Source organism: Lolium perenne, chromosome 5 (genome assembly GCF_019359855.2).
Source record: "Lolium perenne isolate Kyuss_39 chromosome 5, Kyuss_2.0, whole genome shotgun sequence".
In the NCBI taxonomy this organism is placed as follows: domain Eukaryota; kingdom Viridiplantae; phylum Streptophyta; class Magnoliopsida; order Poales; family Poaceae; genus Lolium; species Lolium perenne.
Window position 1 is genome coordinate 208,876,278 of NC_067248.2, and position 72,089 is coordinate 208,948,366.

At 44.4% G+C, this 72,089-nt stretch overlaps 3 protein-coding genes across 9 annotated transcripts; 1 reads left to right on the forward strand and 2 right to left on the reverse strand.

The window, feature by feature from the left end:
- The first annotated feature begins 27,848 nt into the window (after positions 1 to 27,848).
- On the forward strand, positions 27,849 to 38,674 carry LOC127301786 (uncharacterized). 6 transcript variants are annotated; one of them, XR_011745476.1, is made up of 5 exons: positions 27,849 to 28,338; positions 30,894 to 31,154; positions 31,310 to 31,351; positions 36,271 to 36,715; positions 37,834 to 38,659. XR_011745476.1 is itself a non-coding variant. In XM_071820280.1 (4 exons), exon 1 carries the CDS (start codon positions 33,162 to 33,164, stop codon positions 33,780 to 33,782), a length of 621 nt encoding a protein of 206 aa, XP_071676381.1. In that variant the 5' UTR covers positions 32,570 to 33,161; the 3' UTR covers positions 33,783 to 35,590; positions 35,730 to 35,795; positions 36,271 to 36,715; positions 37,834 to 38,674. The 6 variants fall into 6 exon arrangements, 2 of the variants coding, with proteins under 2 accessions (XP_071676381.1, XP_071676382.1); XR_011745477.1 differs by having other exon boundaries at positions 30,894 to 31,140; positions 37,834 to 38,658; XR_011745478.1 differs by lacking the exon at positions 27,849 to 28,338 and adding an exon at positions 30,163 to 30,270.
- A 496-nt stretch (positions 38,675 to 39,170) lies between these two features.
- On the reverse strand, positions 39,171 to 40,552 carry LOC127301787 (1-aminocyclopropane-1-carboxylate oxidase 1). Its single transcript, XM_051332059.2, has 2 exons — positions 40,358 to 40,552; positions 39,171 to 40,227 (listed from the first exon to the last, which is right to left on the reverse strand). Exons 1-2 carry the CDS (start codon positions 40,469 to 40,471, stop codon positions 39,370 to 39,372), a joined length of 972 nt encoding a protein of 323 aa, XP_051188019.1. The 5' UTR covers positions 40,472 to 40,552; the 3' UTR covers positions 39,171 to 39,369.
- Positions 40,553 to 51,082: 10,530 nt separating this feature from the next.
- LOC127301788 (uncharacterized) lies at positions 51,083 to 55,128 on the reverse strand. 2 transcript variants are annotated; one of them, XM_071820282.1, is made up of 5 exons: positions 53,971 to 55,128; positions 52,422 to 52,479; positions 52,309 to 52,325; positions 52,068 to 52,224; positions 51,083 to 51,876 (listed from the first exon to the last, which is right to left on the reverse strand). In XM_071820282.1, exons 1-4 carry the CDS (start codon positions 55,040 to 55,042, stop codon positions 52,079 to 52,081), a joined length of 1,293 nt encoding a protein of 430 aa, XP_071676383.1. In that variant the 5' UTR covers positions 55,043 to 55,128; the 3' UTR covers positions 51,083 to 51,876; positions 52,068 to 52,078. The 2 variants fall into 2 exon arrangements, with proteins under 2 accessions (XP_071676383.1, XP_051188022.1); XM_051332062.2 differs by having other exon boundaries at positions 51,083 to 52,224; positions 53,971 to 55,127.
- Positions 55,129 to 72,089: the final 16,961 nt, after the last annotated feature.

Genomic DNA, 72,089 nt, shown 5'->3' on the forward strand with positions numbered 1-72,089 from the left:
GGCGGCGGCGTCTCTGGAAGGTTTTCCGTATCGTGGTTCTCGGTACTGGGGTTTTCGTCACGGAGACTTTTTATAGGCGAAAGGGCAGGTCAAGAGGCGGCACGGGGGCCCCACACCACAGGGCCGCACGGCCAAGGGGGGGGCCGCGCCGCCCTAGGGTGTGGCCCCTCCGTGGCCCCTCTTCGTCTCTCCTTCGGACTTCTGGAAGCTTCGTGAGAAAATAGGCCCCTGGGCTTTGATTTCGTCCAATTCCGAGAATATTTCCTTACTAGGATTTCTGAAACCAAAAACAGCAGAAAACAGCAACTAGCACTTCGGCATCTTGTTAATAGGTTAGTTCCAGAAAATGCACGAATATGACATAAAGTGTGCATAAAACATGTAGATAACATCAATAATGTGGCATGGAACGTAAGAAATTATCGATACGTCGGAGACGTATCAAGGACTACTCATACATAATATCAAGATCAAATACAAAGATAGAAATCATTGTGCAAAATACTTAGATTGAAATCACAATATTCTTATAATGGTCGCCAACTCTCAAGGAGATCTCTGATGGCTATGGCTATGGAGGAGATGGGAGATGGGATGGATGAACTCTGGTGATGGATCTCCGTCGGTGTGGTGCAGATGGATCTGGTAGATGGCGACTCTGTTTGGCGACGAATGGCTCTCTTTTCAGTGTCGGTCCCTTCACGACTTTTATAGTGTTTGACCTCGGGAACGCAGCCGCAGGTGGTACGGGCGGACGGTACGGGCGGGGTTTGCCCGTACCGATGCCCGTTAAAGCCATAGGAACTGCCTTTCTGAGCGTAGTCAACTTTTCCATGCTCTTGATGTGATTTTCTTCAGTATTTGCAAGTCCATTTGTCATTATGACGCGATTTCCTGCACATCATCTAAAAATAGAAGAGATTGCACATCTTGCATTGATTAGGCATTACTGGCAAGTTGAGAGGTAAAATTAGTCAATTTCTTGACTTAGCTAAGGGTGTAAACGCGAGAAAATATGGAGTATTTCACAGCCATCACCCTGCTTGATCTCGATCGTAGCACCCTTTCTCACCGGATACTGATGATGGGAAGGCAGGTTGGTGTTGGGGACATGGGGGAACCCTTGGTCGTCTATGCTAGCCACAACGAGGACAACACTACTAGCACCGTTCCCCTTCTCGAAGGCCTCATTGAGGTACCTACCTCTCCTCACAACCACACCTTTGTTGGGGCGAGATCCCCTGATTCCCCGTGCGGATGATGGCGGCGTTGAGACGTCGCTCTCCTTCCTAAAGGCGTTTTCTTGGGTACTTGTAATGTCCCAGGTTTAGAGGCGATCGAGGGGTAGATTTTAGAAAGGGATGTGCATTGCATTGTAAATTCCGGGGAAATTTCGCGCTTTTAAAACAAAACTGCATCGAAGGGGGACAGGTTTCTCTCTCGACACCTTACAGGGTTAGGGTTTCGAGAGTGCGATGAACTTGTTCCTACTTATCTAAATTAGGGTTTTGAGAAGAGAGAAGTGATATTGCATTGAAATCTTAAGTTGCATGATTAAATTCTAAATTAAGTTGTATGATTGAATTCAAACCAAATTTGAATTTGAATTTCAAATTCAAACATCAAATGAATATCACATAATTCAAACTTGAGATAATTCAATAAATAATTAAAAGTAATCAAGAATATAATTAATATAGCACTTAGACAAAGCTCATTAAGGAAAACTTGAGCTTTATTAATAATCACATATGATACATTGTCAATTACAATATCCAGAAATGCAATTTGAAATATTACAACATATTACATGAATTGGAATAAATAGAAATAAGCAAAATAAAGAAGATTACAATTCAAATGGAATTCCTAAACTACAACTTGATCTTCACTTGATCATCATCCCGATTCCCTGCACACAAACACAACAAAAAACTAGTTATGCCAAGTGGCAAAGCCACTTGGCAGGTTAGCAAACAATTGAATGAAGAGGATATGACCAGGGATCAGCCGAGCTGATCCATTCAACCCCAAGTCCCAAGCCACACACACACAGGCAGCACACAAGGACTGCTGCATGTGTAACAACACACAAAGCCAGGGGGAGTCACCAAAACAGCCAGGCAGTGCTGTCGACCAGGAGAGCAAGTAGAGGACCAAATATAAGCTTTTCACCAGCAAACCCTAGCCATTCCATCGACAAGGAGTACCAGGGTAAGAACACAGCAAGAACAGCAAGAACAGGTGAACAGCTAGGGCTGCTCCACCTATTCCAGTCACCACCAGAAACTAACCAAGATTCACAAGCTTGCAAGGAGGAGCAGGGCAAGCAAACCAAAACCACCAGAAGCAATCCTCTACACCAACAACTCATACTAGGAGCTGGAGTGAGGTATACACATCATCATGAACAAACCAGATGGTTTTGTTCATAAATTGCACAGGCATGATCACAAGCACACAAAGGGTGGGGTAACCCTGTTTTGTTCATCATTTGGTCAGAGACCAAGTGTAACCAGGTAGAAATGGCAAGGACCAGGGATCAATCAAGCCTATACCCATGGTTATGCCAACCAGAATAGTGGTAGCATCTTCCAAATGGAAACAGGAAAGAAAACCATCCCAGAGACTTATCCAAGTATAACCAGACCACACTAGCCCTTCTAAGACCATCAGAATATAGACATTTATATGTCTATTTTCATTTCAACATCAATTATACTGGAAGCCTATGAATGACTACCAGTAATATTGCACAGTAGCATACAGAAGAGGTAGGAGCAACCTTTACTAGCACACCAAGCATTGCTAGGGTCACAACAACTACCTAGCCGCACAGAAAAGCCACAAGAGAAGCATATCATCACTCCAAGGAGTTCATGCATCACAGGAGGTGCCAACACATGTTGGTTTCCATCCAGATAGGGCATAGGATGCACCAGATCACTACTGCATCAGGTAGATCATGTCTGTTGTCAGAAATAGGAAGCCAAGCTTCACTGACAAGCATAGATAAATAAAACAACACACACACAGATACATCCAGAGGTAGCAAATTCCTCAATCAACCACCAGTTTTGCTTTCACAAGCAACAACAACCACCAGTACTTGGTGAGGAGCTGGATCCACAAGCAACAGCAGCATTTGAAATGAATCCATACAAATTATAAGCCAACAGGAAGCCCTGATGATCACAAGATCATCCAAAGCCACAAATTAACCAACCATTGCTTCACAGATAATCAAATGGATGATTTATAATTGTATCCAGAAGCACATCAAATACATGATGTACCACTGGATCAAGCTAGACATGGATGGCACACACATATAATTAAGCCATAACAACAACCAGAGCCATTAAGCAAGCAATTGATTTAATTGTAGCATGACCAGTAGCAATTTAGCAAACCATGAGCATTACAAGATGCTCATGAGCAAGCATATATGAACACACTTGAGCATCTGGCGAGCTTAGTAACAAGAACAGAGCCACAGAGAGGGAATTAAACAAGAAAGGAAATCATAGCAACCAATTAGATCAGGAATTCTTGCACAGAGATATGGCAGGGCTTCACACAGTAGCAGCACATGCATAGCGCAGCAGCTTAGCACAGCAGAAGCAGGCACCCATGGCGCTGCAGAAGAGCACAACAGCTCTTGTGCAGGTAAGCACAACACAGCAGTAGAGCTAGCAGAGGAAGAAGAACATGCACAGAAGAGGAGCAGAAGGGGAGGCGCACTTACTTGGAGTCGAGCAGAACAGCGATGCCATGGCGGCCACGGCGGCACGCGCCGGAGCACGGCGGCGCCAGGCCAAGCCAGGCCATGGCGGTACCACGGCAGCTCGCGCACACGGTGGCGAAGCCACGGCGGCGCCACAGCGCCAGGAGCGGCGGGATCGCCAGATCCCGTAACCCTAGCCGCCGCAGAGGTAGACGAAGACGAGATGGAGCAGCACCGCTCCAAATCGATGCGGATGAGGAGAACCGCCGTCGTGAGGTGCATCGATTACGCACCACGGCGGGGGCCAACTCCGGCGAGGCTCGCCGGAATCGAGCGGCGACGACATGGGCGACGAAAATCGCCAGAGGGGATTAGGGTTAGGGTTTCACACACGCGCGCGAGAGAGAGAGAGAGTGAGGTGGTCGGGCCGGACCAGGTGGGTCGGCTGACCTAACCCGTTGGGCCACCCTGACAGGTGGGGCCCAAGGGGCAATTTGGTCTTTTCATAAATCCATTAAAACCAGAAACTTTGAAATTAAGTAAAAATTGTTTAAAAGCTCTAAAAAAAATAATTAAAAATATGAAAACTGATCAGCATAAAATTCTCTATCTAAATAAAATATCAAAGAGAACTTTTGAAGACAATTAAGAATAAGTCTTAATTTGATGATTTCAATAATGATTCAAATCACACATATTATTTTCAATAATGAAAATAAGATCATAAGTTCTTTTAAACTTTAAAAACACCTTGACAACATTTCAAGGTTGTATTATGCCCTAAATTAAGTATCTCCAAATTGTTCTTAGTATTAACCTCTCACATGAAATAATAACGACATCGGAAGGGGGGAACAAACCCTAAAAACTGGAATCATGCATAATTGCTTCTTTAACCATTGCCCTTATCGGACAATGATGCTATTTTTCAGAGACAGAGGACAAGGGTTAGTCCACACCATCCAACTGCAAAACTTTGCAGTGTTCTGGCAAGTTCATCACTTGCTCATGTCATTTGAGTATTTCTATCAAATTACTTGCAAAGTACTATGGTTATCACTATTGCATAAAAACCAAAACCACTACTTTCATAACTATGAATATGACTATGTGGTGGGCAATGGAACCATGGATTGTGTTGATATGGTGGAGGTTCCATTGCAAGGGTTTATATCCATCTAGGATTAAACAACAAATGTCGCCAGTGATTCTTGTGCCGTAATACCCGTGTTAACCATAAGATCCGGAGTGGGACGGAGTAGTCAAAAGTGTTTCCACCTCTCGTTCATCAACGGATGCGCTTTACCGTAGACACTTGTATCTGTCAGGGCAAGCGGTTGGCTGGGGAAGCCTTAAGTCCCCACGGCATAGTCCGTAGACACTTGTCGCTCGAAGAACAAGCGGTTGGCTGGGGAAGCCTTAAGTCCCCACGGTATTGCGGTCTATGATGGGTTGCAGCTACCGGCGAAGGAGTTTGGTTAACGAGTCCCAAACTGTTGTCGTGGTCGGGGTCCACCCGTGAGTGGGAATAATGGGACCGGCGAGGACCCAGGGTCGGGGCATGCAACAAAGGGTGGGTGTTCGAGGTAGCGGAGGAACATGATTGGCTAGACCTTATACCGGGCCTCACACCATAGGAAATGTGGACGGGAGAGCTGCCCGGTTGGCACGAAGGTTAAGATCTCTTATGGGTAAAGCAACACACCTCTGCAGAGTGTAAAGAACCGTGACCTGTCACTCCCTGTTCCGGGATATGGAACTGCGAACGCGGCCGGAAAGGAGCTCCATGAAGTTCTAGTAAACCGGTGAAGGCTGACGGACATAGCTCTTTGAAATAAAAGCAATCTCTTGAAGAAATGTTTATCAAAACCTGCATTGGTATTAGACTTTCTGGTCTAATATCGTAGCTAGTGCATTAAACACCTCTTATCTATAATGAACTTGTTGAGTACGCTCGTACTCATCCCACTCTTAAATCCCTTGCTTAGATTGTCTGAATCGTCTGTTGGAGGACTACGACAACACTGAAGGAGCCGAGATCATCGGCTATGAAGAACCAGACCACTCTGGAGGTATTGAGGGCGTAGACTACCTCATAGTCTACGGAACCGGGGAGGCTTCCGGAGGAGATCAAGCCTAGAAACATTGAGTAGTAGTAGTAGCCGAGCAGCCCGAACTCTTAGTATTTAGCTGCTCGGGAGAATAAATGTATAACTTAATGAGACTTTTATATTGTAAGCTAAGTTGGGTTCGCCTCGAACCCAGGAGTATCCCTCTTAGGACCCAAGAGGAGCTCCGAGACAATATGTGTATCATGTTTGTAATATTAAATGAATGAGTTATGGACCTGCTATGTTCTGTTGTACTACTCTGAGGGATGTAATATTTGCGGAATGGTACTTCGTGAATGTTATATCAACGACTGGCATACTACAACATGCAGTGGTATGCAGGGTCACCACAGTTGGTATCAGAGCAAAAGCTTTGACCTTAGGTTGGAACCTAGTAAATGGGACAGAACGTTAGGAGTCAAATAGGACTAGTAAAGAATTCTCTAAAAATATGGTGAATATTCAATTGAGAATACAATAATCATATCTTTTAGTGCGATAATTCTTTATTATCTCTATTATGATGCATTATTACTAATCTTATATTCTTTCTATTTCTACAGCCAACAATGGCAAGTTCACGTCCAGGACGAAACGTGAAAGTGATGGATTCCACACTGAGTGAATATGAAGGAGGACTTGCAGATATTCTACGTGCCATGTTACTTGAATTTGGGTGTGATCCCCAGATCCAAGTAAAGAAATACATGTACTACGATGGTACTGTATTGGCAAAGTGTAGGGTAGGACTGCGACTTCCCGAATCTTTGGGAATGAGCGTAGTAATGCCAGCAGGTGAAGCCAGAACTATCAATACAGCCTACCATATAGCCGTTATGAGAGCCATAACCGATATTCGGGAGCATAAGACGAAAGAGCTTATGGGTTCCGAATTCACCCACATTCCTCATAAGCAGGAGGAAGAGGATCCCATGCTCAACCACTACAAATATGCAAAACGCAAACCAGTAGAAGCTGCAAAATACATGGACAATAGCCGCAACTTACTATCATTACTCTTTCAATTGAACCACCATTTGACGGGAGCAATTGATACGATGCTAGAGGAGTTTACTGAACCCAAGGAGGAGACTAGGGGGAAAGAACCTATGGAGAATGTGGTGCACACACCAGTTTACTCAGCTGGTGATTACATTAGTATTGATCCTCTTGAGCGAGAAACTACACCTGTTACACCTGGGAACTGTTTTAATAGTTCCTATAGAGGCTATGAGGGTGGAGAGGAATCCGGAAACAATCAGCGTTCCGAGACTCCTATAGAAAACTCCACTGGTTGGCGTTGGGGATCTGATACTGGAACTCATAGTACATCAGTGTATTATGACGGGGAGATGAATGAGGACGCCACGACCCAGCACCAGAGTAATCCGTGGAATGGAGAAGAAGTTGGAGGGTATCCAACACAGGTTGGGTCGGATATGAATGTTGGTAACACCTATGGTGGAGTTACAGGGGAGTACACCCGATGGGTGGACTATGATGCACTGAATGACCAGTTTGTGAACACTGATTTCTCCCTAGGATCATCATCTGATTCTGACTACCAGCCTACGGGGAGACCTTATGTTCCAGGTTCTATCAGGAGGACGACACGTTCGACCGGATGGAAGCCTGGGATGTACCGGGAGTGAAGATCGACTAGAGTCCACCAAGGAAGGCGGGACTACAATGCACAAGTACCACGTGTATTGTAGTGTGTAATATTTGTAGAAATTTGTATATATACTTTAATAAGTGAGTTTGCATACTCACATCGACTTGAGTATTGTAATAAGACCACTTAAGTATGTATATACATGGTATATGTTTTGTATGATTTGGATTTGCTTCTTGATTTCCATTGCATGACTAGTTCTGTGCACAAAGTTGAGCTCAGAAAACTTGCGCATGGAGTAATTATGAGTATCATCTTGTGTTGCAGAACTAGGGGGTTATGTCGGGAGCGATAGGTGAGGAGACGGAAGCACAGCGCATGGAGCGCGAGGCGAAACAGAAGGAAGAGGCTGATGAAGCAGCCAGGAATCAGTTTCCACCACCACCACCACCCATGACGCAGCAGAATTTCGTCCAGTACATGCAGATGGTGGAAGAGAGACAACGTGTAACGTTGGAGCAGCAGAATAAATTCTTCCAGGAGCTGCTGCAACAGAACAGGGTGGAGAGACCCGAGAATCAGGGAGTCACTTTATCAGACTTCCAGAACACTAATCATATATCTTTCGCATACGCGCCCGAGCCAATGGACGCGGAGGATTGGCTTATGGACACTGAGCGAAAGCTCAATACTGTTGGTTGCAACGACCAGGAGAAGGTTCGTTATGCTACACACTTGTTGTGTGGACCTGCCGCATCGTGGTGGGACAACATCGTAGCCGTTTATCCGGCTGGAAAAGTGTTTACCTGGGAGGAGTTTGCGAGGAAGTTCAGGGAATCCAATGTCCCTGAAAGCATTGTGGAACTGAAGCGTCGAGAATTTGAAAGTCTCGAGCAGAAGGATAAGGCCATCCTGACCTATGTTAGGGAGTTTTCAAAACTATCCCGGTATGCTGTTGAGGAAGTCAACACTGAGGACAAAAAGAAGAAGAGGTTTTTGAGGGGGTTAAGTCCCCAGTACAAGGTACAACTCTGAATGATGAGAGCAACTGAGTTCCAAGAGTTGGTGGATGCAGCCATCACTCTTGAAGATGATTTCAAGCAACTGCAAGAAGAGAAGAGGAAGAAGGCCAAGTTTGAGCCTAAGAGGTTTGTTAGTAACAAGCCCAATACCAGCTTGAGTTTCAAGCCAAGGTACAACAACAACAACAACAACAACAACAGCAGCAACTACTACAATAGCAGGAGGAACCAAGCGTTTCAGACTGCTAATCCAATGGTTTGCCGAAGCTGTGGACTTCCAGGGCATTTTGCCAAGGATTGCAAGAAGCCAAGGATTATATGCTTTGGTTGTCGCCAGGAGGGGCACATGCTGAAGGACTGTCCCAAGAGAAATACTGGAGGAGGTCAGTCAGGAGGAGGAGGAAGCCGAGGAGGGAACTGGAAGAACAAGAAACCCTTCGGCAAGTTGAACTGCACCAGTCTGGAGGAGGTGGTCAACTCCGATCAGGCGGTGATAGGTACGCTCCAGATACTCACTCATCCTGGCAAAGTACTTTTTGATACTGGTGCAACTACATCATTCATTTCTCAGCAATTCATCATCAAACATGGGATTAGTTGCACTAAGTTAGATACACCCATAACCATACTATCCGCGGGGGGAACGATAGTAGTAACCCATACTAAACAAAAACAAGTCATCATGATCAATAAGTGCGTGTTTGACGCAGACCTGTTCATTTTACCGATGAAGGACATTGATGTCATTCTTGGTATGAACTGGTTAGAAGCTAATGGAGCATTGATCGACTGTGTGAACAAGACGGTGTCTTTGAAAAGCCCCGATGGAAGTAGAATGATCTACCAAGGAGACAAGCATACACAGATCGAAGTTGAGCTACAGCTGAACAACATGAAGGAGATGAAGTTGGAAGATATACCGGTAGTAAATGAATTCCAGGATGTGTTTCCTAAGGAATTACCAGGAATGCCACCTGATAGGGAGATAGAATTCACTATCGACCTAATTCCAGGAACAGCTCCGATTGCTAAAGCACCATATAAGATGGGGCTTAAGGAGTTGAAAGAACTTAAGGAGGAATTAGATGACTTGGAACAGAAAGGATTTATACAAGAAAGTGTTTCACCATGGGGATCACCTGTGATCTTCGTGGATAAAAGAGATGGAGGAAGAAGGATGTGTGGAGACTACAGGAATTTGAACAACGTTACAATCAAGAACAAGTATCCACTTCCAAGAATACAAGATCTATTCGATCAAGTTAGAGGCGCGGGAGTCTTTTCCAAAATTGATCTAAGATCCGGTTATCACCAGATTAAGATCAAGAAGGAAGACGTTCCGAAAACTGCCTTTGTTTCAAGGTATGGACATCATGAATACCTTGTAGTGCCTTTTGGATTAACCAATGCCCCAGCAATTTTCATGAATCTTATGAATAAGATTTTCATGCCATATTTAGACAAGTTTGTCATCGTATTCATTGATGATATCTTGATCTATTCCAAAGATAAAGCAGAACATGCTGAACATCTGAGGTTAGTGTTGCAAACACTAAGAGAACATCAACTCTATGCCAAATTTAGCAAGTGTGAATTTTGGCTAGATCAAGTGGAATTTCTTGGTCATGTCATTAGCAAAGATGGAATAGCTGTTAACCCGAGCAAGGTAGCAGCAGTTCTAGAATGGGAAGCACGCAAGACTGTCAAGGAAATCCGAGGATTCCTAGGAATGGCAGGATACTATTGGAGATTCATTGAAGGATTCTCCAAGATAGCAGGACCAATGACAAAGCTGTTAAGAAAGAACACACCATTCGTGTGGTCAGAGGAGTGTGAGAAGAGTTTTCAAACTCTGAAGGAGAAACTCACCACGGCACCGGTGTTAGCAGTTCCTGAAGTTGGCAAGGATTACACCGTGTACTGTGACGCATCCAAGTATGGATTGGGTTGCGTACTCATGCAAGATCGGAAGGTAATATCTTATGGATCGAGGCAACTCAGACCTCATGAAGTGAACTATCCAACACATGACTTAGAATTAGCAGCAGTTGTATTTGCACTTAAAACATGGAGACATTTTCTCTATGGAGCCAAGTGTGAGCTCTATACAGATCATAAGAGTCTCAAATACTTCTTCACTCAGAAGGAACTCAACAGGAGGCAGAAAAGATGGCTTGAATTGATCAAGGATTATGATTTGACCATCAATTATACTCCAGGAAAGGCCAATGTTGTAGCAGATGCCTTGAGTAGGAAGAGCACCGGAGGAGTGGAACAAGAGATATCACCGGAGTTGAGGAAGGAAATAAGTCAAGCCCAGATACAACTTTGGGAGAAAGAAGCTCATGAAGGACTATCGGCTTTACAAGTAGCCGATGAGCTAAATGTCAACCTGAAGAATGAGATAATGATGGGTCAGCTGGACGATCCATTCATCGTAGAGGAGATGAGAAGGATAGATGAGGGAAGGCCATCAGAATTTCATCGCAGAAAATCGGAATCATTATGGTTCCAGAAGAGAATTTGTGTTCCGGATATTGCTGAAATCAAGGAAGTAATACTCCGGGAAGCCCATCAAACACCATACTCCATTCCTCCGGGAAGTACAAAAATGTACATGGATCTAAAGGAGCTATTCTGGTGGAACAACATGAAGAGAGAAATAGCACAATACGTGGCGGAATGCCATACCTGCCAGAGAGTGAAGGCTGAACATCAGAGTCCGGCAGGGAAGTTACAACCTTTACCCATTCCAGAATGGAAATGGGAGGAGATAGGAATGGATTTCATCACCGGACTACCCATGACCAATAAAAAGAAGGACATGATATGGGTAATCGTGGACCGGTTAACGAAGAGTGCACACTTCTTAGTGGTGAACCAGCAGGATAAAGGAGAGAAACTCATCGATCTTTACATCAAAGAGATCATGAGTAAACATGGAGTGCCCAAGAAGATCGTGTCGGATCGAGGATCCGTGTTCACGTCAGCATTTTGGAAGCAACTACACGAAGCCTTAGGATCCAAATTGGATTATAGTACCGCCTATTGATACGTCTCCGACGTATCGATAATTTCTTATGTTCCATGCCACATTATTGATGTTATCTACATGTTTTATGCACACTTTATGTCATATTCGTGCATTTTCTGGAACTAACCTATTAACAAGATGCCGAAATGCCAGTTGCTGTTTTCTGCTGTTTTTGGTTTCAGAAATCCTAGTAACGAAATATTCTCGGAATTGGACGAAATCAACGCCCAGGGTCCTATTTTGCCACGAAGCTTCCAGAAGTCCGAAGAGGAGACGAAGAGGGGCCACGAGGGGGCCACACCCTAGGGCGGCGCGCCCCCCCTTGGCCGCGCGGCCCTGTGGTGTGGGGCCCCCGTGCCGCCTCTTGACCTGCCCTTCCGCCTACAAATAGCCTCCGTCGCGAAACCCCATGCACGAGAGCCACGATACGGAAAACCTTCCAGAGACGCCGCCGCCGCCGATCCCATCTCGGGGGATCCAGGAGATCGCCTCCGGCACCCTGCCGGAGAGGGGAATCATCTCCCAGAGGACTCTACGCCGCCATGGTCGCCTCCGGAGTGATGTGTGAGTAGTCTACCCCTAGACTATGGGTCCATAGCAGTAGCTAGATGGTTGTCTTCTCCCCATTGTGCTATCATTGTCGGATCTTGTGAGCTGCCTAACATGATCAAGATCATCTATCTGTAATTCTATATGTTGCGTTTGTTGGGATCCGATGAATAGAGAATACTTGTTATGTTGATTATCAAAGTTATATCTATGTGTTGTTTATGATCTTGCATGCTCTCCGTTACTAGTAGATGCTCTGGCCAAGTAGATGCTTGTAACTCCAAGAGGGAGTATTTATGCTCGATAGTGGGTTCATGCCTGCATTGACACCTGGGACAGAAAGTTCTAAGGTTGTGTTGTGCTGTTGCCACTAGGGATAAAACATTGATGCTATGTCTAAGGATGTAGTTGTTGATTACATTACGCACCATACTTAATGCAATTGTCTGTTGCTTTGCAACTTAATACTGGAGGGTTCGGATGATAACCCGAAGGTGGATTTTTAGGCATAGATGCAGTTGGATGGCGGTCTATGTACTTTGTCGTAATGCCCAATTAAATCTCACTATACTCATCATGATATGTATGTGCATGGTCATGCTCTCTTTATTTGTCAATTGCCCAACTGTAATTTGTTCACCCAACATGCTGTTTATCTTATGGGAGAGACACCTCTAGTGAACTGTGGACCCCGGTCCAATTCTCTTTACTGAAATACAATCTACTGCAATACTTGTTCTACTGTTTTCTGCAAACAATCATCTTCCACACAATACGGTTAATCCTTTGTTACAGCAAGCCGGTGAGATTGACAACCTCACTGTTTCGTTGGGGCAAAGTACTTTGGTTGTGTTGTGCAGGTTCCACGTTGGCGCCGGAATCCCTGGTGTTGCGCCGCACTACATCCCGCCGCCATCAACCTTCAACGTGCTTCTTGGCTCCTACTGGTTCGATAACCTTGGTTTCATACTGAGGGAAACTTGCCGCTGTACGCATCACACCTTCCTCTTGGGGTTCCCAACGGACGCGTGTTGAACGCGTATCAAGCAGCTTTTTCTGGCGCCGTTGCCGGGGAGATCAAGACACGCTGCAAGGGGAGTCTCCACTTCTCAATCTCTTTACTTTGTTTTTGTCTTGCTTAGTTTTATTTACTACTTTGTTTGCTGCACTAAATCAAAATACAAAAAAATTAGTTGCTAGTTTTACTTTATTTGCTATCTTGTTTGCTATATCAAAAACACAAAAAAAATTAGTTACTTGCATTTACTTTATCTAGTTTGCTTTATTTACTACTACTAAGATGAGTAACCCTGAAGTTGAAGTTCGTACGTTTAAGCAACAAGGGGGAGAATGTTTAAGAGATGCTTGGTATAGAATTAGTACTGCCCATAATAGGTGCACTAAGAAACACTCCACCACTATTTTACTCGTAGGAGGAATTGATGAAAGAATTAGTGTCCTAGGAACTTGTGTTGTCCATGATGATCAAATTAATAGGATCGACGAACTTGAAAAAGCTATGGGAACCTTGGGTTCAACATTTTCTTCTCTTAAGTATAAGGAGAAAGCTTATGTGGGTAAGGAGCAAAAGTTTATGTATGTCTCTAAAGTGCCTAAACCAAAGAAATATTACTATAGGCCTAAAATTGATAAAGCCCTAGTACCACCACGGATGGGGGAGCTTGTGATAACGATGCACCATCTCTCAATAATACTTGATACACACTTTCTGCGCCTAGCTGAAAGGCGTTAAAGAAAAGCGCTTATGGGAGACAACCCATGTTTTTACCTACAGTACTTTGTTTTTATTTTGTGTCTTGGAAGTTGTTTACTACTGTAGCAACCTCTCCTTATCTTAGTTTAGTGTTTTATTGTGCCAAGTAAAGTCTTTGATAGAAAAGTAAGTACTAGATTTGGATTACTGCGCAGTTCCAGATTTCTTTGCTGTCACGAATCTGGGTCTACCTCCCTGTAGGTAGCTCAGAAAATTAAGCCAATTTACGTGCATGATCCTCAGATATGTACGCAACTTTCATTCAATTTGAGCATTTTCATTTGAGCAAGTCTGGGGCCATTTTAAAATTCGTCAATACGAACTGTTCTGTTTTGACAGATTCTGCCTTTTATTTCGCATTGCCTCTTTTGCTATGTTGGATGAATTTCTTTGATCCATTAATGTCCAGTAGCTTTATGCAATGTCCAGAAGTGTTAAGAATGATTGTGTCACCTCTGAATATGTTAATTTTTATTGTGCACTAACCCTCTAATGAGTTGTTTCGAGTTTGGTGTGGAGGAAGTTTTCAAGGATCAAGAGAGGAGTATGATGCAACATGATCAAGGAGAGTGAAAGCTCTAAGCTTGGGGATGCCCCGGTGGTTCACCCCTGCATATTCTAAGAAGACTCAAGCGTCTAAGCTTGGGGATGCCCAAGGCATCCCCTTCTTCATCGACAACATTATCAGGTTCCTCCCCTGAAACTATATTTTTATTCCATCACATCTTATGTGCTTTGCTTGGAGCGTCGGTTTGTTTTTGTTTTTGTTTTGTTTGAATAAAATGGATCCTAGCATTCACTTTATGGGAGAGAGACACGCTCCGCTGTAGCATATGGACAAGTATGTCCTTGGTTTCTACTCATAGTATTCATGGCGAAGTTTCTCCTTCGTTAAATTGTTATATGGTTGGAATTGGAAAATGATACATGTAGTAATTGCTATTAATGTCTTGGGTAATGTGATACTTGGCAATTGTTGTGCTCATGATTAAGCTCTTGCATCATATGCTTTGCACCCATTAATGAAGAAATACATAGAGCATGCTAAAATTTGGTTTGCATATTTGGTTTCTCTAAGGTCTAGATAATTTCTAGTATTGAGTTTGAACAACAAGGAAGATGGTGTAGAGTCTTATAATGTTTTCAATATGTCTTTTATGTGAGTTTTGCTGCACCGGTTCATCCTTGTGTTTGTTTCAAATAAGCCTTGCTAGCCTAAACCTTGTATCGAGAGGGAATACTTCTCATGCATCCACAATACTTGAGCCAACCACTATGCCATTTGTGTCCACCATACCTACCTACTACATGGTATTTTTCCGCCATTCCAAAGTAAATTGCTTGAGTGCTACTTTAAAATTCCATCATTCACCTTTGCAATATATAGCTCATGGGACAAATAGCTTAAAAACTATTGTGGTATTGAATATGTAATTATGCACTTTATCTCTTATTAAGTTGCTTGTTGTGCGATAACCATGTTCACTGGGGACGCCATCAACTACTCTTTGTTGAATTTCATGTGAGTTGCTATGCATGTCCGTCTTGTCTGAAGTAAGAGAGATCTACCACCTTATGGTTAAGCATGCATATTGTTAGAGAAGAACATTGGGCCGCTAACTAAAGCCATGATCCATGGTGGAAGTTTCAGTTTTGGACAAATATCCTCAATCTCAAATGAGAAAATTATTAATTGTTGTTACATGCTTATGCATAAAAGAGGAGTCCATTATCTGTTGTCTATGTTGTCCCGGTATGGATGTCTAAGTTGAGAATAATCAATAGCGAGAAATCCAATGCGAGCTTTCTCCTTAGACCTTTGTACAAAGTGCATAGAGGTACCCCTTTGTGACACTTGGTAAAAACATGTGCATTGTGATGATCCGGTAGTCCAAGCTAATTAGGACAAGGTGCGGGCACTATTAGTATACTATGCATGAGGCTTGCAACTTATAAGATATAATTTACATGATACATATGCTTTATTACTACCGTTGACAAAATTGTTTCATGTTTTCAAAATCAAAGCTCTAGCACAAATATAGCAATCGATGCTTTTCCTCTATGGAGGACCATTCTTTTACTTTCAATGTTGAGTCAGTTCACCTATTTCTCTCCACCTTAAGAAGCAAACACTTGTGTGAACTGTGCATTGATTCCTACATACTTGCTTATTGCACTTATTATATTACTCTATGTTGACAATATCCATGAGATATACATGTTATGAGTTGAAAGCAACCGCTGAAACCTAATCTTCTTTTGTGTTGCTTCAATGCTTTTACTATGAATTATTGCTTTATGAGTTAACTCTTATGCGAGACTTATTGATGCTTGTCTTGAAGTGCTATTCATGAAAAGTCTTTGCTTTATGATTCACTTGTTTACTCATGTCATATACATTGTTTTGATCGCAGCATTCACTACATATGCTTTACAAATAGTATGATCAAGATTATGATGGCATGTCACTCCAGAAATTATCTGTGTTATCGTTTTACCTGCTCGGGACGAGCAGAACTAAGCTTGGGGATGCTGATACGTCTCCGACGTATCGATAATTTCTTATGTTCCATGCCACATTATTGATGTTATCTACATGTTTTATGCACACTTTATGTCATATTCGTGCATTTTCTGGAACTAACCTATTAACAAGATGCCGAAATGCCGATTCTTTGTTTTCTGCTGTTTTTGGTTTCAGAAATCCTAGTAACGAAATATTCTCGGAATTGGACGAAATCAACGCCCAGGGTCCTATTTTGCCACGAAGCTTCCAGAAGTCCGAAGAGGAGACGAAGAGGGGCCACGAGGGGGCCACACCCTAGGGCGGCGCGGCCCCCCTTGGCCGCGCGGCCCTGTGGTGTGGGGCCCCCGTGCCGCCTCTTGACCTGCCCTTCCGCCTACAAATAGCCTCCGTCGCGAAACCCCCAGTACCGAGAGCCACGATACGGAAAACCTTCCAGAGACGCCGCCGCCGCCGATCCCATCTCGGGGGATCCAGGAGATCGCCTCCGGCACCCTGCCGGAGAGGGGAATCATCTCTCGGAGGACTCTACGCCGCCATGGTCGCCTCCGGAGTGATGTGTGAGTAGTCTACCCCTGGACTATGGGTCCATAGCAGTAGCTAGATGGTTGTCTTCTCCCCATTGTGCTATCATTGTCGGATCTTGTGAGCTGCCTAACATGATCAAGATCATCTATCTGTAATTCTATATGTTGCGTTTGTTGGGATCCGATGAATAGAGAATACTTGTTATGTTGATTATCAAAGTTATATCTATGTGTTGTTTATGATCTTGCATGCTCTCCGTTACTAGTAGATGCTCTGGCCAAGTAGATGCTTGTAACTCCAAGAGGGAGTATTTATGCTCGATAGTGGGTTCATGCCTGCATTGACACCGGGACGATGTGAGAAAGTTCTAAGGTTGTGTTGTGCTGTTGCCACTAGGGATAAAACATTGATGCTATGTCTAAGGATGTAGTTGTTGATTACATTACGCACCATACTTAATGCAATTGTCTGTTGCTTTGCAACTTAATACTGGAGGGGGTTCGGATGATAACCTGAAGGTGGACTTTTTAGGCATAGATGTTGTTGGATGGCGGTCTATGTACTTTGTCGTAATGCCCAATTAAATCTCACTATACTCATCATGATATGTATGTGCATGGTCATGCTCTCTTTATTTGTCAATTGCCCAACTGTAATTTGTTCACCCAACATGCTGTTTATCTTATGGGAGAGACACCTCTAGTGAACTGTGGACCCCGGTCCAATTCTCTTTACTGAAATACAATCTACTGCAATACTTGTTCTACTGTTTTCTGCAAACAATCATCTTCCACACAATACGGTTAATCCTTTGTTACAGCAAGCCGGTGAGATTGACAACCTCACTGTTTCGTTGGGGCAAAGTACTTTGGTTGTGTTGTGCAGGTTCCACGTTGGCGCCGGAATCCCTGGTGTTGCGCCGCACTACATCCCGCCGCCATCAACCTTCAACGTGCTTCTTGGCTCCTACTGGTTCGATAACCTTGGTTTCATACTGAGGGAAACTTGCCGCTGTACGCATCACACCTTCCTCTTGGGGTTCCCAACGGACGCGTGTTGAACGCGTATCACCTATCATCCTCAGACAGGTGGACAAACCGAGAGAACTAACCAGATCCTAGAGGATATGCTTAGGGCTTGTGCCCTAGACTTCGGAGGATCATGGGAGGAGCATTTACCACTAGCAGAGTTTTCATACAACAACAGCTATCAAAGCAGCATCAAGATGGCACCATTCGAAGCTCTGTATGGAAGAAAGTGTAGATCACCCATATGTTGGTATGAAGCTGGAGCAAGCAAGGATTTTAATCCTGATTATGTCAAGGAAAAGCAACAAATTATTGACATTATAAGAGATAGGCTCAAGATAGCCCAGAGCCGACAGAAGAGTTATGCCGATCAAAAGAGAAGAACATGGGAGCCACAAGTTGGAGACATGGTATACCTCAAGGTGAGCCCGATGAAAGGACTTCAGAGATTTGGAGTAAAGGGAAAGTTAAGTCCTAGATACATCGGACCTTTCAAGATTCTGAGTCAAAACCGTGGGTTAGCCTTTGAATTGGAACTACCGGGAAGGTTATCTCAGGTTCACAACGTATTCCATGTGTCGCAACTCAGAAAGTGTTTAAAGACCCCAGATGAACCAGTATCACATGAAGAGCTCGAGTTACAACCAGATTTGACCTACATCGAGAAGCCAGCGAAGATTCTTGAGGAGAACTGGAAACAACTCAGGAATCGAGCCATAAAATACTGCAAGATACAATGGAAGCATCATCCCGAGAGGGAATCCACCTGGGAAAAAGAGGAAGACCTGAGGAAAACATACCCCGAACTCTTCAGGTATTACAACCACAACTTCGGGACGAAGTTTTCTTTAAGGGGGAAAGGCTATAATGTCCCAGGTTTAGAGGCGGTCGAGGGGTAGATTTTAGAAAAGGATGTGCATTGCATTGTAAATTCCGGGGAAATTTCGCGCTTTTAAAACAAAACTGCATCGAAGGGGGACAGGTTTCTCTCTCGACACCTTACAGGGTTGGGGTTTCGAGAGTGCGATGAACTTGTTCCTACTTATCTAAGTTAGGGTTTTGAGAAGAGAGAAGTGATATTGCATTGAAATCTTAAGTTGCATGATTGAATTCTAAATTAAGTTGTATGATTGAATTCAAACCAAATTTGAATTTGAATTTCAAATTCAAACATCAAATGAATATCACATAATTCAAACTTGAGATAATTCAATAAATAATTAAAAGTAATCAAGAATATAATTAATATAGCACTTAGACAAAGCTCATTAAGGAAAACTTGAGCTTTATTAATAATCACATATGATACATTGTCAATTACAATATCCAGAAATGCAATTTGAAATATTACAACATATTACATGAACTGGAATAAATAGAAATAAGCAAAATAAAGAAGATTACAATTCAAATGGAATTCCTAAACTACAACTTGATCTTCACTTGATCATCATCCTGATTCCCTGCACACAAACACAACAAAGAACTAGTTATGCCAAGTGGCAAAGCCACTTGGCAGGTTAGCAAACAATTGAATGAAGAGGATATGACCAGGGATCAGCCGAGCTGATCCATTCCAACCCAAGTCCCAAGCCACACACACACAGGCATCACACAAGGACTGCTGCATGTGTAACAACACACAAGTCTAGGGGGAGTAACCAAAACAGCCAGGCAGTGCTGTCGACCAGGAGAGCAAGTAGAGGACCAAATATAAGCTTTTCACCAGCAAACCCTAGCCATTCCATCGACAAGGAGTACCAGGGTAAGAACACAGCAAGAACAGCAAGAACAGGTGAACAGCTAGGGCTGCTCCACCTATTCCAGTCACCACCAGAAACTAACCAAGATTCACAAGCTTGCAAGGAGGAGCAGGGCAAGCAAACCAAAACCACCAGAAGCAATCCTCTACACCAACAACTCATACTAGGAGCTGGAGTGAGGTATACACATCATCATGAACAAACCAGATGGTTTTGTTCATAAATTGCACATGCATGATCACAAGCACAGAAAGGGTGGGGTAACCCTGTTTTGATCATCATTTGGTCAGAGACCAAGTGTAACCAGGTAGAAATGGCAAGGACCAGGGATCAATCAAGCCTATACCCATGGTTATGCCAACCAGAATAGTGGTAGCATCTTCCAAATGGAAACAGGAAAGAAAACCATCCCAGAGACTTATCCAAGTATAACCAGACCACACTAGCCCTTCTAAGACCATCAGAATATAGACATTTATATGTCTATTTTCATTTCAACATCAATTATACTGGAAGCCCATGAATGACTACCAGTAATATTGCACAGTAGCATACAGAAGAGGTAGGAGCAACCTTTACTAGCACACCAAGCATTGCTAGGGTCACAACAACTACCTAGCCACACAGAAAAGCCACAAGAGAAGCATATCATCACTCCAAGGAGTTCATGCATCACAGGAGGTGCCAACACATGTTGGTTTCCATCCAGATAGGGCATAGGATGCACCAGATCACTACTGCATCAGGTAGATCATGTCTGTTGTCAGAAATAGGAAGCCAAGCTTCACTGGCAAGCATAGATAAATAAAACAACACACACACAGATACATCCAGAGGTAGCAAATTCCTCAATCAACCACCAGTTTTGCTTTCACAAGCAACATCAACCACCAGTACTTGGTGAGGAGCTGGATCCACAAGCAACAACAGCATTTGAAATGAATCCATACAAATTATAAGCCAACAGGAAGCCCTGATGATCACAGGATCATCCAAAGCCAAAAATTAACCAACCATTGCTTCACAGATAATCAAATGGATGATTTATAATTGTATCCAGAAGCACATCAAATACATGATGTACCACTGGATCAAGCTAGACATGGATGGCACACACATATAATTAAGCCATAACAACAACCAGAGCCATTAAGCAAGCAATTGATTTAACTGTAGCATGACCAGTAGCAATTTAGCAAACCATGAGCATTACAAGATGCTCATGAGCAAGCATATATGAACACACTTGAGCATCTGGCGAGCTTAGTAACAAGAACAGAGCCACAGAGAGGGAATTAAACAAGAAAGGAAAGCATAGCAACCAATTAGATCAGGAATTCTTGCACAGAGATATGGCAGGGCTTCACACAGTAGCAGCACATGCATAGCGCAGCAGCTTAGCACAGCAGAAGCAGGCACCCATGGCGCTGCAGAAGAGCACAACAGATCTTGTGCAGGCAAGCACATCACAGCAGTAGAGCTAGCAGAGGAAGAAGAACAGGCACAGAAGAGGAGCAGAAGGGGAGGCGCACTTACTTGGAGTCGAGCAGAACAGCGACGCCATGGCGGCCACGGTGGCACGCGCCGGAGCACATCAGCGCCAGGCCAAGCCAGGCCATGGCGGTACCACGGCAGCTCGCGCACACGGTGGCGAAGCCACGGCGGCGCCACAGCGCCAGGAGCGGCGGGATCGCCAGATCCCGTAACCCTAGCCGCCGCAGAGGTAGACGAAGACGAGATGGAGCAGCACCGCTCCAGATCGACGTGGATGAGGAGAACCGCCGTCGTGAGGCGCATCGATTACGCACCACAGCGGGGGCCAACTCCGGCGAGGCTCGCCGGAATCGAGCGGCGACGGCATGGGCGACGAAAATCGCCAGAGGGGATTAGGGTTAGGGTTTCACACACGCGCGCGAGAGAGAGAGAGAGTGAGGTGGTCGGGCCGGACCAGGTGGGTCAGCCGACCTAACCCGTTGGGCCACCCTGACAGGTGGGGCCCAAGGGGCAATTTGGTCTTTTCATAAATCCATTAAAACCAGAAACTTTGAAATTAAGTAAAAATTGTTTAAAAGCTCTAAAAAAATAATTAAAAATATGAAAGCTGATAAGCATAAAATTCTCTATCTAAATAAAATATCAAAGAGAACTTTTGAAGACAATTAAGAATAAGTCTTAATTTGATGATTTCAATAATGATTCAAATCACACATATTATTTTCAATAATGAAAATAAGATCATAAGTTCTTTTAAACTTTAAAAACACCTTGACAACATTTCAAGGTTGTATTATGCCCTAAATTAAGTATCTCCAAATTGTTCTTAGTATTAACCTCTCACATGAAATAATAACGACATCGGAAGGGGGGAACAAACCCTAAAAACTGGAATCATGCATAATTGCTTCTTTAACCATTGCCCTTATCGGACAATGATGCTATTTTTCAGAGACAGAGGACAAGGGTCAGTCCACACCATCCAACTGCAAAACTTTGCAGTGTTCAGGCAAGTTCATCACTTGCTCATGTCATTTGAGTATTTCTATCAAATTACTTGCAAATTACTATGGTTATCACTATTGCATAAAAACCAAAACCACTACTTTCATAACTATGAATATGACTATGTGGTGGGCAATGGAACCATGGATTGTGTTGATATGGTGGAGGTTCCATTGCAAGGGTTTATATCCATCTAGGATTAAACAACAAATGTCGCCAGTGATTCTTGTGACGTAATACCCGTGTTAACCATAAGATCCGGAGTGGGACGGAGTAGTCAAAAGTGTTTCCACCTCTCGTTCATCAACGGATGCGCTTTACCGTAGACACTTGTATCTGTCAGGGCAAGCGGTTGGCTGGGGAAGCCTTAAGTCCCCACGGCATAGTCCGTAGACACTTGTCGCTCGAAGAACAAGCGGTTGGCTGGGGAAGCCTTAAGTCCCCACGGTATTGCGGTCTATGATGGGTTGCAGCTACCGGCGAAGGAGTTTGGTTAACGAGTCCCAAACTGTTGTCGTGGTCGGGGTCCACCCGTGAGTGGGAATAATGGGACCGGCGAGGACCCAGGGTCGGGGCATGCAACAAAGGGTGGGTGTTCGAGGTAGCGGAGGAACATGATTGGCTAGACCTTATACCGGGCCTCACACCATAGGAAGTGTGGACGGGAGAGCTGCCCGGTTGGCACCAAGGTTAAGATCTCTTATGGGTAAAGCAACACACCTCTGCAGAGTGTAAAGAACCGTGACCTGTCACTCCCTGTTCCGGGATATGGAACTGCGAACGCGGCCGGAAATGAGCTCCATGAAGTTCTAGTAAACCGGTGAAGGCTGACGGACATAGCTCTTTGAAATAAAAGCAATCTCTTGAAGAAATGTATATCAAAACCTGCATTGGTATTAGACTTTCTGGTCTAATATCGTAGCTAGTGCATTAAACACCTCTTATCTATAATGAACTTGTTGAGTACGCTCGTACTCATCCCACTCTTAAATCCCTTGCTTAGATTGTCTGAATTGTCTGGAGGAGGACTACGACAATACTGAAGGAGCCGAGATCATCGGCTATGAAGAACCAGACCTCTCTGGAGGTATTGAGGGCGTAGACTACCTCATAGTCTACGGAACCGGGGAGGCTTCCGGAGGAGATCAAGCCTAGAAACATTGAGTAGTAGTAGTAGCCGAGCAGCCCGAACTCTTAATATTTAGCTGCTCGGGAGAATAAATGTATAACTTAATGAGACTTTTATATTGTAAGCTAAGTTGGGTTCGCCTCGAACCCAGGAGTATCCCTCTTAGGACCCAAGAGGAGCTCCGAGACAATATGTGTATCATGTTTGTAATATTAAATGAATGAGTTATGGACCTGCTATGTTCTGTTGTACTACTCTGAGGGATGTAATATTTGCGGAATGGTACTTCGTGAATGTTATATCAACGACTGGCATACTACAACATGCAGTGGTATGCAGGGTCACCACAGTACTGCAGCGGTGTTGGTCAAATAGTGATACTTGGAGGTGGCCATGGTGACTCCTGTCGCTTCTCTTTGGTGTGTCTTGCTCCGACAACTTTTGTCTGGTGCTACGATTGTGCCTTTGGTGGTGGTGTTCTCGGCGTAACCCCCTGGGCGTCTGTGGTGGCTGCCCTAGGCGGAATTGCTCCCTGCTTCATTGTGTTCTTGGACATCCTGGCCCATGGCTTAATAGGATTGACATGATACTCATACCAACAAGTTGCAACTTCTTTTCCGGAAGCTCATCAGCAAAGAACTCTGAGATTAAGTGTGCTTGGCCCGGTAATTTGAGGATGGGTGACCGACCGGGAAGTAGTTCCCGGGCGCGCACGAGTGAGGACAAAGTACGCATGAAAGACATGTGCTGGTCTGTGGGGCTAGTCTAGAGATCCTAGAGAGCTGCCAGGGGTAACATGCCCGGCCGGGGTGGTCAGGTGTTACATTTGGTATCAGAGCCAACCTTCGCGGTTACACGAGCGTGTGTGGGTCAGGGGTTCAGGCATGTGGCGCATGGCTGGTGTGGCCCGTCGTGGCGCACGGCATGGCACATGTGCCGACACTGGACGCACAGACGTGTGCCAAGAGGGTACATTCCTGGCCTGGGGCTGATCGATGAGGGTGTCGATCTTCTAAGGGGTGATGAGTGTGACATCCTGGCCCATGGCTTAATAGGATTGACAGAATAGTCATACCAACAAGTTGCAACTTCTTTTCCGGAAGCTCATCAGCAAAGAACTTCGAGGTTAAGCGTGCTTGGCATGGAGTAATTTGAGGATGGGTGACCGACCGGGAAGTAGTTCTCGGGTGCGCACGAGTGAGAACAAAGTGCGCAGGAAAGACATGTGTTGGTCTGTAGGGCTAGCCTAGAGAGCTGCCAAGGGTAACATGCCCGGCCGGGGGTGGTCGGGGTGTTACAACTACTCTGCCTCCCGACGGTATGGCGTCCTCCAATCCAGGGTGGGGGACAAGGGGTCCTTTCGGCAGGCGAAGTCGATGAAGTTTTGAGCCTGTTGCTGGTTGGTGTAGACGACAACTCGTTCCCGACTACTTCTCTCTTGATCACGCTGCCTTCTGGTCCCTCTCTTAGCGTCGGATAGTGCTAGGTGGCTCAAGCTGTGTGTTTTGTGTATCCTTAGCTTGCTTGGGTTACTTGATGTAAGCTGTTTGTAATAAGCACGTTGTATCTGTCGTTGTGGCGTATCTGTTGTTGTTGTGTTATTAATTTAACGCATGGCTAAGGCCTTATCTATCTATACCTATACCTAATAATAAAGGGAGGATTGTTTCCTTGGTCCGCCACGCCACCACCAATCGGTTATTGTCGTCCTATCGTCATCATGTTGTGAAGACAAGGTCCCGCACACACCTCTTTAGTGTCACCGACTAACTCGCTCCATGTCGACTTCTAGGGCATCCATCCCATGGTGTACCACACGCTGACCTCGACAAACACTTAGTAGACTTCGTTGTTTCTTTTGTCGATGGGTCGTTCGTTGTGCGTTACTTGAATCTTCGCAGCCACGGTCAGACATCAAGGTTAGATGGCCAGAGTAGCGCTCATGCACGTTAGCACCTTCACGCGACTGCCATCGGTGGATTCATTGTTTTTTTTAGCTTAATAAGGATTCATAGGTGAAAACCTGTTCGATCGTTGCTTTGAAGCCTTCTTCAGTAGGGCTCCGAACTGACCGCTCACACCTGGGCCATGTCGCTGTGTTGTTGGGCCTAATTCCCGAAAGTCATACAAGTGCAAATTCGCTCTCACTGTCCCGTCTAAAGGCTGCATGTACGTTGGACCAGAATAATCCCACCTTTAAACCTACTATATCTGGATTATATAGGTTAGTTTTCTAGAATCTGCAAGCCGTCCCCGAGAAGAACTAGCCGCAGACTGGTCCAAGGTGTAATGGTGTCATGCGGGCCGAGACCGAGATCAATGCGCAGTAAACATGAGGCTCGCCGGCCGGGGACGGGAGCGTGGCCGATGAGACCAAACATCGGAGCTGCGACATCGAGGGGCATTGAGTGCTAAGCACCAAAGCGTGAACAAGGGGGACTTTCAGTCTTCATATCGATACGAAGGACAGAGTTGCCGCTGGCTCCTTGCAGAGGCAGGGGAGAGATTATCTTAGTCCATTTCCTTTCTGGTCGAAAGTTGTTTCTTTCTCTTCTTTTTTGAGATTTCAGAGAGCTGCTTTTATATGGCTGCCTAAGAATATATTTAACCGGAAAATATACATGCTCAGTCTCGATGACAAATTATACAAACCATATGAAAAAATTGACACTTTTATGATCTGTTAAACCATTTTAAAGATTTTTTCAGGTAAAACTTTCTTAAAGTTGCCTAACTAGAATACTTCATTTTTATTATAAAAGGGAGAAGATTTCTCTATTCGTTATAAGAGATGTATTTTGATACAACAACGGGCATGCTAGATATAAAATTCAACAGAAAAGAGTACCAAAACAAGGAGAAAGAAAGAAAAAAAAAAGTGAGTCATTAAGCAAGGAGAAGACACATATTTTCATAAACTAATTTTTTAAATTGAAAACAAATATCTAGGATAAAATAAAATAAATGATCTAAATTATAAAAGTTATATATAGATATAACATAATCTTTGTCTAAATTGATAGCAAGAGATCTAGAGTTGAATCAAATAAGCAATCTAAGAATAAATAAACCAAGAGAAAATATTATATTGTAGCGCCTTTGTAAACCTAATTAGTATCTGTTGCATTGTGCATGATAAAATAGCAGCGATAAAGTAAAGAAATAGTTGAAAAAAGTGTGTTTTATATTCGTAGCCATGCGTCTACAATTATATAGTGACATTCACGGTGACCTATCAAATAAATATTAAGTTAAAAACCGTAGCAACGCACGGGCACTTTTGCTAGTTATGTTTAAAAATAGTTTTCGCAATGCAGTCATATGGTATATATGATGCATATTTAGTGTATAATTGATCTCATTAATATATTTAGATCTAATTTTCTTACACTGTGGCCAGGTCCGTCCATGGGGCTAGGGATGTAAATGGTACGGATAATTTCCGCTCCAAATCCGCATCCGTATCCGTTTTTGAGGATATGGTATGCATTTTTAGAAATCCGTCGGATATGGATACGGATGCGGATAGTGATCAAGAGGATATCCGGCGGATACGGTAGAGGATATGGTATTGATACTATCCGACGGATAAGGATTATCCGCCATTTTTTGCGGATTATCCGAGATCCACAAAGAGGATAATCCGAGAAAATTAGCCCAACCCTAAATATTTAGACAATATAGTTAGTTCATCAGCCAAAATATGTATGCTATTAGGACGCAATTTGCTTTGTTGTACAAATACGTGTGTACATTTAACTATAGTCTATAATTACAAACGTATTTTACATAAAAAAACATACTTTTATTTTTTATGTGTATATTTTCTTAATAATCCGCTTCCGATCCGAGTCCGGTCCGAATCCGCTCCATATCCGTAATCCGATATAATCCGCATCCGAATCCGCATCCGACCATTATCCGCTCCGATCCGAATCCGTTACAGAAATATGGTAAAGGATATGGTAAGAGCAATATCCGATCCGATCCGATCCGTTTACATCCCTACATGGGGCAGTGCAGGCTGTGCGACCGAACTGGACCCCCGAAATTTTGGGGCCCCAAATCCCAGCCGAGGCCTGCACTCTATCAGTGTCCCAGACCATAATTTCCCTGATGGTCCAACCGCAGCCCACCTAAAAGTCCAGTTCTGAAACGGCAAACAATCCTCTCGAATCACGAGCCTTACCCGCGCTGTAGGTTTTGCGATCGATCTATTCTGAAAACCAAACAAGAAAATGAATCGCTCTAGCCCCCGTCTTCCAGAACGGTAGAACACGATGGAAAAAATATATCCAGATGCCATCAGCCAAGAGCCGGTCGCCCTGCGCCCCTGCCTGCGGCCTACCCGGATACTCCATTTGACGGATCGACAGGAGACTGCCCCGATTTGGTTTTACCAACACCGTTTCAGTCCGTTTCTTCTAACCTCCAAATCAATCTGCCCTGTGACGACAGAATAGGTGAGCAAGGTTTGATCCTATTATCTACTCCCTCTGTCCCGTAAAAAGCTGCGCGCTGGTGTTTTTGCGAAAACCCCCTCCCGCTTTTTCACCTGAGAAATTCTATCCACAACCACCGTTCCCCAATCCCCGTTCCGCCCCGTCGCCGATGCCGGCCGATTCCGTGGCGCTCCTGATGCTGCCCGACCAGCGGTCCGGAAACCCCTCTTCCTCCTCTGCCGATCCCATGGCAGGGAAGCTTTAGCTGGCAGCCCAACCACAAACCCTAGCCCATGCTCTAGCAAGGATCGATTTTTGGATCCAAAATCGATTCTTTTGGTCAGCTGCGAGGCGCCGTCTTCCTTCCGCTGCTTCCCGGCCGCCGCGACGGTTTTCCCACGCTGCGCCAGTGCAGGTCCACGCTGCGCCGCCGCCGCGACGGGCTGCCCACGATGGCTTCCCAGGCTGCGCCGCCGGCGTGCCGCTGCAGGGCCACGGGGCAGGCGTTCTTGGGCTGCCGCGTGCCTACCTTCCTCGCCGCTCGCCTCCGCTCCAGCCTTGCTGCGTCGGCATCCGCCTCCGCCCTAGAGGTATCACTACATTGCCCTGTCTTTTTCTCGTCCAAATCACTGTACGTTGGAAAATACTTCCTGCAACTTTGGAAAATACACGTAGGTGAGGACTCACTAATCTGCAAGTTGATTCCCATTCGTATGCTTGATGCGATGGTGTGTTACTGATTCTAAAGGGGAGTGTACACGCATTTGATTCTACTGTGCAGTTTTTACTTTTGAGAATTCCTTCACTGAATTTAGAAGCTGGAGTATATTGTTTGCCATATGATTCAGAACAGTTTGGGTACCTCAAGGCACATATCTTATGGTTTGCCTTGTGTCACCTTGTTATTACTGATTAAGCTTGCGCTAGCTGACAGTCTGTTCTGATTCATTCCCATTTGTTGTCCTGATAGAAACTGAAACTGTAGATGTTATAAAGAGAATAGTGGGGACAGAGAGGTTTAAGGATATTTAGCTGTAGCAAGCAACTTGTTGCAAGTTCAGCATTGAAAATCTTGATGGTAACTAGGAATCTAGGATAGCCACATCTGCATAGGAAACGTAATTTTGGAGTTGAGTTTGCTCCCATTTAAGTGAGCAGTGTTCTTGAATAACAAGTGACTACTTCATGCTAGCTTCGAGTACATCGACCAGTTAGTGCCAGAACCAACACTCAAGTTCTGTGAAACACCATAAGGTAAATAAGGAAATTAATTTGCTTGAACTGGTACTGCACGTTATAACATACTCTTCTATTCTAATGCAAGAAATCGGCAGGATATTTACTGGGGTTAATTCAAGAAGCCTGACAAGAATTAGCTTTGTAACGAACAGAGTTAGGACATTAACCCACTAGCAACTATGTGCATGTTTATGTGCACCTGGGCACCTGTTGACTTGTGTCACTGCATTTATCCATCCTATTTCTCTGAACACCTGTGCCTTGTGTGTCAAATTCATCAGTCTAATTTTTCAAATGAACTTTGTAACGCAATACTAACATGGAGTATATTTTCTCAACATCATTATACTCAACCTGCAAGTATAATTGACAGTATCTAACAGTAGCTCCTCATGACAGTACGTGAAGCAACATAGCCAAAGTTTCTCCTTATAACTAGACATAATTACAACATAAAAACAATACTCATTTCTCTACAGTAGCATTACTCTTCCTTTCTCTACAATATTCATATGAACACAATAACACTCCTATTCCACTCATACTCTTTCTAATTTGCCTCTCCTTTTTCTATAAGCTCTTTAGTTTTTACAAGTAGCTCGGATGTAATTGATAGAGCGATTGGTAGCCTTCCTTCTCTCTCCTTCAGGTCCTTATGCAAGTGCGGGGGCTCGTATTTTATTCCCCCTCCTGCTTTCATGACCTCTCTCATACATGCCTGGAGTGTCAAGAAGCTTCGATACAACATGTTGACCTTGTAGTTCTCGTACTCTTGTTGCACATCCTCTATCAGTTCCCGGATACTTGTAGGTGCTCTAGTATCAGTGAGGGACTGCAAAGATGGAAATAAACATAAGTCGAGCACATTCATGTCTGGACTATTAGGAGGTTGCTGCAACAACCTAGTGTCCAGATCTGTCTGTGCTACGGCCTGTCGGAAAACCTCATCATGAGGTAGGATGTGAGGTTTCGCGTTGTCTTGCTGTATGTAAATTGTTCTTCCTACATCCTCGTATAGCAGGTATCACCAGGTTGCACATATAGTTCCTCATAACCTCTCGAGTGACTTTCAATGGTTGCACTATCATTTTCCCTTTTGGTCTGTTTTTGCTCTTTTTAACCGCTGGGGTTTCCGTCACAAAAACCCACGTGCCGATTTTGCCATCAAAAGTGACAACTCCCCCTTCATATCTTGGCTTGGCTACTGCAGTGAGAAACATCACTTTACCGATACAGTTCTTGTTCTGGACGGCACGCAAGGGTGGAGGCTCTCCGGGGAGCAGGTAGTAGCTGTTTTTCTTTTTTGTCATGTGGAACCAATTTTCGTCTATGTGAACTATGTCATCCATTTCTTTGAATGACGGCATAGAAGTTGTGAACTCGTTGTCATTCTCATCCAGCATACTGACGCAAAATTTCAATCTCTGAATAATGTTTGCTGCCGTTAGCAACGGCTTTAAAGTGTTAGTGACACGCTTCACCTGACCCCACTGGAACCTTCTGTGTAATGTGGAGGGACAAACACCAAGGGCCCTGGATAGTGATCGAATTGTTTTTCTCTTGTTAAGAGGGACCGTCAAAATCCTCTCGAGGTCAAGGTCCTTTCTCTTACGACCAACATTGCCCTGCTTTCTGCTCGACACATCAACTTCTAGACCTTCCTTAATCTGGTCATTTGCTTGTTTCCATATCGTTTCGACAGTTCGTAGGCTTGTCTTCAATAGGCATGCAACAAGCTGCTTGTCTGTCTTGTCAACTTTTCCATCTCTGTGTTTGATTACTTCTAAAGCAAAGTAAAGCCCCCATCTTTGCTCATTTGTTAGGTTTGCGTGTCTGTTGTTCCTAGTTGCTCCTTCCATATTGGTTTCTTCATCTTGATCTACCAACATCTCCTCTTCTACTGCAGGTATGTAGACATCATCTTCGTCAAGTGGAGTGTAGTTGAGGTCAAGTGGGACGTTGTTGAGGTCTGGGAGCACCATAGTGAACTTGCTGATCAGACCGGCGAGGAGCAGCTGAAAGGTAGACCGGCGAGGAGTAGCTGAAAGGTAGACCGGCGAGGAGCAACTGAAAGGCAGACCGGTGATGAGCATCTGAGAAGCGATGAGTTCAGGCAGATACGGCCTTCTTGATGTGTTATTATCTGCAAACAGGCAAGTTTAAATTGGTGAGGAGGCAGCTGAGAAGTTACAACTATGCTTATCATTTTCTTATGTTCTTGTTATGGATATGCAAATGCACCATGCATTATCAGCAACTCTACATAATTGAGACATGTGAAATGTTACAGTTGCTTTTAGCTTAAATTGAATTGTTGTCCAGGTTGCCAGGGAAGGTGGCCATGTGGACCAGCACACAAGACAGGTAATGCAATCTTATGTCCCGTTTCAGTATGTCAGGTAATGCAATCTTGCCATTACTGAGTGACTACATAAGGAAACTATGATTACCCAAATTTCATGATATCACCGGGATTGCTTGCCACCATCTATATTTCTGTGAAACACCATGAGGAAAATAGGAAACTAATCACCCAAATTTGCATGATATCACTGGGATTTCTTGCCATATATTTCTGTGAAACAACATGAGGTAAATAAGGAAACTATAATCACCCCAAATGTATCAGGACAACAAATGAGAATGAATCAGAACAGACTGTCAGCTAGCGCAAGCTTAATCAGTGATAACAAGGTGACACAAGGCAAACCATAAGATATGTGGCTTGAGGTACCCAAACTGTTCTGAATCATATGGCAAACAATATACTCCAGCTTCTAAATTCAGTGAAGGAATTCTCAAAAGTAAAAACTGCACAATAGAATCAAATGCGTGTACACTCCCCTTTAGAATCAGTAACACACCATCGGATCAAGCATACGAATGGGAATCAACTTGCAGATTAGTGAGTCCTCACCTACGTGTATTTTCCAAAGTTGCAGGAAGTATTTTCCAACGTACAGTGATTTGGACGAGAAAAAGACAGGGCAATGTAGTGATACCTCTGGGGCGGAGGCGGATGCCGACGCAACGAGGCTGGAGCGGAGGCGAGCGGCGACGAAGGTAGGCACGCGGCAGCCCAAGAACGCCTGCCCCGTGGCCCTGCAGCGGCACGCCGGCGGCGCAGCCTGGGAAGCCATCGTGGGCAGCCCGTCGCGGCGGCAGCGCAGCGTGGACCTGCACTGGCGCAGCGTGGGAAAACCGTCGCGGCGGCCGGGAAGCAGCGGAAGGAAGACGGCGCCTCGCAGCTGACCAAAAGAATCGATTTTGGATCCAAAAACCGATCCTTGCTAGAGCATGGGCTAGGGTTTGTGGTTGGGCTGCCAGCTAAAGCTTCCCTGCCATGGGATCGGCAGAGGAGGAAGAGGGGTTTTCGGACCGCTAGTCGGGCAGCATCAGGAGCGCCACGGAATCGGCTGGCACCGGCGATGGGGCGGAACGGGGATTGGGGAACGGTGGTTGTGGATAGAATTTCTCAGGTGAAAAAGCGGGAGGGGGTTTTTGCAAAAACACCAGCGCGCAGCTTTTTACGGGACGGAGGGAGTATATTAAATGGCTAGAGGTGGTGAGATGGTTGGTACGTCCACCTGTGTGTCTTCCTTCCCGCGAATACATGAATGGCCAGGCCCATCATATCGCTTCGCACCCACGATTACCCCGCCCACAACTGTCAGACACGTTCTCTGTTCAGTTCACCGCCCCAAGCCCGATCTCCCTCTCGAGCACCCGTCCCTATGGCCGCCGACACACCACCTCCCCTTGCGCTGTGGTAAGGGCATCTCCAGCGGCGCGACGCAAACGGTCGCTGAGCGACCGTTTTCGTCCGCCGTGACCGGAAATGCGTCTGGGGCCTGTTCCAGCGGGGCGACGCAAAGTGACCGGGCCGTCCGCGGAGACGTAAACCTGGCCCAAATATGTGCCAGGTTTGCGTCGCGGCGGACGCTCGGCGGTCGCTCCGAGTGTCCGCCGAAAAAGACGTAGGACCCGCGCGTCAGTGGCTGGAGGGCGATATTATTCCCGCCACTGGCCATTCCCCCGCGCTAAATTGGAAACTAGACCGGCGCGAGCAGCCCAGAAGCGATGGACGTCCTCACCGCCGCAGCTACCGCCATGGATGCGGAGCAAACCCTCGCACCCGCCGCCGCCCCACACTCCCCCGTAGGCCATAGCCACAATGGACACTGCAGCTCCGGCGGAAGCAAAGCGGGCCGCCGATGGTGGCGGCCGGGAGGCAAAGCCGAAGGCGGCAAAGAAGGTGCTCTCCGCGGAGGAGAAAGTCCTGGAGGCCGCGAAGCGTCGCGGGCGGCGCAAGAACCAGAAGATCAAGACTGCCGCGGCCGCCAACCAGCAGACCTGGCAGATGCAGATCAAAGCCGGCGTCGCGCAAGTAGCCCTCCATCCGACCTTAGCGGAGGGCTACATGATCGTCAAGAGAGAGGGGATCGCCGGCGTCGCTCCTCCGGCCTCTTCGGTCAGCTCGGTAAGTTCCCAGCTGCGCCCTGGAACTCCCGCTCCCTTGCAGGGCCACGCGGCGTCGCGGTTCGCCTCCGGCCTGCCGCCGGTGAAGTTGACCGGGGCGGCGGTTCCCGACCTCAACCGGACGCCTAGAAGCGGTGACTCCTGCCCGGGCGCGACACAGAAGACGCGCCAGGTGCCGGAGGAGAGCATGCCGCAGCCCCGCATCCTGTTCGACGAAATGGCGCCGCCTGCCCCGACGATGGACGACCCGGTACGTGAGCTCTGTCAATGTGTGCGAGTGCCCTGTATCATGCGTCTGATGTCCGGTCGTTCGTAGGACTATTGGAAGGACCGCCATGATTCAGACATCCAGGAAATTATCCACGACGGCGGCTTCGTTCGCAATGATCGGGCCTGGACAGGCGCGCATGATGCGGGGGACATCGAGACCGCACGGCTGTTCGGCACCCAACAAACGCAAGATGCGGAGGACATCGAGACCGCACGGCTGTTCGGCACCCAGCAGACGCAGCCAACACCCGTGTGCGTGGACGACTTCGATGACGCGCCAACACAGCCTATCCCCACGGACATTGCCACCAAAAAGAAGGAGGAGAGCCGCAGGACACAAGGCTTCGTCGACGACGAGGACAAGTGTTTGTGTGAAGCGTGGCTGGCAACGACCCAAGATTGTATCAATGGCGCCCAGCAAAAGGGCAAGGTCTATTGGGCCAAGGTCTTGCAGCAGTACAACGAGACCAGGATGCACCCGCCCTACCATATCACAGGCCCTCGGACGGAAGAGTCCCTCCGGAAAAGATGGAACTACATCAAACAAGAGACTGCCAAGTTCTGCTCGGCGGTCGAACATGCTATTAACAACCCCGTAAGAGGCACTGGTGTCATGACAGTGGTAAACACGATACGACCATCATCATTCTACACAATTTGCGTCATTGCATCAATTTGCGTCATTGTACATCATTGGCGGCTATGATTGCAGGTATCCCGCGCCTTGCAGAAGTTCAGGGCGACGCACAAGAAGGGCTTCCATATGGTCCATTGTTGGGAGCTGCTCAAAGACAACAACAAGTGGATGATAAGCTTTGCGGCCTACAACGAAGCTGTGAGGAATGGGACAGTGGTCAACCTCGACGAAGAAGACGACGATCAAGGTCGTCCAGTCCTTCCACCTCGTCCACGAGGCCACAAGGCTACCAAGGCCGATCTCGTCCGGGAGGCGCAGGCCATTGCTTTCACGCAGAGCATGGAGAAGATAATGGCCGACAACCATGCCGCCATGGCTGCTAGGGACGAGAAGAGGCGTCTGGAAAAAGAGGCCGCAGCTGCCATCTACCAGAACCTCGCCAAGGAGGTCCTCGATGTCCAAAGGCTGGACATCGAGGCCAAAAAGGCAGACGCCGAGGCCAAATTGCGTGCAGAAGACACAAGGATCATGCTTGCCGACTTGAGCGGCGTCGACGACGACACCAGGGCATGGTTCATGAAGAGCCGCGCCGAAATCCGCGCGCGAGACGCCTGATCGCCGGCGCCGGCGCCATGCGCCCAGCACCTTGGCCTCCTTTTGAACTTTTTTTTATTGCTGTTCAGGCCTTGTTGTGCCCCTTTTGCTCCACTTTGCGCCGTACGAGCTGCAAAGTGTGATGAACTTGTTTCAGCCTTCAATTTGCGGCTGTAATTTCGTGCAAAGTCGACGCTATTTCATCGTTTTTTGAATTCTGGCTGCGCCCAAAATGCGTCGCCCCGCTGGAGCCAACCCCATACGCAAACGGACACACGATCATTTCCCCGTCCGCCAGGCGACGCAAACGGACGCCCGCGGACAATTTGGACGTCCGAAATGCGTCGCGCCTCCGGAGATGCCCTAAGCCCGCCTCCGACCGGCTGCAAATCCCAGCGCTCCGCCATGCCTTCCACGCGCATGCCCCCTGCTCCACATCCGTCTGACTTCCTCTCCAGAGACGGCCCTCTGTTGCTTACCCACCCCGTGCTCCCTATTCACAATCAAAGACTAGCTCGCTGTGCTCTGCCCCATGTCCGGCGCAAAGCGGCATCGACCTCGCCTTGTACATGACGGGCGGGCCTCCCTCTGTATCCTCACAGGGACGCTGCTCATCCAAACATGTACCTCCTCTGTCTAGCTCTCGTGCTGCTTCTCTCTGTTACGAGCCTCTCTCCCTCTCATCTATCTATTATATTTCTCTTACTGGTGACGTATTTGATGAAATGACTCTGAGAAAACTGCAATTTTTTGGGTTTGCAGTAGAGAGTCTGGCTTCTGCTGGGTTGCAAATCCTGCCGACCTTGGGGAATCGCTGACAAAAACAAGGTTCTGTTTTATTTCTGCGTTGGTCCATGTTCATATATTTTAGGATGGATCAACTTCTGGATTGTGCGTAGGTTATTCACTTGGCATGAAATTTATCACTGAAATTCTACTAGACTGCAGCGTGTAGTCCATTTGATACTGGTAGTATAATTATTAGTTGAAACTGTACTCTGGTGTAAATGGGAAATGCTAATAAAAAACCATGTGGCTGGGAAATTCTAAATTATTGGTGTTGCCTACAGTCTGCTACTCTGCTAATACTAGACCAAGTAACCGCTACCAAATTTTTATATCCATGACCTGAAGACAATAAGTATGATCATTCCCCACGTTGATTCCTCAAAAATAAGTATGATCATTCATTGCAATATTCATTTTTTTATTCAGTGGATTTTGTATCATTTTTTGTTTTGCAAATTATGAATGAACATACATATTGTTGGAAATAACTCTAAACTTGAATTTCTTATGTTAGCCGTGATGATGCGCTCTCATCAAATTAACGTTGCTCTGCCTCTGCGGACAAGATGATATTGAAGCAGTAGTGCATCACCGATTATGCGCTTGAGGAAAGTCTGGTTTGAGACATGATAAATTCAGAGAAACTAGGCATCAGTTTCGGGAGTGATCCACTACCATGGAGGAAAGGTGATGTATTAGGCATGTGTTCTATATTCTATATCTGGCCTTCGAGTCCATTGGCACCAACGCTGCCGAGCGGTGGACACCCGCGTTTCACTTCTGCATCGACGCTACGCTCTGCTCCACGCTTCACTTGCCGCAGGGGAGCTCCGCGAGGTCCAGAATGAATATTGCTCCTATGATGCAACAGCGAGAGGCATGGACGTCCGTCCAAATGGACTCCTTCCTTAACATGGTGCGCAAGTGCAAAGAGACGGAGAACTCCAATTGTCCATAAGGTATTAAACATGCTTCCCTTTTCTCTATTTAGATAGTAAATCTGTTTCGGTGATATTCACATACATAGGTTATCAGATCAGCTTTTTATCGTAAAAAACATACTGAACTGAATAGCCTTCTCATTACATGGATTGTCCTTCCTCTGCAATGGGGCGTGGAAGGTGGTGTGCCGTTGTGGCAGGTTCAGATGATCTCATAGGTGTGGTATTTTTGAGATTGTAAGAGCACTTTGTTTCTCCCTTTGCATGTACGACATCAGTTTAGTGGGACTGAGTTTTCTTTCTTGATCGATCGACAACCACGGTTCAGGTCGATCGATTCCCAAGCTACACTCTGAATCATATGAAGGATTGATACATATCGACTTGATTGTACATTTTTTGTTAGATTTTAAGGAGTGTTTGTGAACTTCATCCCCAGTTGGATCTCACTGTGGGAACTTTGAATGTTACAATGGAGGTACAAAAAGTTCTCTCATATGAACAATTCTTGACTCTGCATAAACACTGCTCTGACTCCAACGTGAACAACTCTTTACTCTGCATATTCTTGCATAATATCAAACAATGTTTTCCCTGATATATTGTTGTTTATATGCTACTGCTTCCTTCCCTGATTTCTACATTCAGATGTTTTTTGGTACACAGTTACCAAAATGATTACTGCTTTAGCTAAGTTATTCCATTCTTTGCTACAATATTGGCTTTCTAAAAGCTTACTGTTTCTTCTATTATTTTGTTTGACATAAACTGGAACAGTATCTTTCTTTTCTTTTTCGAACTGTCAAATGGAATCATGAGCTGTTACACTGAACACCTGTCCAAAAATAATGGTTAGTCCTATAAGAAATATGTAAATCATGCTTAGCTCTGATTAGTTTTTCAGTACAACTCAAGTGTCCGAGCTACTTGAAATTAATGTAACTAAAGCTAGCAAATCAATCATAGCAGCAAACGGTGGAGTGCAGCTTTGATACGAATTCTTTAGTCATGTAATTTGCTGGGTATAAATAGTAACTATTCAAATCTTTGAGGTCCCAAATGATGGTCCAATACAGATGAGCAACAATACTAAGGAGGATTAATCTGAATGTATTCTGGCTCCAATACTGATGCAGGGTCTTGAGGGCAGCAGAAAGAAACTTGAGCGCGCAGAAGAGAGATACTTGAGCGCGCAGAAGAGGAAGATGAGTCACACGCCGATGCTACATCGACGAGTAAGGTGGCAGTGGCTACATCTACAAGTCAACAACCATCGCCACCAAATGCCTTCTGTGACACTGCACCAACTCGCCTATGCATAGACCAGACCCACTTTGACTCTTCGCCCATTTTATTTTCACCATCTTCTCTATCGCTGGTATTTTCCCCTGCCAGATGTATTTGCACGCTTAAGCAGACCGGGTTTTTTGTTGAAGGTTCCCTTGTTGATTAAATGGACCTGGAAAATATGGCTCTTATTATTCTTTGAACTATCGCTTCTGTTATCCAAGCAACTCCATGGTTGTTGGTGTTGCTCTCTTTTCTAGCCAGGTTCACCCTTAAGAAGACTCCACGGTGGACATACACTTTGAAGCATATTACAGAATCGGAGCTAATATAATCACGCACCACTATCATGACTAAAATCTCTCCTTGATTACAAATGTTTATCTTCAGTACTAACCTTTTTTGTGACGTTTTCAGGGACTATGAAAAGATCCTCATGACCTCACACTCAACAACTATTGAGAACAAGTTGAAGGCATAATAAGTATTGTAGAAAGCTAGGAGGAGTCACCCCGCTCCCATCTGCAACCAGAATCTGCCAATAAATGTGTATTTCTAGGATTTTTTTGCGTTTGGAAGTTGTCTGTTATTTTTTGCTTTCAGAGTGTGTAAACGGTTTGAAAACTTGCAATAGTTGCTACGATTTTTTGGTCACATGTCAGGAATGTTATTTCACTTTTGGTAATTATTGTTATGATTCGTTAGTATTTCTTGTTGCTTGTGAGATAAAATACACCTTTGTCTTGGTGTATTACAAGTTTCTTCTGAATTTTACTCACGACAATTCTAAATAGGCATAAAGGATGACTACAAAGATATTGATGTGTATTTATCCTGAATTTCCTCCTAAAATATGAATAATATGCGACTCATGTTCATAATTTGAACCTGTATAGTTTAACATTCTCACAATAGGGAATAATTTGACAGGCTTAGAATACGGAATTCTTCGTAAACTTAATACTTTTTTATTCGATGTATATATGTTGTTGTGTTTAAGTCTGTAGTTATGTAGCAACGCACGAGCATCTAACTAGTTAATAATAAAGTGAAAACATGCTTTACTTAAATTAGGTATTCAATAATTTTTTAAAAATCAGGGTCCTAGTTTGTATTTTGCACTGGGGCTCCAAATTCCTGGAGACGGCCCTGTGGCAACGCACAGACATTTAACTAGTCATGGTAGTACATCAAAATGAACACATCAATTAGCTAGCAAACAAACACATAAAAAGAGTGATCGTGACAAACACATGACCATATATACGAACTACACACCCCACGCCAATTAGCTAACAATCCAATATTCAGACGACATAGCTAAGCTTTATTCAGATCGAGAAGAGCAGGCCATGCTCGCCCTTTTGGTCTTTTGGATTTGTTCTTTACGCAATAGCGATGAGCTTGGCGCTCTCGCTCTCCATGGACTTGAACGCCTCGAACCTGGGCTCCTTGTCCTCGAACTTGTGGCGCACGTACAGCTTCATGTAGTCTTCGAATACGAACCTCGGGTACTTCCCGCTCCCGCCGGCCTCCACCTCCTTCGCAACAAGCGCCGGCGCCGGGAAGATGACGGCGTCGCTGGCCGGGTTGTAGAAGGACGCGATGGACATCCGGTTGCCGTCGGTCTGCGCGACCACGCGGTGGAGCACGCTCTTGTACCTGCCGTTGGTGATCACCTCGAGCTGGTCGCCGAGGTTGACGACGATGGAGTGGCGCGTGGGCGGCACGTCGACCCACTCGCCGTCCTTGAGCAGCTGGAGGCCGCCGACGCGGTCGTCCTGGAAGAGCAGGATGATGCCGCCGGCGTCGGTGTGGGCGCGGAGGCCCTTGACGAGGTCGGGGCGCGGGCACGGCGGGTAGCTGCTGACCTTGGTGCCGAAGGTGGGTACGCCCTGAGAGCCGCGGAACGCCCTCGCGAGGTAGCCTTTCTCCAGGCCGAGGTTCTCGCAGAGCAGGTCCAGCAGCCGCTCTGCCAGCTTCTCCAGCTCCGCCGCGAACCGCTTCATCACGCGCCGGTAGTCGTCGTCGAGGTCGGGAATCTCGGCGATGTTGGGCTCTGGGAGGTGGCGCACGAAGAAGGTGCTCTCCCAGTCCAAGTTCTCCGCCGCCTTGCCGCCGCCCTCCTGCAGCGTCTTGCTCGCGAACTCGACGAACCTCTGCTCGCGCACCCTCTTGTAGTGCGCCTTGGTCATCGTCTCCACCTCGTCCATCAGCTCCGTTGAGATGCCGTGGTCCAAAACCTGCACCCATGTAAGTACCGCAATAACAAAACGAAATAAGCGTACAACTCAATAAGATCGGCAGTCCGGCACGAAAAGTTTTATGTAGCTTGCTCTTGCTCAATCATATCATGTCGTGTTACATATTCACCTGGAAGAATCCCCAATTCTCGCAAGCGTCATGCAGCAGGTCCATGGCCACGGGCCGCTCCTCCCCGCTCAGCAGTCCCATGCCGATGATCGGGAATGACAATGTCGATGCCATGTTACTTCGGGGTGGACTAGCTAGCAGTCTACGCGTGACTGTTTCTTCTTGGAGTACTCTTCTTGCGTGTGCTTGTGTTTGAGGGGAGTGCAGTGAATGGGAGAAGGCTAGCTTCGGGTGTAATTTATAGGCTCGATCAGGGCGCAGAGTGGCGCCGGCAAAGCTTTGAGTAATAACTCTGTAATTAACCGGTAGATCCAACGGAAGCCACGATGGAGCCCAAGATCCATAGTGGCCGTGTTTTTTGAAAATTTGGAAATCAAGGTTTGTAAGTTTGAAGAAAATTCAGAACAAAACTCCTATGTGTATATGATGTTGAACTCTACCTGCGTGCAAAATCACGATTCAGAAACCGATGTTCGAGGCAATATAAAAATGATAGATCTGATAATTTTTTAAGTTTTGAAGCGCCGCTCACCACATTTTAGCGTCTAGATATATGGCATTCTAGACAAATCCGAGTCACCTATTTCCGAACGGAGAGAGTATTTTTTTCTCAGCCATAAATACAAAGAACTACGGATTGACATGTTGCACACTAGTAGATTTCAACATTATCTACATCTAGGAATTTTCAAATTTTTTGAAACTTTAAAATACCATTTTCAGTTTTTCAAATATTTTTGTTTGCTACCTCCTGTGGATCCAGTCCGGTCGCTCGTCTTTTCGACAAATCTAACCATTTAACAAAATTAATGCCTCATCTAATTCATGGGCAAAACTATTTTGAAATCTAACCCCTGTGTTTGGTCCCAACTAAAATATATGGCACCGAACTAGTGCAGGCCCGAGCAAGTGTTTGCGACGCTGAAGCAAGGTCTACGCCATTGGTAGGTCGGGGCCAAACACCATGGCGCTGAACCACTTAAAAGAACCCCCACTTGTTGTCGAACTAAATTTTATTGGCACCGACCTGCACAACTACAGTTCCATTCTTGTCGGAATTCAGGGTCAAATTTCGAAATAGTTTCGTCAGAGGGTTAGATGGGGCATGAGTTTTGCCAAAAGCTCAGATTTGTGTAAGAAAAACTCATTCGCTCGACTTTTGTTTTTACGACAACTCGCCAGATTTGTCTCACAAAAAAAACTTATGGATCGAGTTACAAATAAACTCATCGCTCGAGTTAAACTTTTGGTTTTGCACTGTGGACTGGACTGGCCAACCTCCATGTGGCTGCAGGCGCATTGCCATTCTCTCCACCCCCACCCCGCACTCCATCCCCATCTGCTCTCAGGTAATTCTTCCTCCCCCCACCATGTTTCCTCTCGTCCCATCGACCCCTCTGGTCCTCTGTCCGAGCCACAGGATACGGCGGCAGCCGCGTTCCAGCGACGTTGTTTCGATCGGGCGAGGGCGCCATGTGTCCAGCTCGTCGGCGATGGAGACGCCGTGATTGAATCAGGCATGGGTACCGCCATTTGGAGCATGCTCTCTGCCGCCGACGCAAAAGGTTGGACGGCCCATGCCCGTCCAGCTGGTCGGCTATCCTGCTCGATTGGGACCGCGGCATGGCGTCGCACATCACAGGAACCTCATTCTTTTGGTTGGTCGGGACGGGACGGCACGGCGCACAGCGCAGAGAATGCGTCTCCAACTTGCCGGAGAAAAATGGGCGACCAAAAATATTCCTTCAAGAATTCTGTTGGTTGGGGTTGGACTGGACGAGCTGGGCGACTGACACTGACGGGACTGTTTACCTGAAGCATCTAAAGAAATCTAAGCTCTTGAGATATCGGAGTAGCCTACGAGGTATGTGCTGTCTGCCCCTGGCTGTCTCTGTACTTAATTACGAGCAGGAGATGTTCATGTGGTGTATTAGAAGAGTACTTGGAAGGGACAACACTTGTGCCTCCATATGAGTTGTACGTGCAAGCTAGGTACTGATTGCCAATATCGCGCAATGAAATCATATATTCGAATGTCCAAAATCTCAGACATGAATAAAATGATCGACCTGTCGTGGGCACATTTGCTCTCCTTAAATGCATGCAGGATTACTTTTAATCACAACACATGCTCTCATATCCACTGACACTGATCGACGAGCCAATCTCGCGAGAGATATCTTCTGAAACGAAGGAAAAAAAAACTTTACCTGTTTATTACTTAAAGAAGATATTCAGTTAAATAGCAGAAAACCGAGCGAAAACCATATAAAAAACATCAAATCTCATGAGAGTGATAAGCAAAGATGGTGATGTAGTAAGAAATGCAGTTTATTACTTTAGTCTTTTACCCACATCACATTTACCAGCATAGCTACTGTCAGCATATTTAGTGGTGGGCAAATCAACGCAAGGGTCTGGCCCTGTGTTCTAGCTTTTTTTCCGATAAAAGTGTTCTAGCTAATTAACTTCCGAAACTTTTATTTGGTCTGTTTCGACATCAAGCTTCATATTTTTGCAAAAGTTATTAACAAGAAAAAGGTAGAGAGAAACATTAAGATTGTGTGGTAAGACATGACGGAAAGATGCATTAGGTTGATGGCGAAACCTTGTGGATATGTCGGCAACTTGCTTTCTTTGTGCTGAACACTGAGTTCGAGCACTGAGTTCGAGCATTTAGCTCGTTGTCACGCCCCCAGGACAAATTTGTGCCTCATAATTAAAATCAAACTAAAAGGTGGAAGGTTGAGTAGCTACATTTAGTTAGGGCATTGTCCCTATTTTAGTATGCACGTAGTACTTCGGTTATCTTTTCTGTCGTGTTTTTCCTTTGAAAGCATACGGTTTTCAGGTAGTGGTAGTTGACATGTATAGTCAGTTTAGTTCAACGGGGACTAGTTGCTAGTACGGTAGGTCGGTAGCTCTTCAGAAACAAACAGACAATAGTTAACGTTGTGGACAAACTGAATACAATTCGAAGCCTAGCTATGAAACCAACCAAAAGACTAACATTGCAGCCTGCAAGAGGATCGACAATAGAGAAGCGTATAACTTTGCAAGGATCGATGCTTAAGCCTTTCTTATCTGCAAAGAATGATCCTGCTACTTTGGAGAAACTGGAAGTGCCCTCCAAACAGGCGATTGTACAACTAATTCTGGTTCTGGAACTCTCAAGTAGAAGCACCAATCTTATCAAACTCTGGATTTTGGCGGCGTCTGCACTTGCACCCAACATGCCTATGGGATGGGACTAGCCCTTTTGGTGCAAGTGCAACATCATTGCTAAATTGGGTCTGATCCTACATCTACATGTCGGTCGCGAACCAGCCAGTAGGCATATTAAGCAGAGCATAGCACAATTAAAAGGAGTAAAGTATGACTTGGTGGGAAGAAAAAAGGAGGCACGGAAAGCAACTTGAATAGCTTTAAACGCGTAGAAAGCTTTCATGTAGCTTTCTTCTACTCTGAAAGCCATGCCGATCTCTTATCATAATTGGCGCATGTTCGTGTAGAACTAACAGTTCAGACTTCAGAGTTATCAGTTATAAAGGCTTGCACTTTCGTCATCATTTTGGTGAACATAAATTCAATTCAATTTTTTTGAAGCATCAATACGGGGCAAGTTTGCCCACCTAAACATAAATTTTTGAGACATTACACTATTGTGAGTTTGTGACAACCCATTTGAGAGTTCGTTGATTAGGATACATGAAGTGCAAACATTACACTATCAGCTCTATGTTGAGCATGTCAACTTGTTGAAGTCACAAGAGAGGCATGATGATATTTTTCTTTCTAGAAATCCACCGCATGATGTTATTAGTCCAATTAGTTAGTTAAAGTCAGAAGGAATGTCAAAGGAAGTGAGGAAGATGCTGATAAAGCTAAAGACTTATCTGATTCAGACCATACTAGGACAAGCAATCACATCTGAACAACGAGATTTTGTAACGTGTTTCAGCAATCAACGCATATATCCGTAGGGCATACTTAACGAACACTTTTCCCATGTATTATTCATAGTACCATGACGACAAGACCGCGGAGATCTTATAGGCACATCGGATTTACAGACGCCATGCTAGTCCCGCAGCTCATGCCATGGGCACCGAACCGTCCCAAAACCAATCTTATGTCTAACCCACAACTTGCTTCTAGTCTATTTTGGCTACCCACTGTGCCAAGGTTATAAGAGTTCGACTACAACATGTTACCTACTGCCTAATTACAAATCCAATTGTAGCAAAAACTCATACACATATTCAACACATAGCTCAATACACTCCACCTTGGTAAATATGTCCTTCGCTCTGTGTACCCGGACTAGAACCATTAATCATGAGCTCTGATGTACCTGCAAATTTAGTCCCTTCCTTGCTTCATTGCTCCCACAAAAACTAATTTCTACCAACTTTGGTATTGTGATCCTAACTTCCCGGAGCATCTTCTCAACGCCATCAAGCATTGGTTATCAAGTCACCATGTCTGACAACATCGGCGTATCATCACCCTGGTAACAACATCTTCATCTATGTGAAAGTGAACAACTCATATATTAGGTGTCACATATAAGGACTATCGAGCTCATCATCCTCGCTAGTGTTTGTTGCTCGTTTGAAAACTTGAAGGAATTTTGTCATTGCTTTAAGTCATGTCATGTCAAATTCATAGTTTGCTCATTACTTTCGCAGATTATGCTTGGTCAACTTTAACACTACCCACATCCACACTTGGCTGACCACGTGTCTTGGTTTATCGCCGTGTTTGTCCATGGTCTTGGGGAGCCTCCTGGGTTGTGTACTCACACCACCTAGAACGCCACCGGTCATACCGCAGATGACGAGTTCACATATCCTTCAAACCACTAGGCCCTAGTCCAAACAATGTGTCGCTTGGTTTTCCACTGAACTAGGCATTGACTCTATATGCACTTAATCCATAGCCCCTCATCAGATAAGTGGAATCTTTCATAAGAAACTAGCTTCATATTATCATGAGTTGATGTAACTAGATATGCTACCTTACCCTATCGACTTCAAACTCTCCAATGTGATCAACTTCTTGAATCAACCCCGCCTTATCGCATGTTTAAGAACGCCTACCTATGTGCCACATAATTTAAGGATCATCAGCATGATGTTCCTATGACATCGTTGCCAATCTCATCGCTCTTTTCAGTTTCGACCAACCTCCATGTCAACCTCCAGACTGCACAGGCTACTCACCTTATGTGCGTGACCAAGCCAAACTTGTCGGACTGCAACCATGCTCCACCTTGCGGTGTATCACCTCAGCACATCACCGTACATTGCTCGGTGCCATGAAAATACATGATGGCCTGCAAGAACACATGTTCGTCGGAGCATAAATTCGTGGAAGTGCTCTCCTAGTTGTTATATCGATCCCAACAAAAAGCAATGGAAAGTATTTATGATGGACGTTTCTACCGCACCCAAGGCCACTTGTCTTGATCGAGTAAATTGTCTGCAAGTGTTGAAGACGAAAGCGGTGAGTTGAAATGGATTAGTTGAAATAGCTTTGAACGTGATTGAAAAGTAAATAACATAAAAAAAGAAACTAATGAGAATTGTTTGGAGTTCATGCATATGAGAGATTAGGTGAGGGGAGAATCAGTTCAAGATGATAATGAATGTGCCAAATGGTTGATATGCAAGGATAAAATAAATATGTGATTATAAATAATCTTCATATTAGAATACAAGTGGCAAGCAACTCTTGACTAATCTATCTTCTCCATGTAGGGACTTAGAAATACTTTTGTCTTATCACATGTTACCTGATGCCATGGTTAGCGCAATAATTAAGATCATAGAACCAATCCACCACATTAATGTTAATGGTTCATCATGCTCCTTGATTTGTGCTTTCTTCCCGTTGATATCTCCATTGTTATATATTAAGAGATCGCAGAGTCGCTAAAAAAGTGTTCATCTATGTTGATCTATGGCTCATGTTGTCTGGGCACTTCATTAGGCAACAAGAATTAGGTGTAACATAGATAATTAATCTCATACATAATAATGATACTCCGTAATAACTCTCACAAATGAATGAAAATTATAATAGGCATATTAGTCTAACCAGCCCTTACATCTCCCCTATTCACAATAAGATAAAGATCAAACCACAATAAGAAGAAAGATCAAACCAGATCCACAATCGGTATGCCTCAATATGAATAGAGTTTACAACCCTTAGTATTTATAAGATTGGATACCTCTCTCTATGTAAAGCTGACGTTGGTGGAGTAGTGGATCTTGAGGATGAGGATCGCGGTGAAGATCAACGGTTGAGTTCTTCTTCTTTGGATCTATTTTTCTCTTTTCATGGAAGAATGGAGGCCGCTCTTAATGTTTTTCTTCTATGGTTCCTTCAAAAAAGTTCTCCCTTTTGTTGAGACGAAATGGGCGACACCTCGTACGGTCATCATGACCATACCAATGGTCTTTAAAGTTTTCTAAGGTGGTGATGGTAAATTTTTCAATTATTTCATTTGATTTAGGTCTTTCTCGATTGCTTGATTTCCTCCAAAAAAAATCAAAAAATGGGAAACCAAGAAATGGAGGCATGGTTTGTGATGCACAAACTAAGAAAAATACCAAACATGGCTTACCAAGCACTTGGGGAAGAATCCTTCACAAATTTTGGAAACAAGCAAGAGTTCAGTTGGCTTTCTACCTAGATTGTCCTTAAGTGAGAGAAGCTCCAGGAACAAAACGGAATTGTAAATGAGCTTAGTTTTCGGGTTGTAGAGGCGGGGTGGTGAGGAGAGGCGGTGCCGGTGATTTGAGGCTTCGGGAACAAAAGGGAATAGGAAATGAGCTTAGGTTTTTGTTCGTGTCGAGGCCAATGGGGCCGGGCTACTCGTACAATCGTACTTTACTACATCTGGTGGGGGTTGAGAGCACTAATAGTGGACCCTTGGGAAACGCACTGGCAAGCATTATACTAAAGAGAGAGAAAAAGAGTTCCACGATAAAGCAAAAGGTTTAACAAGTTTCTTTTGGGGAAAATATTAGTTACACGTGGCTCGGCCCTGCTGCCCCCTTCACTACCACTGTACCCCCCCCCCCCCCCCCCCCCTCTCGCTGCAGCTTCTGCCCCTACTCCTTCCTCTTGACCTCCGCCTCTTCTCGGTTCGGCCAATGGTGCCCCGATGAGGCAGGCCATGAATTGCTGCTTGAAGGCTGATGTGGCTTTGCCCTCCGAGGCGGTGGATTTATTCCGACGGTGAGTGGGAGGGAAGAGGTGGCGACAATGGTTTTTCCAAGATAAACAATCTCACCGGCTCAGTCCACATCGAGGACGTTAAAGCCAAAGTGGGGAAGATGGGTAAGTGCCTTCCACAACAATACGCCATCCCAAGCGGGGGAATCTATGGAAGAGCCTCTAGTGGGGTTGTCGTCATCCCTACAACGTTGATCAAGAAGAAGAGAAGGACGTCGACTAGAGGATCACTATTTTTAGATCTACTATTTGACTGGCTTATCCGGTGTCGGAGAGGGACAAGGACTCCATTGATCCAGTCTTGACTTTCATATTCACCAGAACTTACGACCCGGATGAACAACTATCGGACTACTTGTTAAGAAGTACTCGCAGTGGCATTGCTGACCCAATTCAGCTGCACCCCCGCCAAGCGTTGCTGCCGAGGACATGCGTGAAGAACGCAGATCAGCTGGAGTTTGGCAGTCAAGGACATGCATGAAGAATGCAGATCAGTTGGAGTTTGGCAGGAAGGGAATCGTTCACTTCCGGTTAATTTGTCAATGAACTTTAGCTCTTCACAACATTTTGTTCGCCAACTTCCATGAAGGATGCTCTAGTTTCTTCAGTTTTATTTAGTTTAGTGTCAGACTAATTAACTGTGATTAATAGAATTTTAACGACGGGGCCGAAGCTTTTCCAAAGTTTTGGAGAAGTTTGTCCCAATTTTGTGTTACTATGGAGCTTCTATAAGTCAAGAATTAAAGTAACCAAATATTATCAGGTTTCAAGTTTCGGTGCATTTTCATAGATGAATTCAACATTTCAAGAACACAATGGAAACAAATAATTTAGTGCAAACTAACACAACTTGTCAATGGTTTTTCACATTATCTTGAGTGCATTATCTCTTACAATTAAGTGCATTATGACTGCAAATACATTCAATGTTTAGCATGTGCATACAACACTTGTCAGTGCAATTCAGTAGAGAAAAGCATCTTAAAAGTGCAGACTGCAACAAGACAACATCCTGAAAATACATTCCATGTTTAGTGCAAATCCACACAATATTTTCCATTGCAAATTCAGTACTAATTTCAAACACTCAACATCCTGAAAATTACATATTACAAATACAACAGTGAGATTGGATACATAAGCTTTCTGATACAAATCTGACTTGTGCGCTACCAGTTCAACTAACAATGCAACTTACTTTTAATTCATCACCTCCCAATTCAACTAACTTTCCGTTGGGACCAAATTCTGTCATCACTCTTTAGAAATCGAAACCACTAGCTTAAGCATCCTTAGTTCCTACAAAGCTATGTGCGTCGTCGCGATATGGTGTTGGCCATGTGTCGTCAACCCTTCGAGACCAAGTAGCAAGGTGGCAAGGACGCTTACTTCTCTCCTCCTCGAAGTCATGGTGTGGGATGTCATGTAGTCCATGGGGCCATGGGTAGCCTCGAGGACCTCCTCAACATGGATGATGGCATCATGTTTGTGGGTTAGTCGCCGCTTCCATGTGTTGGTAAGCTCCCCTTCATATAGTTGTGTAATGTTGTCAGGATGTTTCAACCATGGTGATTCACCTATCTGTCGGCAGCAGAATTTCCACGAGCTCTTCATCGAGGCTGTTGATGACCTATTGCAGGGCCTCCGGTTCCCATACATACAAATGGAGGCCATCGAAGTTGATCTTGCAGAGGAAACTAAGCTCCTACAGTGGTGCATACCCACAAGCACGATGCCAACGGAGGGAACTCATTTTTTGCCACAACACTCCAATACACAGGAAGTGCGCAGAATACACTCGCACTTGAAGCCGGAGACTAATCTAACAGGAAAATCTTAGGGAGGTAGACAGACTTCAAGCTTCACTGCCTTTTGGCGGATCCCAAACCAAACCTGAGGGCTTTCACCAAGTCCTTCGGTGACACGGCTGGCCGCTTCCTTTGCATGGTCGCCATGAGGGCGTGGTGGCAGAAGTCCTCAGCTAGAGTCGGCCCTTAGCCGTCCGTTGATCCGGATCTCTAGAAACCCTTGCTCGTCCTTGGGAGATCGATCTGGGGTGCTCTGATTTCGGGACGACAACCCAAACCTTAACCTTTGCTCCTCCATGGGACAAGCACTTCACATGGTGGCGAGGCAGGGACAACGACAAGCTCTATTTGGAAAGAGGGGCGAGAAGCCGGAGCTGAGCAAGGGGATTGGGGAAGGAGAACATATGAGAACAAGGGAGATACCATCAACAACGGCGAAATATAATGCTTAGGTGGTCAACGTCCAAAAGAACAATGGGAATACTTGACAAGATGGGCCCAAAAAGAGGTAATGAGATGGAATCTACGAGTTAAAAGTTTTCTTCCGAATTCAAACACTTTTAACTTATGCGAAATTGATTTAAAAAGGTCCCTCTAGGCTATTGCAAACGCGGTGATTGGCCTTCTAAGCAATTATAAGTAATAAGGGGTCATGTAAACACTCCGCCAAAAATAAGAGGTCCGCAAAGTAAATAGTCCGCATAGAGCACACTTTCAGGACCATCGAGTAGGTTGTAAAATATCTACCAGAAACAACAAAAATCACATGTACAAAACTACATCTTCCCCCAAAATTCTCAAGCGTCGCCAGCAAAAGCGAACCACATATACAAAACTACATCTTCCCCCAGAATTCTCAAGCGCCGGTAGCAAAAACAAAAGGAACCAAACCATAGGTCACTAGATCCTAGTGTACAAAATCAAAAGAAATCAAGTGAAAGGAAAGGAGAAGAAACAGGAGCCGCAGGAAGTTCCTCCATGCAGGTTACTTCTATTTGCTGAAGGAAAACATCCTAGATTGGTTCTTCTCCGTGGATATCTCTCCAACATTTACATGTGCTACAAGAGAATTTGCATCCAAGACTACATCTATAGAGCCAATATATGACCAGCATAGGAATAAAAAAGCATACAAACAAAACGTCCAGCAGGGCTTTGCCCACGAAAATAACATGTAAAACTACATATATAAAAAGAATAACATCCAGTAGGCACATCTACTATTCCACAAAAGTAGCATGAATATCCAGATGCATAAAAATAACAAGAACATCCAGTAGGTCCGTGAAACAAACTCTAGGAGGTGATGCCACCAGATTGATAGAGTATCATGATTATCATAGCAAAAAACAGTAGATCCTATGGTTGGTGTACATCACCAGGCCGCAAAAAGTAACATTTATATCCACTTCTTTCCTTGGATAGAAAATATAAAATCTATTTTTGTCTAAAACATAGAGTTGCTTCGAGACAAAAGGTACTTATGTCTAAAAATATAGTTACTTTGACCCAAAAATATAGTTACTTTGACCCAAAAATATATTTACTTTGACCCAAAAATATATTTACTTTGGTATAAATCTAGAGTTAATTCGGTAAACTATAAAGTTACTTCCATGCAAGCTACAGCTAAACTATGCCTAATCAATGCCACAATTACTCTCAGCCACACAAAAGAATACTTCTGGCAAGAGATAAAACCTGTCAACACAGAATTATTTGTAACTTACATCAAATGCACACCAGATTACTTCTAGCTTAGTATAAACTTACATCAAATCCACACAAAAGTACTTCTCGGCTAATATTGAATTTGTTTTGAGTTACAACAAAGTTCACATGATTACTTCCAGCTTGGTTTTTAGTTGCATCAAAATTCACGCAATTACTTCTAGCTTAGTATTGATTAACAGGCACACAATTACTTCTAGCTTAGTATTGATTTAAAGGCACACAAATAATTCTAGCTTAGTAATTGTGTGCCTGTTAATCAATACCAATATCACGATCCAGATTTCCATTTTCCACTGCGTCTTTCTATAAAATCAGCAACAGAAATCAGATGAGATGACCATGGCTGATGTGGAAGGCGGTGACGTTGAGCTTGAGACGCGCTTGCCGACAAAAATGGTGCTGCTGCCGCACGGCGGTGGTTCTGCTCATGGAGTCATCGACGGTGGCCGCCGCATTCATCTCTGCATTGGCCCCCACCGTTGCCTCCTTGAACGCTGCCACCGGCATCCTCCATCACGGCAAAGAGGAGGCACGGGAGCGGTCCGGCACAAACTCGGTACAGCTTGACCCAGAGGGGCCTTGGTCGACGAAGACGGAAAAGAGGTGGAGATCAGGGTCCCCCGCGAAGCGCGAGTCCACCAAGCTGCGCGTACCGCGAGTCCGCGTCCGCCTTGCACACCGCCCAGCGGTAGGCAGAACTAGGTTTTAGGGATCTAGGTGCGCATTGCTCTGGTAAACGGCAATGGGAGAGGAAGTCAGAGACAAAAAAAAAATGACAGTAGAGGATGGTGGTCCCGCCTACGAGGGATGCAAGATGCGCATCACGCAACCAAGACTGTGAGCTTGCTGGAATTCAGATCGTGGTCAGCCAACAATTAGAAATTGTGTTTTTTTATTAGAGAAGACAGTATGAGATGCACCATGTGGGCCATCATGGAGCTTGCCTGCGTCTACGGCCTACTCTTCTCTCTTTTTTCCTGGCAAGATCCATGGTCTCCTTGTAGAGTGGGTTGTATATCTTTATATCGTTCTGTTGCTGCATGATTAAATTATCCCTATACCTCTTCAATGAATTACCTGAAATAAACTAGAGAAAATAAGCTCTGAACTAAGGACAAAACAGGTGGATATAGTTGCAGCATGGATCATAATGGTACGTACCAATTTTACGCCCAGCCCTGCTAAATCAAAAGAATGAACTGTGTTAGGCCTTCCAAAAAAATGAAGTGAAGGTTATACATATGCATAAGAATATTAGGGTGAAGTAGTATCACCTGCTCCGAGCAGCAATCTCCTTCTCCTGCCTCAAGCATGTCAGGACAGAGTCACACCCTTCAAAGAAGAGAAATTACAATGGTTGAATGCATGCCGAGGCCAGCAAATTTATATATGCTTGCAACAAAGGTATGCGTCTGTCAAACAATGTTCTACGAAGGTAAACACTATAGCTAAAAAGATAAACAATCCCCCATGGCCACATGCGAGAGAAGTGGTCTTTATGCGAAATATGCACCACTATGAAAGATAAAACACATAAAACACAGATGCTTCCAATACTGCCAAAAGGTGATAAAAATCAAATACAAGACTGTAAGTCAGGTCGATTTAACAGTCCACCTTTCCATGTCATTTAACTTATAATTGCCAGCCAAAAAATTCCAGAAAAATAAAAATAAAATAGGAAGACTGTTGTGAATCTACATAATTCCAGTAGCCACAAAAGATATGATAATAAGGAACTAACGTTATATTAACTACAGCAATACAAATACAGAAAACACAGGAAAATGCGCGATAATGGGGTGCATCATGCAATGTTTCAATATTCTTGTGGCCATGATATATAAATATCACATTTACTAGTTTATATCAGGAGACTCTAAAATGTGTGCCTTTCAAATAAAATTATCAGGAAACATCGGGGCGCCTTCAGATTCAGGGACTCGGTTTCAGTCGTAATTGTGCTTTATCATTGCTGCTGCTGGTCCCTTTTGATTATGTGTCTGTTTTGCGTGACTATGCCACTATGAAACTTGGAACCTATTTATGTGGTGCTATGTTGTGTGGGAATATGCCACAGTGAAACCTAGTTATGTCATGTTATGTAATACGTCATGTAGGTCTTAGATTTGCTTGACAGATAATATTGCTTGTTTGTTATCAATTGATGTGATTTGTTTGAACATTTTGGTGGAGAGGCTTGGAATGAGACAAGATAGATACGTAGTATATAAGAAAGATAAGTCAATGCTAAATAGTTTTGCTTGCTAATATTTTGATATATGTGCATGTAGCTCTTCTATTGGAGAAAGGGCTTGGAGGGATCGGAGCAAATCAGAGGCATAAACGTATTCGTGATACCGACTATTTTAGGCTTATATGTATGCCCAGAATTACCTTCTTTTTCTGTCCGTACGATGGCTAGGCGCGCTTAAGATGTACTAGTTAAGCAAAGATGTGCATCACCGCTTGCGTAGAGCTTACCATTTTTTTGAACCTTGGCTGTTGGTTAGTGGTAACCAGGCCAAAAGACCTAGGTAGAGCTGACCTCATTAATCTAACCACCAGGTTAACAATACAAGGCAGGACCATATATATATTAGCAGAAAAGGTAGCATTGTGCAATAGCAACTACGTTCACAGTAAAATTCAGGAAATCGACTTGTTCAGCAGTGTATCTTCAAATTAATTCTCATTCTTTTCTTAACATTGTGACCGTGCAAGATGCAAACTGAGGTACGAAGGTGGCCTTAGAATTCAAAGCAAAGCAATTAAATAAGCAAGAAGATAAGAAAGAGCAGTGATCAAGATAAAGATGCTTACGGGTGCTTGAAGGATCATATTGCCATGCCTGGACTAGGTGGGAAGATCGCATGACGTAGTGGTTTGCTGGGTCAGGCATAACAAATTCACTGAATTCCACAACCTTCCTCCGCCGCAGGTCCACGGCAAAGATGCAGGATCCAAGGAAGAAGTAGAGCTTGTCGGGGTCTGCAGGGTGGAGGAGCGCAAGTGCAGGGATGCTCCATGGCAGCATGGTGTCAAGGTAGCTCTCCTCCACCCAGATGTCATGCAAGGGTACATTGCGCTCGGGATTCCATTTCCTAGCCTCGGTGAGCGCCCACGTGCTCACCAATGGCGCGTCCGGACTGCCGTGGATCTGCACGTACCTGAGCTTTCCACCGCTCACCATCACGCAGTGGTGAGCGCCCCAGTTGAGCGTATACGACTCTACGGGCAGCTGGTCGAGGACTGGCGGAAGCGGGACGTGTAGCAGCTCCGGTTTGTCGGTGAAGGGGTCGCAGGCGAGGAGGCGGCCGTATGAGAGATCCACCCACCAGAGCATCCCGCCGTAGGAGACGACGGCCTCTTCAGACCAATCCTGGTGCAGCGGGGGCGAGCAGTCGAGCTCCTTCACGACCCACTTGTACTGCCCCACCGTGTAGCAGAGGAGCGCGGCCCGGCCGGTGCCGTCGGTGGCGGGCTTGAGCTCAGCGACAACGCAGCTGCCGCCCTTCACCATGAGGCCGACGCTGGCTCTGGCGCCGTAGAAGTCCACGGGGCGCTCGCTGAGGCGGGTGGCCTCGCCGGTGCGCGCGTGGCAGAGGTGGTAGGTGACCTCGGCATGAGGCTCCGTGGCGCAGAGGAGGAGCAGGCCGGAGGAGTCCGCGGCAGCGACGTAGGGGTAGCTGGAAAGGCAGGGCGGGGGCGAGATGCGGAGCGGCACGGTGAGGAGTGAGGCGAGCGGGGGCTCGTCGCAGGCGACGGAGACGTCGGCGCCAGGTGGGAAGGTGCGCTTCGCCTCCTTGTCCTTCACAACCTTAGGGATTCGGGCAAGGATGGACCACCGGTCCTGCGGCGGCGGCGGCGGCGGCGGCGACAACGACAGCGCCATTGCTGGACCGGAGGAATTCGATCGATTAGGGTTAGGAAGCGGCCGCCTGCGGGGGATCCAGCCGTCGAGAAGAAGGAAAGGGAGAAGGGACGAGGCAGTTGGATTCATGATTTTCTTTCAAATTAATTGACTCATATTTGGCTAGATACAAACCAAATCTAGGTCTATTAAACTGGAACGGATGAATTATATACTAACTCTGTCTGCAAATAGACAATTTCTTTGAATCTGAATGAATGTACATTTAAATTTAAATAAACTTTAGACATCTATTTATATTTGGAGACACTAGCACAATACCCGTGTGTGGCAACGGAACAATGGTTCATGAGTAGTTCTGGCGAAAAAATATAAGATTCGATCTTCATATTTCTTAGAAATAAATTTTTTATGGGAAAATTTGCCACACGACACCGTTATTTTTTGGCCTCTGCTGAAATACACCGCTCGATTGCGTCTTTGTCAGGTACCATTACAATTTTGTGGCACATTTGCTAGAACACACCACCTAGCTAAAAAGGGAAAGCTTTGCACTTTGTCTTCAAAACCAGTCATAGGCAAAAGTGCAAAACTTTCCATTTTAGGCTGGTGGTGCGTCCTGGCAAATGTGTCACAAAATTGTAATGGTACCTGGAAAATACATAATCGGGCGGTGTGTTTCAGCAAATGACAGAAAATAACGGTGTCCTGTAGCAAATTTTCCCTTTTTTTATTGAAAGACATCACCACATCTAACCAGTCAAGTTGCAATACTTCCCTCTATTATTATAGGAAATAGGCATGTGTGTTGCAAAAGGAGAGGGAAACCATTATCTCTGAAAATTGCACCAATATTTGATATTTAAAATGGGCCTTGTTTATCAGGTTTAATTGTAGTAAAACAGCTTGATTTGTTGAAGGTAAAGGTGCAAAACAATGCAAACGAGCTATTTGACGGTTCTCATGAACCTAGTACAGATTAGGCATTGGCATTTCTTTTTCCCCTTTTATAGTCATGTTATGCTGGTGGGCTTTAGCTCAGTTTGGGCTACATTTTCTTTCACTTAATCAAGATTTTATGTATCTAATCCCTTGGCATACCCGTTGGGCTTGCAAAGTTGGATTGACACACTGAATTCTTTTTTTTTTGCGGGTCAACACACTCAATTCTTACCGTGTGAAAATATAATCTGATGAAATGCCGACACTTATAGATCAGGGTGGGCATAAAAACCGTGAAACCGAAAACCAAATCGAAGCCGAAACCGAACTAACCGAAATCTCGGTTTTTTCCATTAACCGCTATTTTTTTTGGTTTCCATTTATACTAACCAAATTAAATTTGGTAGAATTCGGTTTTTAGCCCCACCAACCGAACAAGACCGAATAGATCGAATTGACTAACCTACCATCAATTTATGCATAAACCGATCATTCCATAGAAGCCCAATTGCGTTTGATGTTCCAAAAATTGTTCATTCAATGTATGACTTTGGTCTTTGATGTACTAGCTTTTTCTGAATATAGCGTGAAGCCTACATAATAGAACACGTCGCTCGAAGTCTTAGCTACCCCTTTTAACCGCTCACGAGTGATGCACCTGTACCACGAGTGCCGCAACCTACCAAATAGCATCCCTCCACGATTGGTGCTCATTTGTCGATTTCTTGCGTAGTTGATGCTTTTTGTGTTGATATGTCAATCAATATTTGCTTTTTCGGTGATGCCTACTATTTGTTCAAATGAGTAGGTTCATTCGGTTTTAACCGAAAACCGAACCAAATTTGTCGGTTAACCGAATCTTCGGTTTCCTAAATTTTCATGCCAATTTCGGTTACCATTTTCGAAAACCAAATTTGTTGAAAAACCGCAAAAACCGAACCGAAATTTCGGTTAAAACCGAATGCCCACCCTGACTTGTAGAACTCAATTCCGACAAAGAACTAAGCACATACACGACGGGAGGCTTTCTGAACCTACACACTTTTGCGAATGAAATTTCTTTGCCTAAGACGAGCAGCCACTTTATTTCTCTCACGTGGTGCACTAATTGATGCTGAGTATCTCCATTCTCTACCAACAATGACAAAGCTTCAGCACAGTCGACTTCAACTAAAATTGGTTTAGTGGACAAATTCATAGACAATTTAATTCCTTTTCTTGGCGCAGCAAGCATAGCAAACAGGGGACATGCACAGCTAGCTAGGCAAGAAAATGAAAGCGGCAAACGTATAAATCTTTTCACAGAATGGGCACTCTTCTGGTCCATCCCTGCTCCTTTAGAGCAAGTACAATAAGGCTCAGTCAGCAGGCTATAAGGATTTAAATATAATATTTGTGCTTAGTTGGAGAAGAGAGAATGGATGTGGGCTCTAATGCAAGAGCCAGCTCTTGCACGTGCTCCTAAACACTTTGAGAGAGTGGAAGGTGGGCCATCTATTAATAAAGTAGTACATTTCAATAGCCAACTAGTATTATACATGTTAGTTATAGATGGCATGGCATGTTACTTATAGCCAGCAGCTGGCTATACTATTGTATTTGCTCTTAGACGACGCGATATGAAATCCAGCGATGAGAAACCCAATCAGGGCATCTCCAGCGGCGCGACGCAAATGGTCGCTGAGTGACCGTTTTCGTCCGTCGTGACCGGAAATGCGTCTGGGCCCTGCTCCAGCGGGGCGACGCAAAGTGACCGGCCCGTCCGCGGAGACGCAAACCTGACCCAAATATGTGCCAGGTTTGCGTCTCCGCGGACGCTCGGCGGACGCGCCGAGCGTCCTCCATTTCTTACCCGGTCCCGCAAGTCAGCGAGAGCAAAATCGACCGCTTCGACCTGATTTCTTTTTTCACCCTCGTTGGTGCCCTAGTGCGACGCCCCCGCCCCAATCCCCGCCGTCCGCCGCAGCGGCGCAGTACTCGCCGCCGGCACCGTTGTCGCCGCGCGGGAGAGCAGGATCGTACTCGGGGTTGGCTCCGGCGCGAACATGCCGGCTGTTTTCGGGCGAAACGTTGCCGGTTGCGCCGCCCTTCCGCGCCGCCCACGACCTGTTCGACCTATTGCGCCGGTAGGTTCCTTCTCGTTTTTTCGGCGCGATTTGTGCACGGCCATTGATCAACAGTTCGTATCGACGCAGATGGACGCGTGGCATATGGTGGAGATGTTCCGCGCGGAGATCGTTGACTCCTCTTCGGACGACGAGTCCGATCAGTCGGCGAACACATTGGCAACTACTGCGGCCTCCATGATCCACGAGTTCACCTCAAACCCGGGGCCGCAGCACCGGGGCTCTGTGAAGGGACGCTCGAAAAACCTGCCGCGCAACAGAGTGGCAGGGCAGGCCCGCCTCCACAAGGACTACTTCCACCTCACCAATCCGATCTTTCCGGAAAAATTGTTCCGGCGCCGATACAGGATGTCAAGGGACCTGTTCTTGGTCATTCTACGGGGCGTCAGGAACTACGACCCCTATTTCCAATGCAGACCCGATGCAACAGGTGCGCTAGGCTTCACCTCCTACCAAAAATGCTCTGCGGCTATTCGCATGCTCTCATATGGAATGGCTGCTGATATATTCGATGAGTATCTTCGAATGGGTGAGAGCACCTGCCTTGAGTCCATGTACAGGTTTTGCCGAGCCGTGATTGCCGTGTGATACGTCCAAAACGTATCTACTTTCCCGAACACTTTTGCTATTGTTTTGCCTCTAATTTGTGCACTTTGGATGCAACTAACACGGACTAACGCTGTTTTCAGCAGAACTGCTCTGGTGTCTCGTTTTTGTGCAGAAATCCAACTTTCGGGAAAATCCTCGGAATTTATGCAGAAGGCCCTATTTTCCCAGAATAATGACGGAGCCAGAAGGACAATTAAGGTGGAGGCCTGAGGGCCCCACACCATAGGGCGGCGCGGCCCAGGGGGGGCCCGCGCGGCCCTGTGGTGTGGCCCCCTCGGCCGGCCTCCGACGCCCTCCTTCGGACTATTTATCGGCCTCGACCTAAAAACGCACGGGGAGAAGTCGAAGTCGCCAAAAACCCTCCAGAACGCCGCCACATCGCGAAACTCCGTCGCGGGAGCCAGAAGTCTCCGTTCTGGCACTCCGCCGGGACGGGGAATTGGAGGAGATCATCGCCGCCATCACCGCCAACGCCTCTACATCAACCAGCCATGTTTCCCCCATCCATGTGTGAGTAATTCCCCCGCTGTAGGCCGAAGGGGATGGTAGGGATTGGATGAGATTGGTCATGTAATAGCATAAGATTGTTAGGGCATAGTGCCTAGTGTCCGTAATTGGTACTTTGATGATATTGTTGCAACTTGTTATGCTTAATGCTTGTCACTAGGGCCCGAGTGCCATGATCTCAGATCTGAACATGTTATTGTTTCATCATGATATTCATTGTTTATTGATCTTACCTGCAAGTTGTATACACATGTCGCTGTCCGGAATCGATGGCCCCGAAGTGATAGAAATCGGGACAACCGGAGGGAATGGTAGCGATGTGAGGATCACATGTGTTCACGGAGTGTTAATGCTTTGCTCCGGTACTCTATTAAAAGGAGTACCTTAATATCCAGTAGTTTCCCTTGCGGCCCGGCTGCCACCGGCTGGTAGGACAAAAGATGTTGTGCAAGTTTCTCATTGCGAGCACGCGCGACTATATATGGAACACATGCCTATTGATTGCTTTGTACTTGGACACCGTTTTATTATTATCTGCAAATGCCCTGCTATGATTGTTACATGAGTTTCTCTCATCCATGCAACGCCCGTTCATCCGTCCCCGTGCCTACAGTATTTTAATCCTGCTTGTTTACTAAAATCACTACCGCTGTCTTTGTTACTCTCGTTATTTCACTACTCATATCGCTATAAAGCTGTTATTATCGATAAACTCTTGCGAGCAAGTCTGTTTCCAGGTGCAGCTGAATTGACAACTCCACTGTTAAGGTTTCCAAGTGTTCTTTGTCTCCCCTTGTGTCGAATCAATAAATTGGGTTTTACTTCCCTCGAAGACTGTTGCGATCCCCTATACTTGTGGGTCATCAAGACTATTTTCTGGCGCCGTTGCCGGGGAGCATAGTTTTATTTGGAAGTTCACTTGGATTAATATTGTTCGCTGCAAATTCTCCATCATGGGTAAACCTCGCGATACTAAGATTGTCATATTACCATCCACTACAAGAAAAGGTACAATTCTGAATACCTCTGCTGCTCTTGATTCACCATCTGTGATTGATAAACTTGTTTCACCGCCACATGCTTCACATGCGGGTACTTCTGCTGAATCTGAAAACTCTCATAATATTGATAATGTTTCTGCTGTGCTTGATGATAGTGGTTCTTTGGGATCCTTTCTAGATGCTACAATTGCTAGGTCTAGACAAATTGAAAATACTGAAACTCCTAATGCTACTACACCTGTTAATTCACCTGAACTTGATTATTTTAGTGATGATCCTGATGAAGATTATGTGGAGCTTAATGATGATTTTATTGAAAAATGCAATGCTACTACTGATGCAAGAAAAATTAAAAAGTTGCTTGCGTAACATCGTTAGATATAAACCGTCTCCTGATCCTAAATTTGCCACATCTCCTATAAACATTAAGGATAAAGATTATGATTTTTCTCTTGATCTATCTCATATAGCTATTGTTGAGAAAGCACCCTTTTGTGGTACCGAAAAAGAAAGTCTTGTTGAACACATGGTGAGTTATCTACTCTAAGTAGCTTGTTTTCTGATGATGTCAAGATGCGTACTTACTTTGTTGCTAAAATCTTTCCATTCTCATTAAAGGATGACGCTAAAACTTGGTATAATAATTTGCCACCTAATTCTATTAAAAGTCCGAAAGAATTGCTTGATGTTTTCTTCCGTAAATACTTTCCTGCTAGTGCTCAACATATTGCTTTGCAGAGAATTTATAATTTTGACCAGGGAGATGAAGAGAAATTGCCTGAGGCTTGGGCGAGATTTTGCTCTCTTATTAGAGCTCGGCCTGATCATGATCTGGAAAAGCATGATTTACTTGATATATTTTATAGCGGACTAACCATTGAGTCTAGGGCATACCTGGATAGTTGTGCTGGTTGTGTTTTCAGGAAAAGAACTCCAGACGACGCTGAAGAACTATTGGCTAAAATAAGCCGGAATCATGATGATTGGACTACGCCTGAACCAACTCCAACGCCTATATTGAAGAAGAGGGGTATGATTAAATTGAATGATGAAGATATGAGGGAAGCCAAGAAGTCTCTCAAGGAGAAAGATATTAAATCTGAAGATGTGAAGAATCTACCTCCTATAGAAGATGTATGTGAGATAATTCCCCCTTCATCCATGATTGAGGTAAACTCCCTTCAACGATTTACTAGGGAAGATATTCCGTATTCGAAACCTCCTGCACAATGCTTAGATGAGTTTGATAATTATATTGTTAAGCAAGAAAATTTTAATATGAGAGTAGAGAATCATTTAATGGAAAATTCTCGAGCTATTAGTGAATTGCATGATATTGTGGAGAGAACCTCCAATGATGTTAAGATGCTTGTTAAACATTTTCATATGATTCAAACTCAAATTGATCAACTCACTAAAGTGCAAAATGACTTGTTAGGGAATAATTCTAAAGAGAAACATGCTTATGAAGTAACAACTAGAGGTGGTGTCTCTACCCAGGATCCTCTATATCCTGAAGGGCATCCCAAAAGAATTGAACAAGATTCTCAACACATTGAACCTAGTGCTCATTCTAGGAAGAAAAAGAAGAAGAAACATAAAAATGTTGTAGAATCCTCTGAACCTGCTAATGATCCTAATAGTATTTCTATTTCTGATGCTGAAACTGAAAGTGGTAATGAACATGATAAAGATAATGATAAGAATGATATTCCTGATAAAGAAGAGGTTGAAGAAGAACCTGAAAAGCATGCTAAAAATAAAAAGTACACTAAAGAAGATTTTATTGCTGAGAAACATGGTAATGAAAGAGAACCTTGGGTGCAAAAGCAAATGCCTTTTCCTGCTAAGAAACTAAAATCAAAGGAAGAAGAACACTATAATAAATTTTGCGATTGGATGAAACCTTTATTCTTGCAAATCCCTTTGACTGATGCTATTAAATTGCCTCCTTATTCAAAGTATATGAAAGATATTGTTACTAACAAAAGGAAAATCCCCAATGAGGAAATTTCCACTATGCTTGCTAATTACTCTTTCAATGGCAAAGTGCCAAAGAAGTTGGGCGACCCAGGTATACCTACTATTCCTTGTTCTATTAAGAATAATTATGTTAAGACTGCTCTATGTGACTTGGGAGCCGGTGTTAGTGTTATGCTTTTTTCTCTTTATAAGAGACTTTATTTAGATAAGTTGATACCTACTGATATATCTTTGCAAATGGCTGATAAATCTACTGCTATTCCTGTTGGTATATGTGAGAATGTTCCTGTTCAAGTTACTACTAACTGCTTGATATTAACTGATTTTGTTGTGTTGGAAATGCCTGAAGATGATAATATGTCTATTATTCTTGGGAGACCTTTTCTTAACACCGCAGGGGCTGTTATTGATTGCAATAAAGGAAAGGTTACTTTCAATGTTGATGATAGGGAGCATACCGTTTATTTTCCCAAGAGGATTGAGAAAGCGTGTGGAGTTAATACTATTTCTAATGTGAGAACTATCAAAGTGGGAACTATTGACTGTCCTATATATGAGCCTAAGGAAGAATATCAAACTCTCGTGATTGGATCCATATCAATACAATTCAAGGTAACATGATTGATTTGAGGTTTATTTCTTCTTATGCTATGTAAAATTTATTTGGTGACAAGACTTGATCAACCTTGTTAACGAATACCTTTTATATGCATAGAGGAGGTAAACAACATCTCTTTCTTCCTCTATTTGCTCTAGTTGCTGTAGCATTTTTAATTTTCAAAGTTCCTTAGTTATTTGGAGATTTCAAAAAATTTCCTGACCAGTAATGATAAACTAAATACCCAGAAAGGTGCATTTTTCAAAGTTTTCAAAAATTCACAAAAATTATACCGTTGGTCCTATTTTTCGACGAGGCACCTGGGAGCACCAGAGGATGACCTGTGGGGCACCAGAGGGCGCCAAACCACAGGCTGGCGCGGCCAAGGTGGTGGCCGCGCCACCATGTGGTGTGGGCCCCTCCTTGCCCCACTTTGCCATCTCTTCCTCCCAGCACCTTCTCTCTCCCGAAAAAACTCGTACCAAGTTCCTCTCACTCGCGTTTTTGCTCCAGAGCTCCAGATTTCTCGATCTCTTTGCTCAGCCCAGATTTATGTCTGAAATTTGGCACATTTGCTCTTCGGTATGTGACTCCTCCACCCATCCAGAAAATGGAGTGGAATAGATATCACTTGAACCAGCAAGAATTGGAAGTCCAACAAGTTATGAGAGTCAATCGTGAAGAGGGAGTATACCCCTCTTACTACCCGTGTGCGGATTTCATGAGAAGCGCGGGAATACTTGAAGATGTTCAAAGTCTAATTTCTCGTGCAGGGCTGAGTGACTTTGTTGAAGGAGAGCCAAGACAATATGCAAAATTAACTATGTCTTTTGTGCAGGACTTCAAGTTCAATTGGTCGCGATCTAACCCCACGGTCCAGTATAAAATTTACAATAAAGCTGTCAACTTGCCATTTAGTGTTTTTTGTGCAGCAATTAGAGTACCGCAATGGGGGTCATGCGAGAAGATAAGGGGATTGCCGCAAGAACTCTTGGACCTCTTCAAGATGATTTGCGATGGAAGGAGTTTCTCAGGGGATAATGGTAAAATCACTAGTATTCAGCTCCTGGCTATCCGCTACTTTGCCTATTTTATTACCAAATGCGTCCTTGCTAAAAAGATTGGTGGTAAGCTTTCTATCCCGGATTTGGCTTTTCTAGCTGCAGCACTGCAAAATAGTAAGACTTATAATTTGGGGGCATTGATAGCTTATAGACTTGCTACTAACCGTGAGAAAGGTGGAATTTGTGGAGGTCTCATTGCCTCTTGTTTACTAGCTTTTCATAATGTAGAACCTCATCATTTTGATATTCCATTCCCCATAGAAAAACTTGACATAGCCTCTATGATTAAACATGAATTTGTTTCAGATTCCTCCAACTTGGGTAACCTGTTTTACAAGATGACATTTTATAAAAAAGTCTGGAGAATAACTAAGAAAACTGAGAAACTAGTAAGATTGCTCATACTGCTTTGTCTAACCTTGATTCCAGGGGAGATTGGTCGGTCACAGAAGGTGCACTGGATGCACACATAGAGAGAGGAGGTCAACATGCAAGAGACGACACGGAGGTCGAGGAGCACCTCGACTCATCATCCGATGCAGCAAGTTCCTCGCATCAACATGTTGGATATGCGGAGCCTCCACGCTTTTCTTCTGCACAGGAACTTTACTATGACTACTCCATGGATTACCCACCGGCGAGGAACAACGATCCTCATTGGGGTTGAACTCCACTTAGGCCAAAAGCCTAAGCTTGGGGGGAGGTATACCAGCATCACTCATTCTTTGCATATTATGGTTGCTGGATACTTGTACATACTTGTTTTGTTCGTTTGAGTGGTTTTCTAATGAGAGGAAGATGATATTTGGGGAAGTGCTGCCTGAAAACAGATTCTGGAATGTTACCGTAAAAATTCTCAAAAATAGCCAGAGCGTCATTTTGATCTGCCAATTTTTGTGCAGGTTCCCCAGGTTGTTATCTAACTTTCATTAGTTGAACACTTTTCGATCTGAGCAAAGTAAGATTTTTGTAAAAATCGATTTCTGTACTGCTGTCAGGTTTTGGCAGATTTCTGTCATCCTGTTGTTATGTGTTTCTTTTAGTTTGCTATTTCTTGTTTTCGCTTTGTTTCTTTCCCAAAACACAAAAAGACCAAAAATATTTCTGTTGTTTCTCTTCACCATTTGTTTGCTTTGGTTTCTTGCATTTGCTTCGTTTCATTTGCTATTGCTAGTTGCTATAAGAAAACCCAAAAAGATTTTGCTTTGTTTGTTTGTTTCCTCTTGTTCTTGTTCTCAAATTCGAAAACACCAAAAATATTTGCTGTTCTTCTTTGGTTTTGTAAAGTTCTTTATGAGTTCAATGGTCTTCGGTGGCTGGAGCGTGGTTTTCATTTCATATTATCCAAGCTGCACAAGTGAAAAGGCAATAATGACGATCTACGACAATTGGATTGTGGTGAGAGGCTGGTATGAACTCTATTTATTTTCATTTTTGTACATATACTCATCCATGTGAGCATGCTTAGCTGGTTCATGTGAGGTATATGTTATTTGAGAAAGTCTAGTAGTTTATGATCTCTCATGATTAGCTCCAATCTATTAATATGAGTAGCATGTCATGGATGTTTGTTGCATTGTTTTATTCATAAGTAAGTATGGCATTGTGGTATCCTCCTCTGAATAATTCATTTATATCGACTTGGCACATGCTCACGCATGCATATGACTGAACCAAAGTCAATTAAGCCTCGATGATTTATATTGCTTCAGAGTTCTTGTATCACTTTTATGCCTCTATTAATTTATTTTGCCGCAAGCATGATTATGACAGTTACTGCTCTCTTGATTTGTCGCTCCCTAGTCTATTGCTAGCTGATGTCTACGTTCCCCCTCCTTTCCTGTAGACAGTGTTGGGCCTCCAAGAGCAGAGGTTTGTAGAACAGCAACAAGTTTTCTCTTAAGTGGATCACCCAAGGTTTATCGAACTCAGGGAGGAAGAGGTCAAAGATATCCCTCTCATGCAACCCTGCAACCACAAAGCAAGAAGTCTCTTGTGTCCCCAACACACCTAATAGGTGCACTAGTTCGGCGAAGAGATAGTGAAATACAGGTGGTATGAATAAGTATGAGCAGTAGCAACGGTGCCAGAAAATAGCTTGCTGGCGTGTAGTTGATGGTAGTAGTATTGCAGCAGTAGTAACACAGTGAAACAGTAAACAAGCAGTAGTAACGCAGCAGTATTTAGGAACAAGGCCTAGGGATTAGACTTTCACTAGTGGACACTCTCAACATTGATCACATAACAGAACAGATAAATGCATACTCTACACTCTTGTTGGATGATGAACGCATTGCGTAGGATTACACGAACCCTCAATGCCGGAGTTAACAAGCTCCACAATTTGTTCATATTTAAGTAACCTTATAGTGTAAGATAGATCAAAAGACTAAACCAAGTACTAACATAGCATGCACACTGTCACCTTCATGCATATGTAGGAGGAATAGATCACATCAATACTATCATAGCAATAGTTAACTTCGCAATCTACAAGAGATCATGATCATAGCATAAACCAAGTACTAACACGGTGCACACACTGTCACCTTTACACACGTGTAGGAGGAATAGAACTACTTTAATAACTTTGCTAGAGTAGCACATAGATAAATTGTGATACAAACTCATATGAATCTCAATCATGTAAGGCAGCTCATGAGATTATTGTATTGAAGTACATAGGAGAGAGATGAACCACATAGCTACCGGTACAGCCCCGAGCCTCGATGGAGAACTACTCCCTCCTCATGGGAGCAACAGCGGTGATGAAGATGGCGGTGGAGATGGTAGCGGTGTCGATGGAGAAGCCTTCCGGGGGCACTTCCCCACTCCGGCGGCGTGCCGGAACAGAGACTCCTGTCCCCCAGATCTTGGCTTCGCGATGGCGGCGGCTCTGGAAGGTTTCTGTGGTTTTCGTCAATTTCTGTCGAAGTTTTAGGTCACGACGGCTTAAATAGGCGAAGAATCGGAGTCGGAGGGGCCACGGGCTGCCCAAACCATAGGGGGGCGCGGCCCCCCCTGGCCGCGCCGGGGTGTGGTTTGGTGGCCCTGTCCCCCTTCTCTAGCGGTTCTCGTGTGTTCTGGATGCTTCCGGTGAAAATAGGAACTTGGGCGTTGATTTCGTCCGATTCCGAGAATATTTCATTACTAGGATTTCTGAAACCAAAAACAGCAGAAAACAGGAACTGGCACTTCGGCATCTTGTTAATAGGTTAGTTCCAGAAAATGCACGAATATGACATAAAGTGTGCATAAAACATGTAGATAACATCAATAATGTGGCATGGAACATAAGAAATTATCGATACGTCGGAGACGTATCAGCATCCCCAAGCTTAGTTCTGCTCGTCCCGAAGCGAGTAAAACGATAACACGTATAATTTACGGAGTGACATGCCATCATAACCTTGATCATACTATTTGTAAAGCATATGTAGTGAATGCAGCGATCAAAACAATGTATATGACATGAGTAAACAAGTGAATCATATAGCAAAGACTTTTCATGAATAGTACTTAAAGACAAGCATCAATAAGTCTTGCATAAAAGTTAACTCATAAAGCAATAATTCAAAGTAAAGGCATTGAAGCAACACAAAGGAAGATTAAGTTTCAGCGGTTGCTTTCAACTCATAACATGTATATCTCATGGATATTGTCAACATAGAGTAATATAATAAGTGCAATAAGCAAGTATGTAGGAATCAATGCACAGTTCACACAAGTGTTTGCTTCTTGAGGTAGAGAGAGATAGGTGAACTGACTCAACAATAAAAGTAAAAGAATGGTCCTTCAAAGAGGAAAGCATCGATTGCTATATTTGTGCTAGAGCTTCTATTTTGAAAACATGAAACAATTTTGTCAACGGTAGTAATAAAGCATATGTATCATGTAAATTATATCTTACAAGTTGCAAGCCTCATGCATAGTATACTAATAGTGTCCGCACCTTGTCCTAATTAGCTTGGACTACCGGATCATCACAATGCACATGTTTTTACCAAGTGTCACAAAGGGGTACCTCTATGCCGCCTGTACAAAGGTCTAAGGAGAAAGCTCGCATTGGATTTCTCGCTATTGATTATTCTCAACTTAGACATCCATACCGGGACAACATAGACAACAGATAATGGACTCCTCTTTTATGCATAAGCATGTAGCAACAAATAATAATTTTCTCATATGAGATTGAGGATATATGTCCAAAACTGAAACTTCCACCATGGATCATGGCTTTAGTTAGCGGCCCAATGTTCTTCTCTAACAATATGCATGCTTAACCATAAGGTGGTAGATCTCTCTTACTTCAGACAAGACGAACATGCATAGCAACTCACATGAAATTCAACAAAGAATAGTTGATGGCGTCCCCAGTGAACATGGTTATCGCACAACAAGCAACTTAATAAGAGATAAAGTGCATAATTACATATTCAATACCACAATAGTTTTTAAGCTATTTGTCCCATGAGCTATATATTGCAAAGGTGAATGATGGAATTTTAAAGGTAGCACTCAAGCAATTTACTTTGGAATGGCAGAGAAATACCATGTAGTAGGTAGGTATGGTGGACACAAATGGCATAGTGGTTGGCTCAAGTATTTTGGATGCATGAGAAGTATTCCCTCTCGATACAAGGTTTAGGCTAGCAAGGCTTATTTGAAACAAACACAAGGATGAACCGGTGCAGCAAAACTCACATAAAAGACATATTGAAAACATTATAAGACTCTACACCGTCTTCCTTGTTGTTCAAACTCAATACTAGAAATTATCTAGACCTTAGAGAGACCAATTATGCAAACCAAATTTTAGCAAGCTCTATGTATTTCTTCATTAATGGGTGCAAAGTATATGATGCGAGAGCTTAAACATGAGAACAACAATTGCCAAGTATCACATTACCCAAGACATTTATAGCAATTACTACATGTATCATTTTCCAATTCCAACCATATAACAATTTAACGAAGAAGAAAACTTCGCCATGAATATTATGAGCTAAGAACACATGTGTTCATACGAACCAGCGGAGCGTGTATCTCTCCCACACAAGCATTTATTCAAACAAAAACAAAAACAAAAGCAAACCGACGCTCCAAGAAAAGCACATAAGATGTGATGGAATAAAAATATAGTTTCAGGGGAGGAACCTGATAATGTTGTCAATGAAGAAGGGGATGCCTTGGGCATCCCCAAGCTTAGACGCTTGAGTCTTCTTGATATATGTAGGGGTGAACCACCGGGGCATCCCCAAGCTTAGAGCTTTCACTCTTCTTGATCATGTTGCATCATACTCCTCTCTTGATCCTTGAAAACTTCCTCCACACCAAACTCGAAACAACTCATTAGAGGGTTAGTGCACAATAAAAATTAACATATTCAGAGGTGACACAATCATTCTTAACACTTCTGGACATTGCATAAAGCTACTGGACATTAATGGATCAAAGAAATTCATCCAACATAGCAAAAGAGGCAATGCGAAATAAAAGGCAGAATCTGTCAAAACAGAACAGTTCGTATTGACGAATTTTAAAATGGCACCAGACTTGCTCAAATGAAAATGCTCAAATTGAATGAAAGTTGCGTACATATCTGAGGATAATGCACGTAAATTGGCTTAATTTTCTGAGCTACCTACAGGGAGGTAGACCCAGATTCGTGACAGCAAAGAAATCTGGAACTGCGCAGTAATCCAAATCTAGTACTTACTTTACTATCAACGACTTTACTTGGCACAACAAAACACAAAACTAAGATAAGGAGAGGTTGCTACAGTAGTAAACAACTTCCAAGACACAAAATAAAAACAAATTACTGTAGCAAAATAACACATGGGTTATCTCCCAAGAAGTTCTTTTCTTTATAGCCATTAAGATGGGCTCAGCAGTTTTAATGATGCACTCGCAAGAAATAGTATTTGAAGCAAAAGAGAGCATCAAGAGGCAAATTCAAAACACATTTAAGTCTAACATGCTTCCTATGAAAAGGAATCTTGTAAATAAATAAGTTCATGAAGAGCAAAGTGACAAGCATAGGAAGATAAAACAAGTATAGCTTCAAAAATTTCAGCACATAGAGAGGCATTTTAGTAACATGAAAATTTCTACAACCATATTTTCCTCTCTCATAATAACTTTCAGTAGCAACATGGGAAAACTCAACAATATAACTATCACATAAAGCATTCTTATCATGAGTCTCATGCATAAAATTATTACTACTCCCAACATAAGCATAATCATTCTTATTAATTGTAGTAGGAGCAAATTCAACAAAGTAGCTATCATTATTATTCTCATCAAGTGTAGGAGGCATAGTATTATCATCATAAAAATTACTCTCCATAGTAGGCGGCACTAAAAGACCAATATCATTATAATCATCATAAATAGGAGGCAAAGTATCATCAAAGTAAATTTTCTCCTCAATGCTTGGTGGACTAAAAAGATCATGCTCATCAAAACCAGCTTCCCCAAGCTTAGAATTTTCCATATCATTAGCAACAATGGTATTCAAAGTGCTCATACTAACATGTTCCATGGGTTTTTTAATTTTTGGATCAAACCATCCATGTCTTAAATCAGGAAATAGAGTAAAAAGCTCATTGTTGTCCATTATGCCTTACTAGTGTAAACAAGAAACAAAAAGTTGCAATTGCAGGATCTAAAGGAAATAGCTTTGAGTACTTACGGCGCCGGAAAATAGCTTGGTAGCCGAGGTCCGGAGTGTGAGTACCTTTTACCTTTCCTCCCCGGCAACGGCGCCAGAAAATAGCTTGATGTCTACGTTCCCCCTCCTTTCCTGTAGACAGTGTTGGGCCTCCAAGAGCAGAGGTTTGTAGAACAGCAGCAAGTTTTCCCTTAAGTGGATCACCCAAGGTTTATCGAACTCAGGGAGGAAGAGGTCAAAGATATCCCTCTCATGCAACCCTGCAACCACAAAGCAAGAAGTCTCTTGTGTCCCCAACACACCTAATAGGTGCACTAGTTCGGCGAAGAGATAGTGAAATACAGGTGGTATGAATAAGTATGAGCAGTAGCAACGGTGCCAGAAAATAGCTTGCTGGCGTGTAGTTGATGGTAGTAGTATTGCAGCAGTAGTAACACAGTGAAACAGTAAACAAGCAGTAGTAACGCAGCAGTATTTAGGAACAAGGCCTAGGGATTAGACTTTCACTAGTGGACACTCTCAACATTGATCACATAACAGAATAGATAAATGCATACTCTACACTCTTGTTGGATGATGAACGCATTGCGTAGGATTACACGAACCCTCAATGCCGGAGTTAACAAGCTCCACAATTTGTTCATATTTAAGTAACCTTATAGTGTAAGATAGATCAAAAGACTAAACCAAGTACTAACATAGCATGCACACTGTCACCTTCATGCATATGTAGGAGGAATAGATCACATCAATACTATCATAGCAATAGTTAACTTCGCAATCTACAAGAGATCATGATCATAGCATAAACCAAGTACTAACACGGTGCACACACTGTCACCTTTACACACGTGTAGGAGGAATAGAACTACTTTAATAACTTTGCTAGAGTAGCACATAGATAAATTGTGATACAAACTCATATGAATCTCAATCATGTAAGGCAGCTCATGAGATTATTGTATTGAAGTACATAGGAGAGAGATGAACCACATAGCTACCGGTACAGCCCCGAGCCTCGATGGAGAACTACTCCCTCCTCATGGGAGCAGCAGCGGTGATGAAGATGGCGGTGGAGATGGCAGCGGTGTCGATGGAGAAGCCTTCCGGGGGCACTTCCCCGCTCCGGCGGCGTGCCGGAACAGAGACTCCTATCCCCCAGATCTTGGCTTCGCGATGGCGGCGGCTCTGGAAGGTTTCTGTGGTTTTCGTCAATTTCTGTCGAAGTTTTAGGTCACGACGGCTTAAATAGGCGAAGAATCGGAGTCGGAGGGGCCACGGGCTGCCCAAACCATAGGGGGGCGCGGCCCCCCCCCCCTGGCCGCGCCGGGGTGTGGTTTGGTGGCCCTGTCCCCCTTCTCTGGCGGTTCTCGTGTGTTCTGGATGCTTCCGGTGAAAATAGGAACTTGGGCGTTGATTTCGTCCGATTCCGAGAATATTTCGTTACTAGGATTTCTGAAACCAAAAACAGCAGAAAACAGGAACTGGCACTTCGGCATCTTGTTAATAGGTTAGTTCCAGAAAATGCACGAATATGACATAAAGTGTGCATAAAACAT

Excerpts from the sequence above, each read along its gene's own strand:
- LOC127301786 (XM_071820280.1), top strand. The coding sequence starts at position 33,162 with ATGGACACTGCAGCTCCGGCGGAAGCAAAGCGGGCCGCCGATGGTGGC.
- LOC127301787 (XM_051332059.2), bottom strand. The coding sequence starts at position 40,471 with ATGGCATCGACATTGTCATTCCCGATCATCGGCATGGGACTGCTGAGC. Across the intron at positions 40,228-40,357 it reads AGAATTGGGGATTCTTCCAG|GTTTTGGACCACGGCATCTC; the intron begins GTGAATATGTAA and ends ACATGGGTGCAG.
- LOC127301788 (XM_071820282.1), bottom strand. The coding sequence starts at position 55,042 with ATGGCGCTGTCGTTGTCGCCGCCGCCGCCGCCGCCGCCGCAGGACCGG. Across the intron at positions 52,480-53,970 it reads ATATGATCCTTCAAGCACCC|GGTGTGACTCTGTCCTGACA; the intron begins GTAAGCATCTTT and ends TCTTCTTTGAAG.